The sequence below is a fragment of the Pinus tabuliformis genome, chromosome 4_2 (assembly GCF_031772625.1).
Source record: "Pinus tabuliformis cultivar Carrire ecotype Pingquan chromosome 4_2, CPIR1, whole genome shotgun sequence".
In the NCBI taxonomy this organism is placed as follows: Eukaryota; Viridiplantae; Streptophyta; class Pinopsida; order Pinales; family Pinaceae; genus Pinus; species Pinus tabuliformis.
The window spans coordinates 104,908,503-104,980,591 of record NC_142304.1 but is presented as its reverse complement, the minus strand read 5'-3'; the positions used below and the strand labels follow the sequence as shown (position 1 = coordinate 104,980,591).

The 72,089-nt window shown below is 38.7% G+C and overlaps 3 pseudogenes; all 3 read right to left on the bottom strand.

Moving 5' to 3' along the window:
• Window positions 1–15,355: 15,355 nt before the first annotated feature.
• LOC149168503 (uncharacterized) lies at window positions 15,356–16,305 on the bottom strand (annotated as a pseudogene).
• Window positions 16,306–18,627: 2,322 nt separating this feature from the next.
• Window positions 18,628–19,577, bottom strand: LOC149168502 (uncharacterized; annotated as a pseudogene).
• A 2,342-nt stretch (window positions 19,578–21,919) lies between these two features.
• LOC149168501 (uncharacterized) lies at window positions 21,920–50,739 on the bottom strand (annotated as a pseudogene).
• Window positions 50,740–72,089: the final 21,350 nt, after the last annotated feature.

Genomic DNA, 72,089 nt, shown 5'->3' with positions numbered 1-72,089 from the left:
TCTCTAGGAGTTACGAGGACTTTCAAGCCTTCAAGCTGGCTCGGTACTTCCTCAGGAGGTTGGCCCTGAAGTCTACAGGACTTCCTTAGTAACTCAGCCACATTTACAAAATCAGGAGACTGGCCCCGAAGTCTACGGGACTGTCTTGGTAATTCAGCCACAGTTGAAAACTTTTAACTACTTCACACGCAAACAAAGTAAAATCTCAATGAAAAGCACCTAAAGTCTCTAAAGAACCAAACAAATTTGAATCACACGCCTAAATAATCTAGGAGATCAAACACACACAAACAATAACTTTCCGTACTAAAAACACTAGTTGGTGATGAAATCCAACGTCGCAGAGTTCAATACAGAAATGGCGGTTGGAACACTTATCCCGGCAACCTGCTTAATGAATAGAATGGCACAAGTTCCTCCACTTAACCGTCTCGAGTGAAGAGAACCCCCTAGAAAATCCAAGTGAGTCTAGCCGACGTCTGCTCCAGGTACAATGGGATCTTCCCACCACTGTCACCTCAGGAAGAGTCCTAAAGAATATGGCCACTAAGGTTACCAACTAATACAAATATACCTGGGGGAACAGTCTATGATCCGATACGCACGCAAGGGCAGAGTAGCAAGATCAATCCCCTTGAAGGCTCCTTGACATAATACAAGGTTTACCAATAAGTGACCCCAGGCTCCTCGATAATGGTTAATCCGAGGTTTACCATTTTTAATACGTGAATATCTGGCATCGTTCCCAATGAGGAAGGATTGATTGCCACACTGGTTCAGACATGATCTCGTGCTTCTCCTTTAAGAGGAGCTTTCTCATAGCATAAATGAAACAATTGGATTTCTTCCCTACCACAAGATACAGCTACTTGTTTGTTTTTACTGTCTTGGAGAGTTAATTACTCTCCTACTCCAAGACACTAGCCTAAGCTAAGTTGGTGTATCAGAGCCCTAGAAATAAAAATGTTACTAGGTGAATTTTACTTTAAGCGTTAATTTTTAGTGGTTTTTGTTTAAGTCAAAAGGTGTGGAGATGAAACTCGTGGTATGAAGACTCAACTCAAAATCACTAAAAATGCACCTAATATGATCAAAACAAATTTTTTTCTTCGATGAAATTCTAACTAAGAAAGAGTTTGAGAATGCAAATAGTTTGTAAACACAAATCTTTCTCAATTCAACAAATTAAAAGAAGAGTTTTTTTCCTTTTCCAATGCACTCAAAATGAGACAACTAGTTATTTCACAAAAATTTCCTTTTCGTTTCAAAGCACTCAATCACTACAAAAACAAACTTTTTCAAAAGAGATTTTTATATTTTTTAATAAAACACTCAAAACTATGAAAATGACTAACTTTGAGATCTACAAATTATAAAAACCTATTTGAAGTCAAAGCCTACTAAAAGTCTTTTTTTAAGGATGTTTTACTTAGCTAGATGTAAGCTAAGGACCAATTTATGCAGAACCACAAATAAGTCAAGAACAACCAATTTTGTTTTCTTTTTGAAAATGAAAATCCAAACTCTCAAACACAAGCTTTTCGAAGTTTTGTAAAGAGAAAACTCAAAGTGGATTCCTCAACAAGGGGAGATTTCATAGATGGTTAGACTCATAAGAAGGCTGGTAGACACTAAGGTGATCTGAAGTCCCTACAGCTTCTAAGCTCAGAGCCACTACACAACCAAAATGAAAAACAAACCCAACAAGCAAAACCCCTAGGAATTTCACTTAAAACCCTAACACTAACGAAATCAATCTAAGGAAAGCTTCTGAAAAGTTATATGAAGGTCTGGGCAATGGATAACAATTTCTAAACAAACACTAAGCTGATTAACAGAGCAAATCTTAGGGTTTTTCAAAATTTTGACAGGGTCCGCAGGCCCACAGTTGACACAGGTGCGGTCCCGCTCTGTGCTAAAAGGCAAGCTGCGGGTATGTACGCACTGTGTCAAATAGCTAGTGTGCGGTCCTCTCCCAAAGCTATGAAAAACAAAAAATAACCCTGGATCTACAAACTCTACCCAATTTTACACACAACAAGCCAAAAACAGAAACAAAAACACAGTTTCTCAGGTCAAAGTAAAAACAAGGAAAACAATCAAGTCCCGAGCGGAGTCGCCATTTTTTCACATGGAATAAGTCGATCTTGTGGACAAGATAAACCTTCCTAGAATCTAAAGAAGACCTAATGACAAGCAAACCAACCAGGCACTATCTTTCTCTAAATATGATTTGATTAACAATGGAAAACAAGTGTTTTTAGGGCCTACCTTAGGTCCAACGCAAGCTTGTGGATGCCCTCACTCCTTCGATCCAAATGAGATCCTTTGTCGCGAATCTGCAAACACAAATAAGGCAAAAAAATTAAATAGCACCTGAAAAGTGAATTGCATAAAACATATTTAACATGAAATTCAAGGAGTCCATGAAACAAATAACATGAGATACTTGTTGAGAAAAATGAGTTTGATTGTATTAATTCAAAAAAAGAATAACTTTACAACCTTTGCCTTGACGCTGCACAAGCTCCTCCCAGGGTCCAGCAAGAAGTCTCCTCTACTTTGACAAGTTTCACTCTCTCCCCAATGAAGCCAAAAAGGTATGTGATCTCTCCTCTTAAGCTCAACTAGGAAGTCTTGATTTCACCAGCATTTACCCTTAAAAATGTTCAGCTTCTAACCTCTCCAGCAACTAGCCCAATGCCTGTATTTATAGTGCAATGGAGGGAGGTTACTAGGTCCTCCTTCAAAGGGATAAAGTCCTCCTTCAAAGGGATAGCTCCTCTCATCAAGGGATTAGCTCCTTCTCTTTTGGGATGCATGAACCACCTCAAAGCGAACAATCCACGTCAAAATTCCTTTTAGAAACCTCTAGAATTAACCCAAAGTGAGTTTTTTAAGATAAAACTTGCGCCTTTTGACTTTCACAGGGGTCCGCACCTACACTGTTAGGGACAGAGTGGGCAGGTCCGCAGTTTTTATACACAGAAGGTGCGGGACCGCAGGTGACTGTGAGAGAAAGTGCGGAGCTAGAGTTACATTGATTTTTAATGTCCTTCTCTCATTTTCAAAGATTAACTTGAAGAGCTGAGGTCTGAGACTTGCTTAGGAGGACAGTACAAGTGATGATAGACCCATACTGACTGCAAATAATCATGGTGACGATATTTTTGTGTAACACCTATGAAAGAAGCTTCAAGTTGGATAGGTCAGTGATTTGAGCCTCCAAAAGGAAGAATTGATGCAGTTAATTCAGGGCCAGTGAAAAGGAGGTCCTACAAGATTATAAATATATCTTGTTTAGAGGCAACTTGAGAAGCTCCTCCCCTCTTGTTGTTCCAAGTGAAAGTACCATTTATTATCTCCGTTTCCACTAGCCTCATGTTGTTTAGGAAGTTATGGAAGGCAATGGATTCTTTGCCTAGTGTTCTGGTCCCACATTTTTTTCTGTAATATTTCTAATCATATTAAAATCCCCTCCCAGAATCTAGGGCATAACAGGAAGTATCTCTCTCAACTCCTCCAGTGAGGTAGAAGCCTGAGTTTGTCTTCAAGTTTTTGAGGACCATAGATATTTGTGATCATATATATTTCCTTATCACCCAAAGGTTGGATCACCATTGAAAGGTAGTTCCTGGATGCTTCACAATCCATAATTCCAAGCTTCTAGGGATTCTAGAGTGTGAGAATTGTACCTTCCATGTTGTCTGCTTTAACTTCTAGATACTCATACTTAATGAGCCATTTGCTATGTATCTCTCTGATTTTATCTATTGAAAATTTTGTTTCCTGGATAAACACCATGTCTGGTTTTTCTTGTTTTATTCTATTTCTAAGATTTCTTTGTTTCCTTTTACTTCCTAGACCCCTAATGTTCCAGGTTGTGAGCTTCATCATGAAAGATTTGTAAATTAGTAACTAGTAAGATCTTTCATCTTACTTGAGTTAATCATGAGTTTCCCACACTCCGTCAGCTGCTCATTCTGTGTTTTCCTTCCTCTTTTCCTGCCTGGGTTCTCGGAAGAATGTCTTGATGTTGCCTCCATCGTTTTAACCCCTCTATTTTCCTGACTTTCATGGTTTCTTTTGACTCGAGAACCCTTTTCTTCAGATATCTAGAGGAAGATATATTGTACCCTATCAAACTCCTCTTGTGGTAGAGAATCAACCCCTTTGGTGGTTCCCTGCTCCAAGAACATTTCTAGATTGAGATTCTCCCTCTCAAGAATCTCCTGTAGTTTGTGTTCCTCTATTCCAACTTCACTTGGGGTCACTCGTGGTCCCTGCCAAGTTCCATGATGCTTGGCAGATCTTCCTTAAGTTTTTTGTTCTCAGGTACATCCTCCATACTAGAATCTTTTCAGGATTATCTTATGATGCTTGGTTCATCTCATTGTTCCCACCTTCTTTTTCTAAAATCTTGAAATTGTTATGACTTGGGCGTTTATCCTCAATAGTTTTCCTCTGGTACTTTTTTCCTCCTTTCCCTTTGCCTCCCATCTTGGTAAAGCCTTCGAGGTCTTTACCTTTGTTGGTTTTCATATTGTCCTCCAGTTTGTTTAAAGGGAAATCTCTGATGAGGTGCCCATTTTCATGACATTTATGGCTTCTGAATGGGACATTTTCATAGTCCACCACCTACACCCGATCTTCATCATAAACGTCTAGAATGATTTCATCCGGAAGTGCTCCTAATAGGTCCATTTCTACACATATGCAAGCAAAGGAGGTGTATTTTCCTCGCAGAGTCACCTCAAATACTTTTAAAAAATGACCTAATTTATTGGTTATGGCCTTTAAGGATTCAAGCAGCCAGTAATATAAAGGTAGGGAGTGATGAGCACAAGTATTGCAGCAAGAATGTTGCAATTCCTGGGCTGCCAACTTTACTTTTATCAACCCGGTAGTTCGTAACAAACTTGGAAGCATTGGTGTTGTATGCACAAGTACTGGTTCTCACTATAAGTCCTCACTTAGTTAGCTGACACGAGATCACTAGGAGATCAAGTCAACTTCTATAGATTTAAGAAGAAGTTGTATGTGCGTTTAAAGGAAAGAAAGATTACTCTATATAAGCTATTCTAATTTTAGAAAGGTAAAAAATACTGGAATGCAAAGCAAAACCTAGTAAACCCTAATTAACAAGCTAATTCTACTTTTGCCAAGACACTATGAAAGCCAGAAAGAAATTCCATTACCTATTCAGGAAAGTAAACAACATGCTATTTCTAGAAGTAAATAAGCAAAAAACGTATTTTTGGATTTTTATGTGTTTTTATGTGAATTTGACATGCATCTAATTTATTGTGTGAGTGTGGCAGCAAATAGGTGGCATTAAAGGGCGGTTTTGGAACTTGGGAGGATGTAAGATGGTGTGGATGGGTCCTAGGAGGTCTTAGGTGGCCTTCTAGAGGCTTTTCCCACACTTAGCCTTCAAAAGAAAGCCTACAAGAAAAACTATAGGAGGACACAAGGAAACTACATGAGGAAAACATGGAAACTACAAGAGGCATACAAGAGGAGGCCGAGAGAAATTTTCACTATTTTGAGGGTGTGAGAGTGGGTGAAAAAGGTGGATGAATGTTTGAATGAGGTGTTAGAGTGCCTAAGTTCTACCATGAGTCACCAAGAGAGAGAAAGATGATTGGGTTTTCTCAAGGAGAGGGGAAGAAGTTCTATGAAAAATCAAGGAAACTAGGGAAGAATTGAGGTGAGGTTTAGGAGACCTGTAAGGCATGGATCAAATGGAGGATGTGATTGCTGATGAACTGGCCTACTGCTAGAAGAGATTTGCTGAATAGGAACTGACAGTCAACCAAGAAAATCAAGCAACAAATGAAATGAGTGCATTTAGGAAAAACAGATTTTTGCATTAAAATGGTCTAAACTATGTTCTATGAAAGGAAATGCTAAGAAATGCTGCAAGGAAAGAATGAAAAAGGAATATTGTAAATTAGGAAGTGAACATGATAAAGAATATATAAAGCAAAGAAAAACTGGACTATTAACCTAGTAAAGAGCTGCAAACACTAGAAATCCTATGAATGAGGGAAATCTGTGTTTTTGGGGCAACAAGAGGGCCTTTCCTCAAATCATGGTCCCAGAGGGAGGAAGAGAGGCCATGACACTATTGCTATACTTTTGAATCTTCTTTGATCATTATTTAACCTGTTACAAAAAGCATAAATGGAATCAAGCCACTAAATCATCAAAAGCAACCTATTCTTAACCATAAAAGAAATATATCTAACAACAAATTAATCTACTAACTAAAGTATCATAAAAATACAAGTAAGGAGAAGCTTGGTTTCTTGGATTGGGCCCTAGCCCAAGAGCTTCAGCCCTCTGAGGTAACTCAATGCTAGCTCAAAAAGGACTCCATCTTCATTATCAAAACAATAGCAAGATTACATAAAACTGTCACAAAATAACAAGCTCGAAATTTGAGCAGAGTTTACATAAGAAAAAAAATCTGGCCCTAGTGAGGTCCTAAGCCTCTATACTTATACATCTGAAGCTACCAACATCTTCCTTAAAATTAGGGAGGCTTGGCTCCCAAAACTTGAGATAACTATTAGTCATCCTCCACTTGCTCGACTGTCATCTAGTGCATGATTCAATTGCTTGTACTCCAAGTTGAATGAAGGGGAATTCGAAGTGAGGAGTAATAAATGAGGGGTATTCCCTCCTATAAGTCCTCTCCTCTGTCTACCTCAAGTTATTGCTGCCATTTGACCACTAGATCCTTGACTTTGACCTTGAAAACCATCAATAATCTGCATTAAATACATGTTAGACCACATGGAATCATAACTAACTCAACTCACTCTATAAGCATAGATATAATTATAAAATCATACAATAAGCTAAGAGAATGGTTGATTTGACTAGTTTAGGAGGTAAAATGAGCCCGTATAATTACCCATTTGTGAGGCTCATCATCATCCCCCTACTGAAGGTGTTTCTCATCCTCTTAGCAACCTAGTCAATCTCCTCATCTTTTATGGCCCTAATGGCCTCCCTAGCATCCCAAGCCTCTGTTGTGGTCTGCTCATGTTCTCTGTAAAATCCTGCCTTTCTGTCTATGTCCTTCCACTGCTCCTCATCTTCTTCTTCTCTTCTTCCTTCTAGAATACCTAATAGGAGTGGAGAACTCAGTTTGAGGCCAATCCAGTTGACCTTTAGCCTTTGCATGGAGCGCTTGTACATTGGCACTCTTTTCAATGCCTCCTTCAGCCTCATGGGGGAATGGTATTCCATGATCTGCAAACTATGAGGTAAGGTGTTCCATCTTCTCATGCATGCATGCACACAGTCATCCCCAAGTAGCCTTTGCATATCTTCGAAGTGTGCAATGGATTATGCCTGATTGGTTAGATATTTAGGGGCAATATGAGGGTCACTGGAAAGCAGGTTATGTGTGTTGATGAGTGCCATAGAATCTGATGGCTCAACTCTTATCATTAATGGCTCATTCTGCTCTTTTATCATCAATATTTTCATTTATGTTGCCCTCAATTCTTCATGGTTCATCCATGAGGCCATGGCCATTAATTGCAGGTCCCCTAGCTTGGCATTGCAGTCTCACACATTCATGTCTGTGAGGGCCATGCTGTGTAGGTAGAACTCTACCATCTTTGCTTTATCCTCTGAGGTGCTTTGGTCACACAGGTCCTTGATTGCCTATAGTCTTAGAAAGGCATCGTGCCTCTTTGTGCCAAAGTCTTTATTTTGAATCGAAGCCATTGGTCCTTGAGATAGAGGCCATAAGATTTGGCTGGTGTTCTACATTGTAATGCTTCCATGGATAAGCTGGCCATGTATTCCAGCTGAGTCTCTTTCTCTTGTAGCTACCTCGTTAGGATTTCAATCTCATTTTCAAGGTGGCTTTTTGTGATGGCTTCTCTATCTCTAACATCACTCAATTCTCTGCCCATTTCCTCGAGTTTGTTTTCCATATGGCCAACATCCTCAACTCCTTTGGATTTGGCTATATACATCCACCTCTGTGTTCTCACTCTTTCTTTCTCCAATTCAAAAAATAGTGGAATTTAAAATTTATGTGGGATTATCCTGCCTCCCTTAAGTAGATTGTAATAGGAGGCCAGACTAGGCTGGGGGTCAGGTTCTTGTAGCCCTTGTGTTTCTTCTCACCTCTGGTTTTCCTCCTATTGTTTCCTTAAGATTTTGTGTCTCCTGTAGTTTGGATAGTGTCTCCTGTAGGACTGGTTCAGCCTCCTGTAGGTCTGGTTTTGTGTGCTATAGTACTACCTTTCCCTTCCATGTAGAAGATCTTGGAGTCCCCTTTTCATATGTTATAGGTGTCTTGGAAGGAGATTCTTTCACCTTGGTAGATGGTGAATCTTCAATGGTAATGGGAACTTTTAAAGACAGTTGAGGTTTTCCTGTTTTAATTCTTGTGCTCTTCCTTTCCCTAGAATACATGGAGGTCCGTCTTCTCCTCTTCTTCTTTGGCTTGACTGGTGTACTAAGGGTAGTGAGGGTAGTTGTTGCCTCTCTTTCCAAAGTCTCAGGGGACTCTTCTCCTTGCTCTGCCTTCTCTGCCTCTTTTTTCACATTCTTCTATCTCTTTTTCTGTCTCTTCAACTTTGCCCTCCTCTGTTTCTCTTCCTTCCACCTTCCTTTCTTGCTCTGCTATGTCACCATTGGCTTCATCTTCTCCTCCTTGTTGTTCTTCCTCCTCATCGGTAGTAGGACTGACATCATAGGTTAATGCTTTTATGTCATCCTCAGCTGTCATATTTCAGAAAACTTCTCATGCTATAGGGGTGTAAAGGTATGGAGGGCTTCCTATACTAGGATTTTGATTAAGCCATGGTGAGCTAACTGCCCTGAAGTTCCTAGTTGTTCCTTGGTGCTGGAGTCAATGAGGGACTAAAGGAGAAATTAAAGGATACTGAGCTTTTGAGGTGTTGGACTATCCATGACATACCTCAAGTCAAGGAGGATTTTGAAATGATATCCATAAACAAGGTTGTGCCTCCCCTCACGAGAAATGTATTTGATTACTTGATACCTAACCTCATCCGAGGGATATGGTACAATAGCCCTTCTAATTCCATTTTTATCTTCAACAGGGGTTTCATTATTTTGGAAAAAATTCTTCTTGGCAGCCTGGCCAATTGGTTTCCCATCTTTACTCCAAGGAAGCCCAAGAGGAAGGGTAGTGACCCTACTGATGAATTCAGGGGTTATTTCCATGGAGAGGCCTCTAATGGTTACAGTAGCATGAGTTATTATGTGTGGGACTAGAGAGAGAGAAAATTCTTGGACATTTTCATCATCAAACCCTCTAAATTTTTCAAAGAAATTCATCCAGTTTTCCCTCGTGAATATGTCCACCACTTGAGGATGTGCATGGAGCTTAGTGGATTTAGTGAGATCCTTTCTCATAAACCCTCCTGTCACACTACCTGTACCTTTTAAAAAAAAACCCAAATATGGAGGTGGAGACAAAGAGTTTTGAGAAAAATAAAAAACAGAGGAGACTGTGTTTTTTAAATAAACAAAAAAATTATGTATTTTCTTCCCTCCTAAAGACTTATTTCAACCTCAAATTTAGACCACTTCTTTCATATATTGATATTCAATAGGGAGCATGCATGAACCCTACCTCTTCAGACTGAAATTCATGCTAAAATTCATGTTTTCTCCCTTAAGAATGACTCACTGCCCCTCCTGTAGAAGTCCGTTGTCCCTCCTGTAGATTTCCTGTAGATGCTCCTATAGTTTTCCTGTAGAAAACACCAAGAGAAAAGGTAGGGAGGAAATCAATGGAGGATGGTGGTTACAAGGCTATGGGGGCACAAGAAGACTGCTATGGCTGAGTTACGAGGAGAAAATGAAGAAAAGGTGGTGAGAATCCGTGGGGAGGAGTGCTCATTACCCTTTATGGATATTTTCGGTTATGAGTGCTGAGATGGAAAGGTGTACATTGCCCATATTCAGACCATTGGTCCACATCTACATTTTCATCATGGCCCCTCCTCGTAATCATCCCTCATCATTACATCAGCATTAACTCTTCCTCCACTACATGTCCTTGGCATCTTTTGCTTGAGTTAACTGTGCGCACGTGGGGGTGATATTTTGGTTGAATGGAGTCAACTAAATGAAGGTGGCTAAGTTAACTAGCCACCCTTCCCTCATTCAGTCTCAACCATCTCATTACCTTTGTATGACTCCTAATTACACAAATGCAAAAATATGAGTGACTTAGTTACTTACCTATGATCTAAGTGTATTTGTTGTGAGGTTCTTTGGCTTTCTCTGTTGCATGCCTTCATTTCCCTTTATGCATGTTGTCTCTACTTGATGATGTGTGGTTGTGTGATTGTACAGGTTCTTCTCTTGCTGAAGATGAGCTTCATGTGCCTTTTCAACCTGCAGATGTGCACTCTTTTGCTGTTGGTGTTGGACTTCTATGGGATCAGCTACTACAAGAATTCCTACAGGAGCTCCTGTAGCTACTTCTTCCCTTGAAAATTCAGCTTCTTCCTATGCTTGGAGCTCGAGAATAATGTTAGAGGTTTAATGAATGATGGAGGGATAAAAGTTAAGCTTCAGGTAAGGTTATTGGTGCCTTTTCCTTTTTTTATTTTTGTTTTTTTCAAAACTAGAAAACTCTTTTTTTCTATGTTTTTTTCTTGGACAAGAAAAAAATTATGCTTGGGGTGTGATGCAGGTTTAGAAATGATGGCAAGAGGGTTTGGAGATGGTAATAGGGATTATAGGTTCCTCATGAAGCTTTTTGTGTCCCTCAAACTACCTTTTGTAGACACTTTTGGCTCTCTGTAATTCCCACAGGAGCCTCCTGTAGAAAACACAGTCTTGGAAGAAAAAAGTACAGTGGGGTGAAAGAGATGCCAAAAATTATGGAGGGAGGTGTGGAGAAGATGAGATGGATGTTGTTGTGAATGTCAGGGTCCCCTTGGCAACTTCTTTTTCTCCCTGTAGTCCTCCTGCAAACCTGCAATGCAATAAAAATTCATTTTTTCTCTCTCTCTTTGTTTTTCTTTGAAAACAACTAGGGTGCCTCATAGAGGTTTTCACCTTAATTTCCTTCCCTGGATGCCTCCAACGGAGGTTTTCACCGAGGGATATTATTCTTTTTCCTCTTTTTTCTGACATCACTGGGTTACCTCAAAAGAGTTTTTCAACCTAATGATGGGACTCAAGTGCCTCATGGAGGTTTTCACTTGAGCCCTTATTTTTTCTTTTTTCTTTTTCTTCAGTGAGTGAGTGAAGTGGAAGCTAAGACATGCTCCACTACCATCACTATTTTATTTAAATATTCAATAAAATCTCACTTGGAGAGGGGTTTCTTGTATACTTTCAACCGATGTCCATTGACAAACATGGGGATGGCTTCATCATCAATGGTTCTGATCAGAATTGAACCATTATCATTGAATTTCTCCACAGTGTAGGGTCCTATCCATCTTGTCGTCAGCTTGCCTTTGAAATATTTGTATCTTGAATCATAGAGTAGTGCCCAATCTCCCTCTTGGAATTTCTTCTCCCTGATATTTTTGTCATGCCATATCTTTCTCTGAAGCTGAACTACCTCTGTAGGAAGAAGGGCTTGCAATCTATATTCATCCAATCCATTGAGCTGAATTAATCTCTCCTTCTGTGCATGACTGAGGTCTAATTCCATCTGAGCTGCCATCCTTAGGGTATTGAATTCAAACTCTATTGATAGAAAAGCCTTCTTCCCATAGACCAGCTCATAGGGTGTGAACCTAGTGGTGGTCTTCCATGTTCTGTTGTAGGCCCAAGTGGCCTCAACTAATTTGTCTGCCGAGTCTTTTTTGTTACTGCTTACTACCTTGGTTAGGATCCCTTCCAATGCTCTGTTAGTGACCTCCACTTTCACATTGGCTTGTGGATGGTAAGGGGTGGAAGTCCTATGCTTGATCTTATGATGTGTGAGTAGGTCTTCAATCAGGCTAGAAGTGAACTAATTGCCTTGTTCTGTGACCAACTATCCCATATACCTGAACTTGTAGAATATATTTTCTCTCAAAAACTCAGCTACTTTTTCCTCTGTTACTTTTTGATTGCTTTTGTATCTGCCCACTTTGTCAGGTAGTCGGTGCACACAATGATGTACTTCTTCTGCTTTGAAGGGTGGTTGATAGGCCCCACAAAGTCCATGCACCACTTCTCAAATGGCTCAAAGGTCACTTGAGGTTGTATGGGAATTTCATCCTTTGGAGTGGGTTTCCCTATCCTCTGACGCCGATCACACTGGCTCGTGTATCTCCTCACATCCTGATGAAGAGTGGGCTAGTAGTAGCCTGCTTGCAATATCTTGAAGGTGGTTCTTTTTGCTGCAAAATGACCTCCATAAGGCCCATCATGACAGGTCAGGAGGATGTCAAAGACTTCCTCCTCCCTAAGACATGTTCTCAAGATCTGATCTGGGCTAATTTTGAAGAGATTGTCTCCAATCTAGGTGAAACGGGCACTTTTCCTTACTATCTTGCTCTTCTATTTTGAGGATAGGTGTGGTGGGAAATCTACTGAAACCAAGTAGTTTGCTATATCAGCAAATTATGGAGAGACTACTAATATAGAAAACATATGTTCATATGGTATTTGGTCACCCACCATTCCTTCTTCACTTGTAGGCAAATTTACTCTAGACAAAAAGTCGACAACAACATTCTCTTTACCAGACTTATCAATAATGGTAAAATCAAACTGTTGTAGTAAGATCAACCATCTAATAATGCGAGCATTTACATATGGTTTGTTCATTAAATATCTAATTGCAGCATGATCAATGTGCACAAAGGTTTGATAACTTGTGATATAATGTCTGAATTTGTTTAAGGAATGCACAACAACTAGGAGTTCCTTCTCGGTCACTGTATAGTTTAACTCTAACTTTGACAAGTTTTTGCTTATAAAGTATATGGCATATGGTAACATTTCATCAATTTTTCCTAAGACTACTCCTATTTCTTTGTTCAAGGCATCCGTGTGAATGTGAAAGGGTAGGGCCCAATTTGGGTTTCTGAGAATTGGGACAATCACTAGATTGCTCTTTAAGGTATCTCGGGCTTCTTGAAAGTTTTATGACCATATGAACTCAACAGCTTTGCCTAATAAGCCAAATAAAGGAGAGGCTATGTTGTTGAAGTCTTTAATGAATCTCCTGTAATATCTGACTAAACCTAGGAAACTTCTAACATCTCCCATCTTTTGAGGAGGTGGGACCCTTTGGATGATGGCAATTTTGTTGGGGTCCACCTATAGTCCTTGTTGAGATATTGCATGACCTAGCACGGTCCCTTCATTCATCAAGAATTCACATTTTTCCAGACTGAGGGACAGGTTCATCTCAATACACTTATCCATTACTTTTCCTAGGTTAGATAAAGATTCCTGAAAGTCAGAGCCATAAGGAGTAAAATCATCCATGTATATTTCTACTACATCATGAACCAGTTCAGAAAATATACTCAATACTGCTCTTTGGAAAGTGGTTGGAGCATTGCACATGTTAACTCAAAATCAGACCCTGGAAGGCTGCTAACCAGGAAGACCTTGAATAACTGTTTCAAACCTACTTTAGGTTGAGGCTTAGCCTCCCCACCCTGGGAGGGCTCTCTCACAAGATTAAAGATTTGGATAATGAATAAGATGGCTAACTCTTGTGAAACAAAGGTAAAATGTGAGTGGTGGAAACACAATTAGAAACTATCCATTTGGCTTATGGAGTCAACATCATTTCAGTGTAACAATGTTATCAACCTTACATAAAAGTTAGGGCATTCAGGATTCAACACATTTAGAACATACCAGAAACATATAGAACCACACAGTCTATGAATGTATACAGGAAATTAGAGCACCATGAGTGAGTTCTAAGTGATTACACATTCATACCGCTGCAAATATTGGGAAAAGAACAATACAACACATTCTGAACATTGAATCCCTCCTGAGTCCTGAGAAGCAAAGCCAATCTTATATTACTAAAAATAGAGTCTTTACATAAAGCCAAATATCAGAGCTTTTTCAATAAATTTCCAACCTCAAGTACATTACTCTCTCTCCTATATATAGAATCCTTTACAAGGCGGAGATTCCTCCTCCAGCATGAGGGGAACTTGAATTTTGCTTGCTATGATGACACCTATTAACCTTTAAACTAACTAATAAATACAACTGACTGCTAACTAGAAGTTTAAGAGACCTACGACAATTAGGATTCTATCTCTTCATCATGTTGGTAGTAGCATTAAATACAATCCAAATTTGTTCTTTGACAGATGGCCTTCTTCAGTTTAGCTTCGGTGGATGTTTGAAACTGCTTGTTGGCCCTTAATGTCTCATCACTTATATGCTCTTAGAAAGTAGGAAACTGCCCCTGTTTTTATGCTCTTGTTTTCCTCGACGATATTTGAAACCAGTTAACCATGTTTTTCTTCTTTGATTACAAAAGTGTATTGGAGTGCCATGTTCTTGATATGCTGTAGACCTTACCCATGTACCCGTGTGAAGACAAAACCTCTTCAAAGCTATTTGAAATGTCAAGTACAATGCCGGCTATAATCATTTGCATAACAAGAAACTTAGATTTCATCTGTCTTTTCTCCCTTTGTTTTATCACTATTGAATGCTTTGCATATTGTAAATGATCCTTTATTGAAGCTCCTTTTAAAAAGAATTCCCTTGGTTACTCAAAATTGATTAACCGAGTTGTGATATCTAGCTACAGTAGTTTCCTAGCGCGCTACAAAACTGCTGTGTAGTGAGAAACATCTTAAGCAGTTTCGTAGCGCGCTATGAAACTGCTATGTAACCACACAAACACAGTCTTAATACCAAAATTGGACTGTCTTAAACCTTTAATATTGAGTTGTTTCTTTATCTGACCTATAACTGCTCAAACTCCAATGTAGCTATACCATTCTTCAAAGAGAAATTTCAAAAAGGTGGATCACCAAAATTTATGGGTTAGCTTTGTTTGTTGTGAGGTTTTCCTTAGCTAAGGAAGATCTTCCCACTGGCTCAGTTGTAATTTTAAATCCTCAATCTCCATCTATTGAATTCACTTCTTCCCCAAATGAAGTCTGTGATCAGCTAGCAGAAGAAAAGCGTCAGGTATTGAATGAGATGTAAACCAACTCAACTCAGTCCAGAAATCATAAATTAAGACCAAGAAAAGTAGTTCACCTTTCTCTTTTGCTTTCTTTATCAAAAGCTGTGTTGAACTTGTTGACAAGTTTGTTCATGGTACTGGAACAATTTTTGATCATAGCTAGGTAAGCCATCAACAGTGTATCATTATATTCCATTAGAAAATCATCTTTAAACTTTAGGGATCAAGATCATTTCCTGCATGGGAAGCTACCTCAAACTGCCTTCTCGCATAATCAATAGCACCTTTTCCAGTTGTCTCTAATAGTTTGTCATACTTCCTCTTGCCTAATTCCCCTGTAGATTTAATTTTCACTTCCATAGGAGCAAATTTCACAGGTTCCCTAACCCCTTTCACTACAAGTGATCCATATGCAATTGTGGCACCAACATGGCCCTTCTAACTAGCTTTATGAAAACACCAAGCAATTGATTTCAGATCCTTTTTGACACAGTCTCCATCTAAATATACTGCACCGAGTAAAAAAATGAAGCCTCCGGTTGTAGCTGCTCAACTGCTTTCTCCAAGTAGTAAAAAAGAAAAACTTGATTGTCCGCTTCTGCAGGTTCACCCTCTGCTCACAGCTGGCAAGCAAGCTAGTACTGTGAATCTGCATTTCCCATGTCAGCAACTTCAACAAGTATAGCAGCTCCGACTGCTTTACAGGCACCAGGTACAGAATATTTCAAATGCAGATGAGCCAACCACAGCCCCGCCTAGGTGTTCATGTTATCGACTTCCAAAGCCAATTCAAAAATCTGCTTCGCTCTTTTAATCAAGGGTGTTAATAGTTCATCATCGGGCTTCGTATAGTCAATCACCTTGTCAACTTCGTGTAGAGCATTCCATCCCTTGTCAATATACCCCATTGCTTTCTTGTTTCAAATATAACTATAGGAATCTGGCTAGATTCTGAATCTAGCAGATGTATAACAAGAGATCCATGCCTAAAAAGATTAAAAAACTAATGGAATGCCACCATCATGGAATAATTGTTCTGATAATTGCTCACTAAAAACTCCATCAATGCAAGGGCTATTTGAAATTAGGTTTTGCACATACTCCTCATTGCCTAGTCTACGCCCCTCAACAATGATCATTTCATGTGACAAATTAGTTTCTGACATGTGAATGGAGGAGCCAGCCTCTGATCCTTCAATACAAATTTCTAGATCACTCAAGATACCTCTAGAATGGCTCGGAATGTCAAACAACATATCTTGTAGACTATTGCACAACTTATCTAATTCTACCACACTAACATTAATAGGTTTTCCCTCAAGTTCAAGATAGTTTCCAAAGCATGTTTTCAAATTTTGAGGACTTCCAAGAGGAGGTGGGACCCTTTGGATGATGGCAATTTTGTTGGGGTCCACCTATAGTCCTTGTTGAGATATTGCATGACCTAGCACGGTCCCTTAATTCATCAAGAATTCACATTTTTCCAGATTGAGGGATAGGTTCATCTCAATACACTTATCCATAACTTTTCCTAGGTTAGATAAAGATTCCTGAAAGTCAGAGCCATAAGGAGTAAAATCATCCATGTATATTTCTACTACATCATGAACCAGTTCAAAAAATATACTCAATACTACTCTTTGGAAAGTGGCTGGAGCATTGCACATGTTAACTCAAAATCAGACCCTGGAAGGCTGCTAACCAGGAAGACCTTGAATAACTGTTTCAAACCTACTTTAGGTTGAGGCTTAGCCTCCCCACCCTGGGAGGGCTCTCTCACAATATTAAAGATTTGGATAATGAATAAGATGGCTAACTCTTGTGAAACAAAGGTAAAATGTGAGTGGTGGAAACACAATTAGAAACTATCCATTTGGCTTATGGAGTCAACATCATTTCAGTGTAACAATGTTATCAACCTTACATAGAAGTTAGGGCATTCAGGATTCAACACATTTAGAACATACCAGAAACATATAGGACCACACAGTCTATGAATGTATACAGGAAATTAGAGCACCATGAGTGAGTTCTATGTGATTACACATTCATACCACTGCAAATATTGGGAAAAGAACAATACAACACATTCTGAACATTGAATCCCTCCTGAGTCCTGAGAAGCAAAGCCAATCTTGTATTACTAAAATAGAGTCTTTACATAAAGCCAAATATCAGAGCTTTTTCAATAAATTTCCAACCTCAAGTACATTACTCTCTCTCCTATATATAGAATTCTTTACAAGGCGGAGATTCCTCCTCCAGCATGAGGGGAACTCAAATTTTGCTTGCTATGATGACACCTATTAACCTTTAAACTAACTAATAAATACAACTGACTGCTAACTAGAAGTTTAAGAGACCTAAGACAATTAGGATTCTATCTCTTCATCATGTTGGTAGTAGCATTAAATACAATCCAAATTTGTTCTTTGACAGATGGCCTTCTTCAGTTTAGCTTCGGTGGATGTTTGAAACTGCTTGTTGGCCCTTAATGTCTCATCACTTATATGCTCTTAGAAAGTAGGAAACTGCCCCTGTTTTTTTGCTCTTGGTTTCCTCGACGATATTTGAAACCAGTTAACCATGTTTTTCTTCTTTGATTACAAAAGTGTATTAGAGTGCCATGTTATTGATATGCTGTAGACCTTACCCATGTACCCATGTGAAGACAAAACCTCTTCAAAGCTATTTGAAATGTCAAGTACAATGCCGGCTATAATCATTTGCATAACAAGAAACTTAGATTTCATCTATCTTTTCTCCCTTTGTTTTATCACTATTGAATGCTTTGCATATTGTAAATGATCCTTTATTGAAGCTCCTTTTAAAAAGAATTCCCTTGGTTACTCAAAATTGATTAACCGAGTTGTGATATCTAGCTACAGTAGTTTCCTAGCGCGCTACAAAACTGCTATGTAGTGAGAAACATCTTAAGAAGTTTTGTAGCGCGCTATGAAACTGCTGTGTAACCACACAAACACAGTCTTAATACCAAAACTGGACTGTCTTAAACCTTTAATCTTAAGTTGTTTCTTTATCTGACCTATAATTGCTCAAATTCCAATGTAGCTATACCATTATTCAAGGAGAAATTTCAAAAAGGTGGATCACCAAAATTTATGGCTTAGCTTTTTTTGCTGTGAGGTTTTCCTTAGCTAAGGAAGATCTTCCCGCTGGCTTAGTTGTAATTTTGAATCCTCAATCTCCATCTATGGAATTCACTTCTTCCCCAAATGAAGTCTGTGATCAGCTAGCAGAAGAAAAGCATCAGGTATTGAATGAGATGAAAACCAACTCAACTCAGTCCAGAAATCATAAATTAAGACCAAGAAAAGTAGTTCACCTTTCTCTTCTGCTTTCTTTATCAAAAGCTGTGTTGAACTTGTTGACAAGTTTGTTCATGGTACTGGAACAATTTTTGATCATAGCTAGGTAAGCCATCAACAGTGTATCATTATATTCCATTAGAAAATCATCTTAAAACTTTAGGGATCAAGATCATTTCCTGCATGGGAAGCTACCTCAAACTGCCTTCTCGCATAATCAACAGCAACTTTTCCAGTTGTCTCTAATAGTTTGTCATACTTCCTCTTGCCTAATTCCCCTGTAGATTTAATTTTCACTTCCATAGGAGCAAATTTCACAGGTTCCCTAACCCCTTTCACTACAAGCGATCCATATGCAATTGTGGCACCAACATGGCCCTTCTAACTAGCTTTAAGAAAACACCAAGCAACTAATTTCAGATCCTTTTTGACACAATCTCCATCTAAATATACTGCACCGAGTAAAAAAGTGAAGCCTCCAGTTGTAGCTGCTCAACTGCTTTCTCCAAGTAGTAAAAAAGAAAAACTTGATTGTCCGCTTCTGCAGGTTCACCCTCTGCTCACAGCTGGCAAGCAAGCTGGTACTGTGAATCTGCATTTCCCATGTCAGCAGCTTCAACAAGTATAGCAGCTCTGACTGCTTTACAGGCACCAGGTACACAATATTTCAAATGCAGATGAGCCAACCACAACCTCGCCTAGGTGTTCATGTTATCGACTTCCAAAGCCAATTCAAAAATCTGCTTCGCTCTTTTAATCAAGGGTGTTAATAGTTCATCATCGGGCTCCATATAGTCAATCACCTTGTCAACTTCGTGTAGAGCACTCCATCCCTTGTCAATATACCCCATTGCTTTCTTGTTTCAAATATAACTGTAGGAATCTGGCTAGATTCTGAATCTAGCAGATGTAGAACAAGAGATCCATGCCTAAAAAGATTAACAAACTAATGGAATGCCACCATCATGGAATAATTGTTCTGATAATTGCTCACTAAAAGCTCCATCAATGCAAGGGCTGTTTGAAATTAGGTTTTGCACATACTCCTCATTGCCTAGTCTACGCCCCTCAACAATGATCATTTCATGTGACAAATTAGTTTCTGACATGTGAATGGAGGAGCCAACCTCTGATCCTTCAATACAAATTTCTAGATCACTCAATATACCTCTAGAATGGCTCAGAAAGTCAAACAACATATCTTGTAGAGTATTGCACAACTTATATAATTCTACCACACTAACATTAATAGGTTTTCCCTCAAGTTCAAGATAGTTTCCAAAGCATGTTTTCAAATGTTGAGGACTTCCAAGAGGAGGTGGGACCCTTTGGATGATGGCAATTTTGTTGGGGTCCACCTATAGTCCTTGTTGAGATATTGCATGACCTAGCACGGTCTCTTCATTCATCAAGAATTCACATTTTTCCAGACTAAGGGACAGGTTCATCTCAATACACTTATCCATAACTTTTCCTAGGTTAGATAAATATTCCTGAAAGTCAGAGCCATAAGGAGTAAAATCATCCATGCATATTTCTACTACATCATGAACCAGTTCATAAAATATACTCAATACCGCTCTTTGGAAAGTGGTTGGAGCATTGCACATGTTAACTCAAAATCAGACCCTGGAAGGCTGCTGACCAGGAAGACCTTGAATAACTATTTCAAACCTACTTTAGGTTGAGGCTTAGTCTCCCCAACCTGAGAGGGATCTCTCATAAGATTAAAGATTTGGATAATGAGTAAGATGGCTAACTCTTGTGAAACAAAGGTAAAATGTGAGTGGTGGAAACACAATTAGAAACTATCCATTAGGCTTATGGAGTCAACATCATTTCAGTGTAACAATGGTATCAACCTTACATAGAAGTTAGGGCATTCAAGATTCAACACATTTAGAACATACCAGAAACATATAGGACCACACAGTCTATGAATGTATACAGGAAATTAGAGCACCCTGAGTGATTTCTAAGTGATTACACATTCATACCGCTGCAAATATTGGGAAAAGAACAATACAACACATTCTGAACATCGAATCCCTCCTGAGTCCTGAGAAGCAAAGCCAATATTGTATTACTAAAACAGAGTCTTTACATAAAGCCAAATATCAGAGCTTTTTTCAATAAATTTCCAACCTCGAGTACATTGCTCTCTCCTATATGTAGAATTCTTTACAAGGCTGGGATTCCTCCTCCAGCATGAGGGGAACTAGAATTCTGCTTGCTATGATGACACCTATTAACCTTTAAACTAACTAATAAATACAACTGACTGCTAACTAGAAGTTTAAGATAGCTAAGACATTTAGGATTCTATCTCTTCATCATGTCGGTAGTAGCATTAAATACAATCCAAATTTGTTCTTTGACAGATGGCCTTCTTCAGCTTAGCTTCGGTGGATGTTTGAAACTGCTTGTTGGCCCTTAATGTCTCATCACTTATCTGCTCCTAGAAAGTAGGAAATTGCCCCTGTTTTTCTGCTCTTGGTTTCCTCGAGGATATTTGAAACTAGTTAACCATGTTGTTCTTCTTTGAGTACAAAAAAGTGTATTGGAGTGCCACATTCTTGATATGCTATAGACCTTACCCATGTACCTGTGTGAAGACAAAACCTCTTCAAAGCTATTTGAAATGTCAAGTACAATGACGACTATTATAATTTGCATAACAAGAAACTTAGATTTCATCTCTCTTTGCTCTGCTTGTTTTATCACTGTTGAATGCTTTGCATATTGTAAATGATCCTTCATTGAAGCTCCTTTTCAAAATACTTCCCTTGGTTACTCAAAATTGATTAGCTGAGTTGTGATATCCAGCTACAACAGTTTCGTAGCGCGCTACGAAACTGCTGTGTATTGAGCAACATCTTCAGCAGTTTTGTAGCGCGCTACGAAACTGCTGTGTAACCACAAAAACACAGTCTTAATACCAAAATTGGACTGTCTTGAACCTTTAATCTTGAGTTGTTTCTTTATCTAACCTATAACTGCTCAAAATCGAATGTAGCTATAACATTCTTCAAGGAGAAATTTCAAAAAGGTGGATTACCAAAATTTATGGCTTAGCTTTGTTTGCTGTGAGGTTTTCCTTAGCTAAGGAAGATCTTCTCGCTGGCTCAGTTGTAATTTTAAATACTCAATCTGCCTCTTCATAGTCCTGATCCCTCTATGAAATTCACTTCTTCCCCAAATGAAGTCTGTGATCAGCTAGCAGAAGAAAAGTATCAGATATTGAATGAGATGTAAACCAACTCAATTCAGTCCAAAAATCATAAATTAAGACCAAGAAAAGTAGTTTGCCCTTCTCTTCTGCTTTGTTTATCAAAAGCTGTGTTGAACTTGTCGACAATTTTGTTCATGGTACTAGAACAATTTGTGATCATAGCTAGGTAAGCCATCAATAGTGTATCGTTATATTCCATTAGAAAATCATCTTAAAACTTTAGGGATCAAGATCATTTCCTGCATGGGAAGCTACCTCAAACTGCCTTCTCGCATAATCAATAGCACCTTTTCTAGTTGTCTCTGATAGTTTTTCATGCTTCCTCTTGCCTACTTCCACTGTACATTTAATTTTCACTTGCATAGGAGCAAATTTCACAGGTTCCCTAACCCCTTTCACTACAAGCGATCGATATGCAATTGCGGCACCAACATGGCCCTTCTGACTAGCTTTATGAAAACACCAAGTAGCTGATTTCAGATCCTTTTTGACACAGTCTCCATCTAAATATACTGCACCGAGTAAAAAAATCAAGCCTCATGTTGTAGCTACTCAACTTCTTTCTCCAAGTAGTAAAAAAAAAAAAAACTTGATTGTCCGCTTCTGCAGGTTCACCCTCTGCTCGCAGCTGGAAAGCAAGCTCGTATTGTGCATATACATTTCCCATGTCATCAACTTCAACAAGTAGAGCAGCTCCGACTACTTTATAGGCACCAGGTACATAATACTTCAAATGCAGATGAGCTAACCACAGCGTCGCCTGGGTGTTCATGTTATCGACTTCCAAAACCAATTCAAAATTCGGCTTCGCTCTTTTAATCAAGGGTGTTAATAGTTCATCATCGGGCTCTGTATAGTCAATCACCCTATCAACTTCGTGCAGAGCACTCCATCCCTTGTCAATATACCCCATTACTTTCTTGTTCCAAATATAACTACAGGAATCTGGCTAGATTCTGAATCTGGCAGACGTATAACAAGAGATCCATGTTGTTACACTAAAATTTGTCACCATAACTATTTACAGTTAGTATGGCTCCATCAACTGTCATACTATCCTCCTTGGCAAGTCTTATACCTCTGCTCCTCATGTCAAACTCCAAGAAAGAGAGAAAGTCCTTTAAAATTCAATTAACTCTGGTTACGCAGTTTCTCTTAACCTTACCTGTGTGTACGCACCCCAAGTTCACAATACTTGCGTACTTGTACGCTCTGTCTGTAAAGGGGTGGGTGCGTACTCCTGTAAAGGTCAAAAGGCGCGAGTTTTACTTCAAAAGCGTTACTTGTGATCGAATCTATAGCATTCTAGAAGATGGTTTAACGTGTATTGAGCGCCTCCAGATGGTTCATGTATCCCTATGAAAGAGGAACTTATCCCATCAAGAGGGGAGCTATCCCATTGAAAGAGGGGCTTATCCCATTGATGGTGGACCTGATTAACTTCCTCTAAAGCATTATAAATACAGGCATTGGGCCAGAAGGAGGGGAGATTGAAAGCTGAACATTCCTAAGGGTAGATGCTGCTTAAATTAGGACTCCCTTATAGAGCTTGAGAGGAGAGATTCCCATCCTTTCTTAGCTTCATTTGGAAGTGGGTGAGCTGATCAAAGTAAAGGAGAACTCTTGCTGGACCCTGGGAGGGACCTGCACAATACCAAGGCACTGGTTGTAATGGTTTCTTTTGTTTCCACTTAATACAATTAAGTTCATTTTTCTCAACAAGTTGTTATATATAATTTGTTTCATATACTCCTTGGTATTTATGATGAATATGTTTTATTTTATGAGTTATTCAGGTGTTATGTAATCGTTTGCTTGTTAGTGAATGCAGGTTTCAAAGAGAAGGAGGATCTCATCTGGATCGGAGAGGCTGGACTGCTACAAACAACGTTGGACTAAAGGTATGCTTTAAACACCTCGTTTCTTGTATTTTAAATGCATGTTTAGGGAAAGATAGTGCTTAATTGTCTTGTTTGTCACTAGAAAGCCTTAGCTTCTAGGGAGGTTGGTTTTGTCCGCAAAATTGACTCTTTTCGCATGACAAAATGGCGACTCAACTGGGGTATCCATGGATTTGATTGATTTCTCTTTTGATTGATACTTTGATTTGAGAAAAGTCGATTTCTTTCTGGTTTTTGGCTGATTGACTGTGAATTTGGGTGGAATAGCTTAGGGTGAAGTTACATTTTATTTTTCTTGGTTTTGCTAGTAGTACGCACCCTCTGCGTTAAGCACAGTGCATACTTGTACGCACTGCAGCATTGTACACGGAGCGTACATGCACCTGTGCAAACAGGTTGCCTGCGTACCTTGTCAAAAGTTGAGAAATTTCCAATTTTTTCCTTTTTGTCTGTTAGATTTTGTTTATAATTTGTTTTTTCTGCCCAGATCCACTGGTTACCTATTAGAAGTCTTCATCTAAGATTGTTTCATTGGTATCAAGGTTTTTAGTGAAATTCATAGAAGTTCTAGCACTAGGGTTTGATTTTTGCATTGGTCCTGTAGTGACTTTGGCTTTAGAAGTTGTAAAACCTTGGATATCCCTAGTCTTTTCAGTCTTCTTAGGAGTCGAACCTTTCATAAAATCCACCTTTGTGAGAAACCGTGTCGTCTCTTTGCGGAATTTCGAGAAAACTTGTTGGTTAAGCTGTGAATTTCATTCTTAAGAAAAAGAACAAAAGATTTTGATTTTTGTTTTTGACTAGTTGATGATTCTGCATGAACTAGTCCTTGGTTGAATTGTAACTAAGTAAAACATCCTGGAATTATACTTTGTAGGCTTTTGCCTCATTAGGTTTGCTTTTAGGTGAATTTCTCTTAGATTTTCTTTTAGGTAAAATTGATTTGATTGTCATAGATTTTTTAAATTGATTTTTGTTAAATAGTTTTACATGCTTTTTTAATATAGGGCAAAATACAAAAATCTCTTTTGAAGAAAAGTTTGCTTTAGTAGCATTTGAAGTCTTTGAAAAGAGAAAGGAATTTTCATGAAATAATTAGTGGTCATGCATTGTTTGCTTTGGAAAAGATAAAGAGATTGTTTCTTTGATTTTCATTGCCAAGAAAGTTGCCTTTGTATCAATTTTGCATTTTCCAACTCTCTTAGCTAGGGAATTCATTGAAAAAGGAAAGATAGTTTAAATCATCTTAGGTGCATCTTTTAGTGGATTTGAGTCGAGTCTACACACCATCAGTTTCATCTCTACTACCTTTTGTCCTAAAGAAAAGCCATAAAAATTAACGCTTAATGTAAAATTTACTTAGTAACTTTTTATTTACTAGGGCTCTGAAACACCAATATAGATCAGGCTAGTGTCTTGGAGTAGGAGAGTAATTAACTCTCCAAGACAGCAAAACCAAACAAGTAGCTCATCTTGTGGTAGGATAAATCCAGCTATTACATTTATGCTCTGGGAAAGCTCCTCTTAAAGGAGAAGCACGAGATCGTGTCCGAACCAGTGAGGGGATCAATCCTCCTTCATTGGGAACGACGCCAGATACGCACGTACTACAAATGGTAAACCTCGGATTATTGTTAAGGAACCTGGGGTCACTTGTCGGTAAACCTTGGATTATTGTCAAGGAGCCGGCAAGGGGATTGAGCTTGATACTCTACCCTTGCATGCTATCGGATCGTAGACTATTCCCCCAGGTATATTTGTTGTTGTTGGTGACCTTAGTGACCATTATCTTTAGGGTTCTACCCAAGGTGACGATGGAGGGAAGATCCCACTATACCTGGAGCAGACGTCGGCTAGACTCACTTGGATTTTCCGGGGGGTTCACTTCACTCGAGACAGTTAAAGTGGAGGAACTTGTGCCGGTCTATTCATTAAGCAGGTTGTCGGGGTAACTGTTCCACCCGCCACTTCTGTACTGAATTCGACAATGTTGGGCTTCATCACCAACTAGTGTTTTCGATCCGAAAGGCTGCTGTTTGTGTATGGTTTGACGCCCTAGATTCTTTAGGCGTGTGATTCAAATTTGTTTGGTTCTTAAGAGACTTTAGGTGGTTTTATTTGAGATTTTACTTTGTTTGCGTGTGCAGTAGTTAAAAGTTTTTAACTGTGGCTGAATTACCGAGACAGTCCCGTAGACTTCGGGGCCAGTCTCTTGAGATTGTAACCGTGGTCGATTTGTTGAGGAAGTCCCGTAGACTTCGGGGCCAACCTCCTGAAGACGTCCTGGGTCATTACGAAGGTTTGAAAGTCCTTGTAACTCCTAGTGGCAGTAAAGTAGGTTCACCTGAAGAAGGAGAGTCTTCGTTGGTAGTTCATCCTGATTACCAAAGTCTAGAAAGAGGTTATAATCCCGAAGCTATTGCAGTTTCTGAGCTTGCTGGTAGTTTTTCATCTACTAGTGATATAGGCGAAGAACCTGAGATATCTGAACCTGTTACTCCAACTTCTAGTGCTCCTGATTCACCTAGGGTAGAAAGAGTCATCACAGAAAATCTTCCTTCTGGTTTGATAGCTATTGAAGAACTTTCTCCAGAAGAAGAAATAGGCGTCCCTATCCCTGAAAATCAACCTACTATTGATCTAAGGGAGCGTGAATCCATTTTTTACAGTCCACCTAGAAGTACTACTTGGTATCTTTCGTTAACTATTTATTTGGACAACTCAGGGTCAAGTTTTTCTCCACCTCGTGCTCCTTATCCACCTGGAGGTATTTATACTCCTGTAAATATGTCTGGTCAGTCGTCCATGTTAACTCAATCTCCTGAATATTTTTTGTATGACGGTCCTTCTGTTCCCTCTGGGTATCAGTCACTTTCTGGTACTTTTGCGGGAGCATCTCCTCAACCCATTGAACATGGGTTATTGACTGGAAACAATGGTAATAAACCGTTGGGCGTAGGAGACATTTATATGATGTCAGGTTCAATTCCCAGTTCTCAACCTCAAGGTGGCCAGTTATCGCCTAGGGGGCAGCCTCAATTAATGCCTGGGGGGCAACCTCAATGTACACAAATTGCGTCTGGGGGGAAACCTCAAGGACAGTATGTACCCGTGGTGCAATACATTCCTCAAGGTCAACCCCAGCCTCAATATGTACCCCAAGGTCAACCTCAGTACCAATTTATACCTCAAGGTCAACCCCAATATCAGTACTTACCTCAAGGGTATGTACCCCAAGGTCAGTCTCGAGTCAAGGTTATCAACCACCCCAAGGTCAATCTTATGTTCAAGGTACGGGAAATGTACCTTTCAATTATCAATTCTACCCTCAATCCGGTTATGGATCTCAATATCCTCAACCTGTTATGGGTCAATACCACGGAATGAACATAGTGTGGGATCCATCGCAAGTTCAACAGGTATTGCAGCCAAGTGTACAGTTGTCATCTCAAGCTGGAAAACCCTTAGTTTCTGGTTCACCCCAACAACCAGTCCAGTCTAATGTTCAAACTTCTGTACCTTCAGTAGTTTCTCAGTCTGGGCCTATTGCACCTAGTACTCCATCTCAAACGACTGCAGCAACTACCGACAGCTCCGGTTTCTACTGTCTCTATAACTACTCCTCAGGCATCTTTACCATTGTTTGGGTCTATGATTCAAACTACGGTTCAGATGCCTGTAGGACAACCTGGTTTAAGTACGGTTGTCACAAGTCAACCACAATTCGCTTATCAACCGTACCAGGGACAGTACCAATACGGGCCTGCTGTCCAGCAGCCAATTTACCAGTATCAATCGTATCCTGGGTACACTTATCAACAACCACAACAACCCCAGTACGGTCCAGTTGATCCTGGTTTTCTGGGAGGATACAATATCCCGAATGCGATTCCTATTCCAAGTTATCCTGGATATCCTCCTCCTGGGACTGGTCTCGTGACCCAGAGTTTTAGGGATCCTAATCGGCAATTACCATTTATCGCAACTTTGGATTTACCAGACTTGTCGCACCTAATGAATGATCCAACAAATTATCTTCCATTTTTGCCGCCAATGCCAAATAAGTTGCCCAGTGACATACCCAAGTTCGAAGGTAAGTCTGGAGAGGACCCGTCGAATCATGTGATGACTTACCACCTCTGGTGTGCCTCTAATTCCATCTCGGATGATTCGATCTGCTTACATCTCTTCCAGCGTACTCTCATTGGTCTCGTGGCCAAGTGGTACATTGAGTTACCACGGGCCTCTTTTTATAACTTTAGCCAGTTAGCTACCTCGTTCTTTACTCATTTTCAGTTGCCGGTCAGATATGATAATGGCACGGAGTTACTAACTTCATTAAAACAATCGACGTCCACTTATATTTCCGATCATATTCATGAATGGAGACGTCGAAGGCGGTTAGTGAACGTTTTTATCCCGGACCAAATCTTAGCTCAATGGTTTGTAAATCATTGTTACCGAAGATTATTGAAGACGTAGCTAAGGCCGGAGTAGTTACTGAGGAGAAAGTGATTGCTCAAGCGCAGTACCTTGACTTAGTTTACACTCAATCAGGTACGTTACACGAAAAGATCCCAGATCTTCCTAAGTCAAATCAAATAGTTGCTGCTCCTTCGGGGTCTCATGACACTGATGGTATGATTGGTATGGTGAACACTAAAAGTAAGAAGAAATCCTCAAAGAATTCTTCTCCTATTATAACCTTACCAGACTCCCCGACAGGAGAATCTTCTGCTGAAGTTTCCGCAGATATTCACGCTGTAGAGTCATCTACGGCTAAATCAAAATCCGGTGGGAAGAAGAAAGGTAAGAAGAAGAATAAAGCAGACAAAACTCCAAAGGAGAAAACTGAAAAGTCAGAAACCAATGACGAAAAGCGCAAACCTCGATATCCTTGTCTTATTTGTGAAGAGGATCATTTTACAAGAGATTTCCCTCATCGGGCCGAGGTTGTGAAAATTGTCAAGGGTTCCCCAACTCCTGCTGTTTTGAAAGATCCATTTCCAAAGCAGGAGAGTAAGATGATAGGTTCTTCCTCGAGCGCCAGTGAAGAACCCATATTGATGATGTCTCATGTAAGGATTGCGACTCGATCGCAAAATTATGGTAGTAAAAGTCCTGTTGATGGCAAAGAAGCAAAATCTTCTCATTCTAATCCATCAACCTCAACTCCCAGTTCCGATCCACTACAGATCGAGAAGCCTAACCCGGACTTAGTAATCAAACCTCCCGCCAAGGGTGTACTTCGAAGGTCTTGTTATAGACATTTTTGTGCCTTACAGCTATAAGCATGAAATGTCCATAATTCAAGGGATCCAAAGTCCCTAAAGATGTTGTTACAGCTCCTAAAGGAACAAGGTCAACCAATGACAGCTTCTCCCAGAAGTTCTCCACCAAAAACCACTCAGAAATAGTCAATTCAGGATCAATTCAGAGGCTCCACTAGCTGCCTGCGTTGAAATGCAGAGACTACAATGGCTAGGTGCACTGCAACGCAGGTGGAAGCACTACCAGGGTGCGCTGAGCGGGAAATGACAAATGGCAAGCTCATTCAACGAGGTGGAAAGACCCTGGAAGCTTCCAGAATCTTCTCCAATGACACTTGCCTCAATGAATTCGACTAGTGATGAGTAAGAGGCTCTCAACCTCCAAGTGGAAGCAAGAACTGACAGAGAGAAGCCACAAGTCAAAACATAAGCTGACTCATCCTCTCTACTTACATCTATATATGGATCTCTCACCCAGAGGTTCAGGAGGCTGGAATTTTGTACTTTGCAGAGAATCGCTGTTGGTTTGAGATTGAGATTAGTACATTGGGTGATTTATGCTTTGTTGGAGGAGAGGAAGGGATTCCTTTGCTGGGAGGTAGATGCTGGATCAGAACTCACTTGGTTGTATCTCCTCTTGGACTTTCTTATTTTATCAATAAACTATTTGAGTTTCTCCTACATGTTGTGTACCAATGATGTTTTGTTATGCTTACATGTTTAGCTTAATCTGATCTTGAGCTTTTTATGAATGTATATCTGTATCTTTGTGTAGTTTCTCTCTCTTGTGATCTTGCAGGAATTCGGTGAAGCTGGGCCAGTGAAGGAGCAAGAAGCTGGGAGCTATTGAAGAGAGGAGTGATTTGGATCGACGAACTAGCGGAAGACACAGGTTAGTTACATCCTTCTTCCTCATTTACATTCCATAAAGAAGAATACTCAATTAGTTTACCTTGTTTGTTGCTAAGGCACTATCACACCTTAGAGTGGATAGGGGAATTCCGAATTGGATACTTTTCCCAACAACAAATTGGCGACTCCGCTGGGGAAAGTATCTTGTTAGTTTATTTGTGTTTCTATTGTTGTTCTTCTCATAAACTCAGGAGTGCCGAATCGAAATGCATTTGCCATTTTCAAGTGCAAAGTAGAGATCTGCCACTCTAGTCCACTCACTGGGCCTGTTTTTATGATCTGAACAAACTGATCCACAAGTACTCTAACAGCCCTTTGTGATAGATCTTAGTCCTCCTTTAAATCATCCTCCTAATTGTACCTAATTGATAGCTTTTATCTAGCCAAAAACTGTAGATTAAACTGCAAACCATGACCCAGAACCCAGAAACAACTCTCGTTTCTGCTTCAGCGCAGACTCTGTGAAGAGGTTCTGCATTTCAACGCAGGTCCTGTGAAGGATACCTGCGTTGAAGTTCAGTTTCTCTGTGCTGAGGGTGCGCTGATCAGCCCTTGCATTGTGCAACTGTGGTTCCCTGCTTCCTTTTGCTCAGTTTTATCTCTGTTTTTTGCAGCCTGTTATCAGTCAAGTGTACCTATCTAAAACCCCTTTTCTTTGCCTCAATTCTGCCTCAGTTTTATAAAGAAACTATATTTTGTTCTTTGTGTATTTGTTACATCATTTGCAGTTTCCCGTTACAAAAGTAAACTAGTCATACTGTCGCCCTTAGATCTAGACCTGTCGTAAGTGTCGTTTTGATCTTAGGAGTGAGTTTGTTTGCCGTTCATAGTTGATTGAGCTTTTACTTTTGTCGTTTGGTTTGAATTTATGCATTTCTAGTGTCAAAACAAGTAAATCATAAAGTGTCATAATCGTCTTTTTGATTTCGAAGAAGGAACTTGTTTATGTTTTCACTTGAAATCGAATTCAAATTTGTACAACAACTTTCTTTTTAGGCATCAATATTAAGAAAGCGAAAACAAATACATGCATATGTGCATTTGCATTTTGATAGTTTGCATGCTTTGATTTAGGAAAAGTGCATTTACAGTGTTCTCTATGCTCTTTGAGAAAAGATTGTGTCTTTCTTTTCCCCTTGTAGCTAGGATTTTCATTGTTGAAAAGATATAAAAGCTTGCTTATCATCTTTAGACTGCATTTAGGAATTGTATCATACATCTCGTGGTGATCCAAAAAGGCAAACTTCTAAGAAAGATCAACCTAAAATAAATTGAATGAACTTAACAATGCTTTGTAACTTAATGCACAACATAGAGGTCTAGGCTAGAGACGTGTTCCGGCGTCGTAAAACCTGGTGACTGTCGATCTCGCTGATGGTTGGGTGATTCCTCCCGAGAGACGATAGCGCCAGTACGGATTGTGCTCCCACATACCGTCGAGTATATATTGGGAGACCCCTATAGGCATAAAACCTTTATCCATAGGAAGCCGTGTCGGCCGCCCTACTGATCGCAATGCACTGAACACAACATTCGGGAAGATTGACCGCCCGTACCTTAAAAAGTATTCTGCGGTTTTGCGAAAAGTTTGGCACACCCTCTACCTAGAACTCCAGAGCAGTTCCTTTTGGCCTTTTTCAGACTCTATAACGGAAAAAGTCCATCCAAGCATTTGTCACTTCGGGCTCGTTAAAACATCGAAGGCGACTAGAGTCATCTTTTGCTTTTTCTCGACTCTTTAAAATTGAAAAAGCAAGTTGTATCTAAAGCGTCTAAAAATTCATTTAATTCGGAAACACACTTTCCCATTTTTGTATTTTGGTTGATCGAGTAATCCGCAATCGTGGAAGAAAGTCAATTGAAACCCCGTCGTTCGCAGAGGCTTACGAGTCAACTGTCATTGTCTCCGGAATCAAAAATAGTACGAACAAAGCGAACTCGTTTAACCGGTTCGAAATCTCCTATCAAAGTTAGAACAAGTGTTCCAACGACATCTGAGATTCCGGTTACTCCAAACATTTCTGGAAACCCTGCCTCTGCAGAAGAAGTTCAACAGCCACAGAGGGACAGTGATACTGATCCTAGTCTGAGAGCAAACACTTGTGTTACTGAACCAGTTCCATCTGTAACCGGTTCATAGAGTCTTGTTCCTCAAACATCTGTCGCTGTTGATTCAACCCCTTCTTCAGCACCAGAAATATTTTACGGGTCTGACGGTCTTCCCCTTCCACCTGGTTTGATTGCGATAGAGGAAATCGTAGAAGGTCCGCAAGCAAGTACTCCAACACATTTTGGAGTCGGGGTCACTCTATTTCCTTCGACATCAGAAGTTAGTCTACCACCAGTGGAAGTTCCTGTAGAATCGCTAGGTAATATTTTGGATAGACTCAAAATGTCTGAACAACCGTCAACATCTAGGATTGTGTCGACTGACACAGCGATAGCAGAACTCCCTGCCGTCACTCCGACAATGTTTTCCGGCATACCATCTGTCCCGACTAGCTCACAACCACTAGAAGGAGTCCACCCAGGGACTATTTCGACAGTGTGGTCCGTTCCTGTTTGTTCCTACGGAATAATATCCGGCAACTCTTATGTTGAGACTCGCCAAATTGATCCATTTGGAGGTCAGTTTGGGCAATCCAGTCCCCAAGGGCAGACAATCCCCTTGAGTTCCGGATTGCCACCGTATGGGGGGCAGTATGCCCTTTCATTACCCCCTCCGGGAGGATATCCATATGGGAGTTCACAACAGTATTCAGGTTATACTGGAGTTACATCAAGTGGTTGGTTACCTATACTACCCCAACAACCAAGGGTTGTGTATTCTATGCAACAATGTGTACCTATGTCGAACATCCCGACTACACCAGCTATTGTGACCGTGTCGCAAGCTCAAACGTTTCTTGTTGTATGTCAACCTCAGATTTCTCAAGTTGTAATGCAACAGCCCCTTGACCCTGTGACTCAACCACAATCGCCTACTGGTGGGGCGACACAGGTCCAAACGGGTACAATTACCCCACACCTTGGTCCAACGGTTAGTATAGTGCAACAGAACATGGCTTCACAACCATGGCTAGTGCAATATCAACAACCACAATTCCAACAAGTATACCAAGGTTCTGAGCAGCAGATCTTTGCGAACAGTGGACAACCGTACATTCAAAACGGTCAAAATCAACCACTTTATGGTGGTCATGTCCACCAACCGTATCAGTCATACCAGCATAAATTACATTATGCTGGTATGCAAAGGCCAACTGCTCAGGCAATCCCATCGTATCTTGGGTATGCTTCACCTAACCTGAATCAACAGTTACCATTCGTGGCAACTTTAGAGTTACCCAATTTACACCAGTTAACAAACGATCCAATTGCTTATGCCCCTTGGTGGCCAGCGATTCCTCACAAACTTCCTTCAGATATTCCTAAATTCAATGGAAATCCAGGTGAGGACCCATCGAATCACGTGATGACATTTCATTTATGGTGTTCATCAAACACCCTAAACGATGATTCGATAAGGCTTCGCCTTTTTTAGAGGACGTTAACGGGTCCAGCGGCAAAATGGTATATTGAATTGCCTAGAGCTTTGTTCGACAATTTCAGCACCTTAGCCACGACTTTCTTAACCCATTTTCAATTACCGATAAGGTATGAAACGGGAATGGAAATCTTAACCAACTTCAAACAGACAACGGCCACTCACATATCTGATCATATACATTAGTGGCAACTTCGTCATAGGATGGTAAAAATGTACATTCCCGATCAGCTATTAGCTGAATGGTTTATCAAGTCTTTACTTCCTGCCATAACGGAAGATGTGGCAAAGGGGGGAGTCGTAATGGAAGAGCAAGTTATCGCTTGTGCGCAATATCTAGACTTGGTCTATACTCAGTCTGGCACGCTCTACGACAAAATACCTGACACCCCTAGACTGGAATTCTCAATTCCTCCTCCTCCTAAATCAAACAATGACTCTCATGCCGGTGATGGCGTGATTGGCACAACAAACGCGAAAGCGAAAAAGGCCAACTCCAAGAAAGCCCGTAAGATTTCAGATCAAAATGCAAAAGAAGAAATTCTTTCTTCGGAAGTAAATGCCATATCAGCAGATAAAGGCAAAGAAACCAAACAACCAAGAAGCAAGAAGAAACAAAAGAAAGGGAAGAAGAAGAAACAAGGAGAGTCATCTCCTGAAAAAACTTCTTCAAACCCTCCTAGAAATAGGAAACCACCCTCAACGGGATGTCACATATGTGATGAGGATCATTGGACCTCATAATGTCCATACAAAGCTGAGCTTAAAAGATTCTTTAAGAGTTCGCAAACCTCAGCTATGTTAACTGATTCGTTTCCAAATCCAGGCACAAATCTGGTTGATAGTGGAAATGCTTCCCTGTCGCAAGTGCTAATGTTGTCGATTTCGAAGCAACAAAATGATGCTTTGATTTCAACAAGGAACAAAGATTACGGGAATCCGCAGCTGTCGAACAGCAAGGAAAAAGATCAACCAAGCAGTTCGACAACAACTTCGACATAATTTGTACCAGCCATCATTCCTGAATTAACAATAAAACTGCCAAAGGGAGTAGTACATAAGTCGACATTTAATCCTCGCACCAGAGCAGCGCAGCATTATAACATAGTGGAAGATTTGACCCAATCGCCATCCGCTATGTCGACTCTTGAAGTACTACAAAATTGCCCATCCCAAAGGCAGGCTTTATTATCAACCATTGGTGGGGTTGATCCTAAGGATTCCAATCTTGTATCCTTTGACCACAAAGGATATGATCCTCAGTTACCAACTCAACTAGCTTTCCTTATCCAAATGAAAGCCCTCAACAAAAATGTTCATCGAACAATTATTGATTAGGGGGCATCTACATGTATTATGTCGATGAGTTGCTGGAAAACTTTAGGATCTCCAACCTTGTCGCGATCCTCGACAACATTAAAAGCATTCGACGGAAGGACATATACCCCATATGGTATCCTAAATAACTTGAAGGTTGAACTAGGGGGAAAAACAGTAGAAATAGATGTTAAAGTCATCGATGGGAATCTTGATTACAACATCCTACTAGGAAGACCGTGGATCTATGCCATGGCAGCTGTTGTGTCGACCTATTTTAGAAAGATTGCATTCCCCTTTCAAGGGGGGATTACGATCGTCGATCAACAAAACTTCCTCCCTAATGGTTCACAAGTTACAGGAAGCATTCCCATGATCCATGGAAGCCCCCATTCGCTTCAGAATATCGGAGTAGGCCTACTAAAAGATCCTATACTAATGGGAACTTTCGCTCTTCCACCTCCAATCGACTTGGTGGAAGTAGCGTCGATAGATACTTGCAATATGATATCTTCCACGAAGATCTCAGAAGACGATATCGACATGGATCATGCAATGGTTTTTCCCCAAGCCCAATAGAAATATTGTAGCAATCAATGTTTCTGGCATGGGAGGCGAACCCAAATCAACGCTCATCAAGCATTTGGTTAGATAGGTCTAGAGAATATGGTACCCCTTTAGATCCTTGGTCGAGAGTGCATGGAACCAATGAAGGAATTCTACAATCAATGTTGATTGAAGGGACACCATGGAATGATTGCCACCATCGTTCCCTTCTTCCAGAATATGGAGAAGATACTCAAGATGACTTTTATCACCCTACAGTTTTTGAATTCCTATCAAATAATATAAATATGGTGGATTCCGAGCGAAGCTAGACCATAAGATCGAGCAGTTTTAGCACATAGTTCATGCTCGTTAAAAAATAAATATAAGACCCAGCAGTGTTTTTCCTCGTTTAAGCTCGTTAAAAAATGAACTACCCTCCGGTAAATAACCACAGTGAATGTAACATTATCAACCACTAAAGCCTTGGTCGTGTTTTCACCGTCACCTCCACTTTTCCATTGGCCGATCATTCACCTCCATTTGATTGTTTACCCATTTTGAGGAATGGCTATGAAGAGTGATCTCACTAGCCATCCTTGTGACACTGCCGTGATTGGAAAATTCCAACCCTTACCTGGAATCAGCTACTAACCCGTTTTATCACTCGTTCCTCAAAAGACGAGTCTTCTTTAAGCTCTTTTCATCTGACTCGTAAAATATGAAAAGATTGCCGAGTTTTGGCCTTCCAGCTCGTTAAAGTGACCGGAAGTGCTATCCCTCCTCTAGATTTTAATCTTTTTGGACCTGAGGGATTATTGCACAAAAAGATCGAGCGCTTGTTTTGTTCGGCTCGTTAAAACTATCAAAAATTCATCCCTTCTATATTGGTTTATACTTTTTCAGACTTAAGGGATTAGATGACGAAAAAGGAACTTTGGAGTTATCTTTATGTACCTTTTTAGACTCTCTAAAAGTGAAAAGGGACCGAGTTATCTTTGTCGTTAAACTCGTTAAATACATTAATAGCGACAAACTTGTCTTTAGACGAGAACGAGTTTCACTATCGCTAGGCTCGTTAAAACATAGCGATGGGTTTGCCCGAAGGGAAAATTATAGAACAAGCATATGTTATCCTCCTCAAGCTTGACAAAAATAAAGAGGTACTGGTCAGCAATGACTGGGGAAAAATTGGGAAGAAACTCAAAGAACTTTATTGGTAGCAAGTTGCTCTTGAACATGACACTTCCACTCTGTGCCAGAGTTGGGTTGGGTTGTTTCATTCACCGGTCACATCGCCATGGTCTCGCCATACCATCCACCTTTGGGGTAGATGCTACCAATCCATCACACAAGTGTCACCGATATGTTCAAGAGAAGTCAACCGTGTCCCATCCACTACCAGACATTATCCTTCATTATTTCATGACCGCCACCCTGAACCATATATCATCAGATCATTTTCACCTCCATCAAAATCATTTTCTCCGTTCCGTGTCACTGATGTGGGATACATTAAGGCCCTCCTTTGACGGATCGCTTCTTGTCGACATCAACTCATTATCCAAGAAGTTGATCTAGGGACACCCCCTTCAGTACTTTGAAGCTTGCATGCCTCAATGGCAAGTTTCTCACTTCCGGCGACAGGTATACATCAATGACCTTCGACCGAAAGATTTTGCGTGGTGTTCGACGCCAAGTCCTTTATTCACACCACGTGAATTGTACTGCAGTACCTTGAGGGTCATTATCATTATCGGTGATTCCTCTCGCGCTTGTTAACGGTTTACAACATTGACCGGTAATCAAGCGATGTCTTTCCATGTTCGACTTCAGAACATTTCTCACATGGATCAACTTGTACTTAGAGTGAAGATAGATCAAGTTTGAAGACCCCGAATCTAGTTTCATCCATCCGGGCTGCGATATATATTCAGGAAAAATAAAGACATTGGCATGTACAACATTGCAGCACAGACAATCATCCTACCAAAGGATGATGATTTCAGCAGGATCATCAGTCTATCATCAGACAATTGTCTGTCCTATGTACATAAAAATGAATTTATAAAGCTGAGCATGGGAATGCCCACCTCATTTAGATCATGAAAATGGTATGAAAAATAATGTATTGTATTGTATCTTATTACAGGTCTCCTCCCAGCATTGAATGAACTTTGGATCCTCCTAATAAAGCATTTCAACCGATAAACGGCCTCATACTTTATGGGGCAACTGTTATAGACATTTTTGTGCCTTACAGCTATAAGCATGAAATGTCCATAATTTAAGGGATCCAAAGTCCCTAAAGATGTTGTTACAGCTCCTAAAGGAACAAGGTCAACCAATGACAGCTTCTCCCAGAAGTTCTCCACCAAAAACCAATCAGAAATAGTCAATTCAGGATCAATTCAGAGGCTCCACTAGCTGCCTGCATTGAAATGCAGAGACTACACTGGCTAGGTGCACTGCAACGCAGGTGGAAGCACTACCAGGGTGCGCTGAGCGGGAAATGACAAATGGCAAGCTCATTCAACGAGGTGGAAAGACCCTGGAAGCTTCCAGAATCTTCTCCAATGACACTTGCCTCAATGAATTCGACTAGTGATGAGTAAGAGGCTCTCAACCTCCAAGTGGAAGCAAGAACTAACAGAGAGAAGGCACAAGTCAAAACATAAGCTGACTCATCCTCTCTACTTACATCTATATATGGATCTCTCACCCAGAGGTTCAGGAGGCTGGAATTTTGTACTTTGCAGAGAATCGTTGTTCGTTTGAGATTGAGATTAGTACATTGGGTGATTTATGCTTTGTTGGAGGAGAGGAAGGGATTCCTTTGCTGGGAGGTAGATGCTGGATCGGAACTCACTTGGTTGTATCTCCTCTTGGACTTTATTATTTTATCAATAAACTATTTGAATTTCTCCTACATGTTGTGTACCAATGATGTTTTGTTATGCTTACATGTTTAGCTTAATCTGATCTTGAGCTTTTTATGAATGTGTATCTGTATCTTTGTGTAGTTTCTCTCTCTTGTGATCTTGCAGGAATTCGGTGAAGCTGGGCCAGTGAAGGAGCAAGAAGCTGGGAGTTACTGAAGAGAGGAGTGATTTGGATCATCGAACTAGCGGAAGACACGAGTTAGTTACATCCTTCTTCCTCATTTACATTCCATAAAGAAGAATACTCAATTAGTTTACCTTGTTTGTTGCTAAGGCACTATCACACCTTAGAGTGGGATAGGGGCATTCCGAATTGGATACTTTTCCCAAAAACAGGTCTGCTTTCAATCCACATGCGAGAGCAGCCTAGAATTACAACATTCTTGAGGATTTAGCTGTTTCACCCTCAGCAATGTCGGCTTTGGAAGTGCTGCAATCATGCCCAGCACAACGCAAATTACTTTCGTCGGCTATAGGAGCTGTTGATGTTCAGGACCCGAACCTAATAATCTTTGATCTAGAAAATAGTACACCGCGTTTACCTCATCAGATGGCTTTCCAGATCCCAGTGACAGTAAAAAATAGGCCTATTCATCGGACTGTAATTGATGAGGGAGCTTCCACGTGTATTATGTCGATACAGTGCTGGAGATTGCTTGGTTCTCCTTCACTAAATCAATCCCCGACAATTCTTAAGGCCTTTGATGGCCGTGGATTTCATCCATTTGGCATTCTACAGGATTTGCCTATAGGGGTTGAAGGAAAAACCGTTAGTCTGGATGTGGAAGTGGTTGATGCCCCTCTAGACTACAACCTTCTCTTGGGTCGAAGTTGGTCTTACGCTATGACGGCAGTCGTTTCATCGGTCTTCCGAGTAATCAAGTTTCCATATAATGGCAAGATCATAACAATAAACCAACTGGCTTACTTTTCATCTGACCCAGCCTCTTCAGAGAGTATCCAGCATGTCGGTAAAACGACTATCCCTTATAAGGATGTTGGAGTAGGATTAGTTAAAGATGCCGGTTTACTGGGAACTTTTCCTTTTCCTCCAATCAATGCCTTGTCTTCATTTGCATCTATTCATATGATTACTTCAGACACCATTGTTTATGACGATCCTTGGATCGTTCCTTCTGAATCTGAGATAGACTCATTTGGTGATGCTATGCCTTTGAGTCCATATGAAATTGCCTATGAAGCCGTGCAGTCTTTTACCGACCCGCGTTCAACCAAAATCGACCAAATGAATGTGGTCCATGAGGACTCACTTTTCACATCAACCTTAGAGTTCATAGCGTTTCCCGAAGTTGTGTCATCTGACGAGCAACTTCGTGAAGTCCTGTGTGTAGACGATTTACCATGGGAAGATCTCCATCACAGATCTTCGTTTTTACCTGAGGATGATCATTTTGAAAATGATTTCTCATCAATCTTTACAGCTGAATATGTCAAAGAAGCTCAGAATCCAATGAAACATCCTGATTCAGAGCTGAATTTGGGAAACATTTCTCGCACTATTCCCATTGACATTTCAGTCAAACCCGGAATTGTTGAGCACATTCATATAGGTGCCTCGTGTTCAGATGACGAAATTCAAACGTACAACGCCCTATTTCAAGAATTCCACGACGTGTTTGCTTGGTCTTATGAGGAAATGCAAGGAATTGATCCCGCAATTGTTGTCCATGAGATCAAGACTTACCCGGACGCTAAACCCGTCCGGCAACATTTGCATCAGATTCACCCACGAAAAGTAGCTGCAATTAAAGCAGAAGTTGAGAAGTTGTTGAAAGCAGGGTTCATTTATCTGATCCTGTTAATAGATTGGGTATCGAATATTGTTTCGGTTAACAAAAAATAGGGAACAATAAGAATATGCATCGACTATAGGGATATTAATCAAGCTTTTCCCAAGGACAACTACCCAACACCCTATATCGATCAAATAATTGATGAATGTGCCGGCAGTGAGATATTTTCCTTTATGGACGGTTTTTCCGGTTACAACCAAATCAATATTCTACCTGTCGACCAACCAAAAACAGCTTTCATTTGTCCATGGGGGACCTTTGCTTATTGCAAATTACCTTTTGGGCTTAAGAATGCTGGAGCCACTTTTACGGGCAATGTCTTATGCGTTTCATGACATCAAACACATTGTGCAACCGTATCTCGATGATTTTCCTGCTCACTCTTTACATCGAGCTGATCACCTTGTCCATTTACGAGCAATTTTCATGAGGTGTAGGCATTATCGTATTCGGTTGAACCCACACAAATGTGTCTTCTGTATAGAAGTGGGACGATTGCTGGGATTTGTAGTTTCGAAAGCCGGCATTCGCGTCGATCCCTCGAAGGTAGAAGCTATCATCAAATTTCCTCCTCCTTCGAGTCTTCGCCAACTCCAAAGTTTGCAGGGGAAAGCAAACTTTTTACGACGATTCATTCCTAACTACGCCAAGATTACAAAGGGTTTTACCCGGTTGTTGAAACAGAATGCTTAATTCTCTTGGGATGAGATAGCTCAGAAATCTTTTGATGCACTCAAGCACGCGTTGACCCATGCACCATTGCTGCATCCTCCCAACTACAACCAGGATTACTTTTTGTACCTCGCCACTGCCCATTCCACCATCGGGATGGTCTTAGTTCAGGATTCCCGCGTGCTGACACGGAAACTGTGGCAGAGGAACCCATTGCAGACGAATCTTTGTTTCTCATAGCACTTTAGATCCGTGGTATGGAGATATCATAGTCTATCTCCAGACCCAATCCTTTCAGCCCGAGGTTTCAAAGTCGGAACGTCGGAAAATTCGATTGCAGTCCCAACAGTACAAAATTATTGGAGATACTCTTTATCGCCGTGGGGCGGACTTGGTTTTTTGACGTTGTTTAACTCATGAGGAAGCTGAAAGGGTTCTGAATGACTGTCACTCTAGAGCATGTGGCGGTCATATGTCTGGGTATGCCACAACCCAAAAGATATTGCACGCTGGCTACTTCTGGCCGTCCTTATTTAAAGATTGTATTACTGCGGTCCAGAAATGCCACAACTATCAAGTGTTTGATCACAAGATGCACGCTCCACCTGCTCCTCTCCACCCTATAATTGCCGTTGGTCCTTTTGCAAAATGGGGTATCGATTTTATTACATGTAACCCTCACTCGGTCGGGGGGCATGTGTATATCATCCTTGCGGTAGATTATTTTACTAAGTGGGCCGAGGCGATGCCTACATTCAAGGCAGACGGCAAGATAGCTGCAATTTTCGTATTCAATCACATTATTGCTAGGTTTGGTCTCCCACAAGCGATAATCACGGACCATGGGCGCCATTTTCAAAACGTTATGATGACAGAACTTACAGGCCAACTTGGTTTGCATCACGATAGCTCAACTCCTTATTATCCACAAGCGAATGGTCTAGTTGAGTCCATCAACAAAGTTTTAGTTATCATGATCCGACGAATCATTGGTATTCATCGGTCGAATTGGCACAACATGTTATTTTCCGCACTTTGGGCGTACCGAACCTCAGTGAAAACATCAACAGGGTTCACTCCCTTCCAACTAGTTTATGGTTTGGAAGCTGTGCTGCCCATTGAATGCGAAATCCCGTCACTTCAAATGGCTGTCGAATTACTTCCAGCTACTTTCGAAGAGGAGAAGCGTTTATTATACTTAGCTCAATTAGATGAGACTCGACGTGATGCTGCATTAGCAATCGAGACTCATGCAAAATGTATGAAAGCTCAGTATGATCGAAATGTGACCCCTCGAAATTTTTCGGAAGGAGACCTAGTGTTGTTATATGATCAAGCTAACGATAAATTAGGTGCTGGAAAATTCGTTCCTATGTGGCATGGGCCCTACATTGTCAAGCGAAAACTAGCAAAAGGGGCCTATGAGCTGGTAGACTTTTACGGGGACTCTTTGGGTAAACCCATAAATGGACTTTACCTAAAGAGGTATTATGCTTAAATGATGGGTATGGAGATTTTAGTTAGGTTAGATTTTTCTTTCTAGCTGGTGTGTTTATTAGTTTAGACAGTGTGTTTAGCTTAGAAAGTGTGTTTTTCGTCGTTATTCTGCTTATCTTGGTTTTACGCTTGATGTTTGCAGATGTCGATGCCTCTCCAAACATACATTGGATTTGCTGATGGTGCTTGTCGTAGTACATGGAATATCTCTTTCGCAGCTTGGGTTATCTATTCGCCCTCTGATGAGTTAGTTTCTATGCATGGGGTAAGCCTTGGTCAAACAACAAACAACATTGCAGAGTATAGTGCAGTGATTGAGTTATTGTCTAAATCTATTTCGTTTGGGATTCGGAGTTTGATAGTGAGGTTAGATTCTGAACTCGTTGTATTACAGCTTAATAGAGTGTATGCCATTAGAAATCCAGTGTTATTAAGGTTATATTTGAGAGTGCGTCTCTTGGAACGTGAATTTGATTACATTGAATATCAGCATATTCCAAGGTCTTTAAATACATTAGCAGATGCAATTTCTTCTCAAATGTTAGACAGATATTTGCAATAATCATACATGTAAATTTAAAAAACATTTCATCACACATGTTTAACAAGATAAGCCGGTAATAATGATATATATAGATAGGAGTGTGTCAAAAAATACATCGTCTTTGATCATAGGTTGAAAAACACCTTATGATCGGAAAAAATGATAAGTACAAAAAACCAAAATGTCACATGTGTCTACAAAAGTGACCATCCAATCACTGGTGATGCTCCCTATATGACACCACTGCACGAGCCACCCTACACAAGAACCTCCTAAAAGGTCCTGGGATTGCGACTACATAGCGCTGAAGCCTGATAGGAATATCATCTATAGTAGTCTCTGGTATGTCTGTTGTAAGACGCTCTAGGTCTTGTTCCAACTTAGCTAGGGTCTCTGTGGCCTCGTCCCGTGGGGCTGGTGCTGCTGCAACTGGTAGTCTCCTCTCGAAAGGCCGGAGATTGGTTGGACGACATGGGCCTACATCTACATTTTGAAAATGATTACTGTCAGTTTTGATACGATATTAAAAACAAAAAAAAAAAAGATAATTTAAAAACTTGTGAAAAATGAAGTACCTGTGTCATCCCATTGTTCTCCCGGTGGAAGAACCATGTCCAGATCTCCACGAAAATCAATTCCGGCATAAGGAAAATCCTGTATAGAAAAGATTTGGTCCTCCAACCAGTGAAAATACTCTAGAGTAAATTGAACAACCTCCATGCCCTCGTCAGGATGACCGGCCATAACCGTAACCCATCGCATCAATTTAGGCTCTCGGGGAGGCCCAACCTCAACAGTGAGCTGCTGTGGGATCAACATCGAAACCCTCTCTAGGGCAAAACTCACAACTAAAGTCCCGTAACCAAAAGTCTTTAGCTGTCCGTTTTTAGTCCTAGTCAGTTGACCCTTTAAGTTGGCCAACACAGCATCACACCAGTTGAAAATGGTGCCCTGATAGCAATCAATCGCCATCCGCATCTGGGATCCAGTGGCAATGTGTAAAGCAACAGCCCCGCAAAGTCTGGTAACTGTAAAAGCAATCACCATAAGTTCAGGTCGGGATATAGTTTTGATCTCTATCCCCTTCTCCTGAGACTGAGTGTTACACCACTCTTGTCGGAGACTAGCGATGGACTAGCCACCCGGCCTAGTCCCGAACAGAGTCAAGTGTTCGCCTCTCTTGGGAAAACCAGTGAGGAAGTAAATATCTGAGGGCTCTATCTCGAGCTAGTGCCCTCCAATATAAAAGCACTGGTCCTGGATGTTCCATCTCTCTACCAGCCACTCTAGAAAGCGCACCTGGGCCCTCATGCCAGGTATGGCCCAGTATTTGTAAAGGCCACATGCCTTCAAAGCATCAATGGACGATTGATGATTAATGTCAGCCAAATCAACATCTTCGTGCTCTCTCTCGCGCCAATCAAGCATGGTGGGCAATCTACACACCAAAAAACATCTGTTAGATTCAATGAAATCAAACAATTTTGGTCCATCTTGAAGGAATTGGGGTTTGAAAACTCGTTTTGCGAGGTATGCACCCCGCCTTTAGGAACAGTGCGTGGGTACGCTGGTTCCCTTGAGGCAAGGTGCATACGCCCGGCATTTTCCCAACTGAGAAAATGTCGGGGTACGCGGGTCACCAGTGGAGCAGTTGCGTACCCCGAAAGGCGGACCTTGAAACCCCAAAGCCTCCAAAATATGAAACTAGGGCCTAAAAACAAATTCTAAACAGATGAAAAGGAAGAGGAGGATGTTGTAGAATACCTGAAAGAGATGACGTTCGATTTCGACGGTCGGATTCTCCGCAATGTCCACGGGAAGTTTCTTGCCAAAAGCCCTTTTTCTCTCCTCAATAGCAAAATGGTAAAAATGAATTGGTAAAAGCCCTTTTTATAGGTTTTTTGGGTAAATAAATGGTAATTTTTCTTATTTTTCACCATGAAAAGGTATTTTTCAAAGTATTTTTATGTATCTTTAAACAGGTATGAGTAAGTGTTGGTTTTTGTGCAGGATAAAAGGATTTTCAGGGAAAATTGTCATTTTTCACAAATAAAAACATCAGAGTCATCTTTAAGCCCTTTTCTGACTCCTAAAACATGAAAAGATCGCCGAGCGTTTCTTTTACACTCGTTAAAATGGAATTAAAAGACAGTCCTCTTATATCCCTTTTCTGACCGTAAAAACATGAAAACATTGCCGGATTTTTGTCGTTTCAAATTCGATACTGGAAATAAAACGACGTGTCCTTGATCGCTTTTTACTTTTCAGGTCAAAGACACTAATTATGAAAGTACTCCTTGGTCGTAAAAGATCAAGCGGTTCTCTCAAGTATTATTTTATACTTTTTCGCGCTTGGGAGACACAAATTTACGAAAAAGTTCAACCCTGGAGTCTTCTTAAGTTTTTTCAGACTCTCTAAAATTGAAAAAACGCCGAGTTTCTCCTATACTAGACTCATTAAAATTTCACAGTAAAGGACCTATTCGATTACAAACAGGAACGGACCACTCCTTCTTAGGGTTCGAATCTAAACTAAGTTGGACTCATCCGAAGGATGAGCTTATAATCAAGCATATGTTATCGTCCTTAAGCTTGTAAAAAATAAAGAGGTACTTGCCAGAAATGGTGGGGGAAAAGAGAGAAAAATGAGCCTATTTGTTATCCTTTGTCTGAGAAGAAACCTTATCACCACTCTTGAACACGACACTTTTTATTCACCTGGGTTGGGAAATCCTTTGCCTGATAGTTAATCAATCCACATTGAAAATCTTCAACCGGTTCCGAGTATTAACTTTGGGTCAATTGTCACCAAGCCATCTGTCGTGTCGTTATGTGTTCAAGAGGTCACTGCAAATAAACCATTCATCTGCAAAATACCTATCTTCCATCTCGACCATCCCTGAGTCAGTCCTTACAGCTACATTTCTTCAACTTGATCTATGATTTCGTGTTGTGGGCTTGCCTGCAACGGGTCGCTTTCTATCGGCATCAGCACATTATCTAGAAATATGACCTAGAAATCGTCAGTACCTTGAAATCTGCATGCATCAATGGAAGGTTTCTCGCCTTTGACGACAGTTTACATCATTGACTTTCGATCGAAGGATTCTGTGACATGTTCGACCTCAACGCATTCATTTACATCTCATGGATTGTACTGGGTACTTTGAGAACCATTGACATCACTGGTGGTCTCTCACACACTTGTTAACAGTTTACATCATCAACTGGTAATCAAGTGGTTTCTACCATGTTCGACATCAACTCATTTATTCACATGGATAGAATCGTAACATTTCGGGAAGTAGAAATGAAGACCCTGGATCTAGTTTCCACCATCCAGGCTGTGAGGAGTTTTGTATTCATTATAGAGTAGACTAATCATAAACAGATGGTTGCATCCATACTGTGTCTACAAGGGTCTATAATTATGATGTACTGCAAAATCATTCCTATATCAGAGCAGTAGTTAGTTTGTTAGTTAAATTTTTCAATCTGAGTATGGGAATGCCTACCTCAGTGATGATATGATCTTACATATGTATTTTGTGTTGAATATCTGCAGGTTCCGACTGGGCTCTCCACAAGATAATCCTTGAAATGATAAAGTACTTCACCCTTCCTAGATGATATGAAACCCTAATCTACTACAAGCTTCGCACTTTAGGGGGCAATCTGTTACACTAAAATTTGTCACCATAACTATTTGCAGTTAACATGGCTCCATCAACTGTCATACTATCCTCCTTGGCAAGTCTTATACCTCTTCTCCTCATGTCAAACTCCAAGAAAGAGAGAAATTCCTTTAAAAGTCAATTAACTCTGGTTACGCAGTTTCTCTTAACCTTACCTGCGTGTACGCACCCCAAGTTCACAATACCTGCGTACTTTTACGCTCTGTCTGTAAAGGGGTGGGTGTGTACTCTTGTAAAGGTCAAAAGGCACGAGTTTTACTTCAAAAATGTTACTTTTGATCGAATCTAGAGCATTCTAGAAGATGGTTTGACGTGTATTGAGCGCCTCCAGATGGTTCATGTATCCCTATGAAAGAGGAACTTATCCCATCAAGAGGGGAGCTATCCCATTGAAAGAGGGGCTTATCCCATTGATGGTGGACTTGATTAACTTCCTCCAAAGCATTATAAATACAGGCATTGGGCCAAAAGGAGGGGAGGTTGAAAGCTGAACATTCCTAAGGGTAGATGCTGCTGAAATTAGGACTCCCTTATAGAGCTTGAGAGGAGAGATTCCCATCCTTTCTTAGCTTCATTTGGAAGTGGGTGAGCTGATCAAAGTAAAGGAGAACTCTTGCTGGACCCTGGGAGGGACCTACACAACACCAAGGCACTGGTTGTAATGGTTTCTTTTGTTTCCACTTAATACAATTAAGTTCATTTTTCTCAACAAGTTGTTATATATAATTTGTTTCATATACTCCTTGGTCTTTATGATGAATATGTTTTATTTTATGAGTTATTCAGGTGCTATGTAATCGTTTGCTTGTTAGTGAATGCAGGTTTCAAAGAGAAGGAGGAGCTCATCTGGATCGGAGAGGCTGGACTGCTACAAACAACGTTGGACTAAAGGTATGCTTTAAACACCTGGTTTCTTGTATTTTAAATGCATGTTTAGGGAAAGATAGTGCTTAATTGTCTTGTTTGTCACTAGAAAGCCTTAGCTTCTAGGGAGGTCGTTTTGTCCGCAAAATCAACTCTTTCCACATGACACATGCCTAAAAAGATTAACAAACTAATGGAATGCCACCATCACGGAATAACTGTTCTGATAATTGCTCACTAAAAAATCCATCGATGCAAGGGCTGTTTGAAATTAGGTTTTGCACATACTCCTCATTGCCTAGTCTACGCCCCGCAACAATGATCATTTCATGTGACAAATTAGTTTCTGACATGTGAATGGAGGAGCCAGCCTCTAATCCTCTAATACAAATTTCCAAATCACTCAAGATGCATCTAGAATGGCTTGGAAATTCTAACAACATATCCTTTAGAGTATTGCACAAGTTATCTAATTCTACCAAACTAACATTAACAGGTTTCCCCTCAAGTTCAAGATAGTTGCCAAAGTGTGTTTTCAAATGTTGAGGACTTCCAAGACAACAGAGCCGCCACCCAACCATAATTCCAATTCGTGTACAAAGGGCCTGTGCTTCATTCATGCTATGTGTTGTCAGGATAACTGTTGTCATTCAATTTGCATTATAATCACAAGCAAAGACATATGGCACACAGAGTGTTGTCAAAACCTTTACGAGTATTGGTGACAGAATTTGGTGAAGCACCCATAATCCACGTAAGAAATAAAACCCATCTGCTTTGACATGCTCAAACTTTATTCACCAGCTGTCATCTGTAAGGGGTGCCATTTGACCGAGCAATACCAATTTTTTCCATATCTTGAGAAATATAAGCCTAAAAGCCCAATCCTAATAGATAAGAAAAACGGGACATTCATCCACAGGAACCTGCAAAGGGACTAACACCAAACCTTTACAATCAAAATGATGTGAACAATTTAGAAATTATTTCTTAGGTGATAACAGGTGGCTCCACTTGTGATAGTGTGCTCCTGTAGTATGCTAAGAACTTGCAGGTCGACTGCTTCATCCTCTTATGACAAACAGACAATTGCTTGACAAGCATTCTCTTCAAGCTTCTTGGGCCTTCACCTCAGGCTTAAGCTTGATGATCACTGTGGGAGAAATAAATCTACATCTACTGAAAAATGCTCAGCCAACCTTGAGCTTATTTGGATTTTCCTACCTACCTACTAGCTACAATTTCCACTTGTAGGTCAGGAAACATGATATTTCCAATAAAGCCAATCAATTGTCTTTTCTGATATTGGAGGCTCTTGACTACATCCGACCTCAAAATAACCATGATAGTGAGGTGACTAAATCAACTTATAATGTACCTGATCTTCATGATGCAAATGAAAATGAAATACTGGTGTGCAAAGCTTTGCCATGTAATCACTTACAAGGTCAAAAAGGACATGGTTATTTTGATGATCATCATAACACTCTACATCTTCAAACAATTGATTCTCAACCACACAAGATTCCTTTGATATGTTATCCAACTGCTTTTCTGAATGATTCTCACAAACAATGTAATTTTTCTCTTTCTTATGATCATTTAATGTTGTAAGTTGTTGAGACGTTTGACATAAAAAACCAACCTTTTCCTCTGCCTGAGGGTTGTAAAAGCTATCTTCCAGTACTTCTTCTTAGTGTTTGCAATCAATTTCATACTCTTTATGACCAAAATACTGGCAATTTTGTTGCATCTTCTCATTCATATCAGGGGATTGAACATGGTTTTCATAAGTAAACCCCTGCTGATATTCATGTTGCATTTCATGGGATGTTATACTTTCTTCTTGGTGTTGAAATGCATTGTTATGAAGAGTCTCTAAAATTTCCTCATCCATAAATTCATCATCATCATAACAATCCTCCAAGTACTGAATAAGACTTAAAGAATGTCTACAGCAATCTTTAAGCAGCAATAAGGAAGCATAACATTCTTTATACATCTCATAGAATTCATCATGAAAACTAGCAAGTGAATATATTGAACCATTTTCCAAACTTTTATACCAAGACCATGCTTTTCCTTCTAAAGTGGTCATAAACATCTTCATGAGACAATATTTAGGGAAATGAACCTTAAGACTACGTACATGCATATGGAATTTAACCAAATGAAGAGCAGCATTGTCCTTCGTTTTATCTTTGAATATTGGAAGATCCTCTAACCAATCAATCTTTGGCATAGGATTTGGAAAACTAGTGATATGAGATCGATTCATAGGAGCATACCTAGCATTCATTCTTGCAGTGTAAGTCATATTGAAACTTCATCAAGCTATTGATCTTCTAGCAGTGGAGTCACCTTCCAATTTCTTATTCGATGTGTGGAGTCACCAAGGTAGTTTTGCAGCCTCAAAAAGATGTCTGAGCTCCTGTCACCTTAAGAATTTCAGCCATTGATTTCGGGAATGAATAATCTTCAGAGTCCCGATAGACGCACCAAAACGTTAACTCAAAATCAGACCCTGGAAGGCTGCTGACAAGGAAGACCTTGAATAACTGTTTCAAACGTACTTTAGGCTAAGGCTTAGCCTCCCCAACCTGAGAGGGCTCTCTCACAAGATTAAAGATTTGGATAATGAATAAGATGGCTAACTCTTGTGAAACAAAGGTAAAATGTGAGTGGTGGAAACACAATTAGAAACTATCCATTGGGCTTATGGAGTCAACACCATTTCAGTATAACAATGGTATCAACCTTACATAGAAGTTAGGGCATTTAGGATTCAACACATTTAGAACATACTAGAAACATATAGGACCACACAGTCTATGAATGTATACAGGAAATTAGAGCACCATGAGTGAGTTCCTAAGTCTTGAGAAGCAAAGCCAACCTTGAATTACTAAAACAAAGTCTTTACATAAAGCCAAATAGCAGAGCTTTTTTCAATAAATTTCCAACCTCGAGTACATTGCTCTGTCTCCTATATATAGAATTCTTTAAAAGGCTGAGATTCCTCCTCCAGCATGAGGGGAACTCGAATTTTGCTTGCTATGATGACACCTATTAACCTTTAAACTAACTAATAAATACAACTCACTGCTAACTAGAAGTTTAAGAGACCTAAGACAATTAGGATTCTATCTCTTCATCATGTTGGTAGTAGCATTAAATACAATCCAAATTTGTTCTTTGAAAAATGGCCTTCTTCAGTTTAGCTTCGGTGGATGTTTGAAACTGCTTGCTGGCCCTTAATGTCTCATCACTTATCTGCTCCTAGAAAGTAGGAAACTTCCCCTGTTTTTCTACTCTTGGTTTCCTCGAGGATATTTGAAACCAGTTAACCATGTTGTTCTTCTTTGATTACACAAAAGTGTATTGGAGTGGCAGGTTCTTGATATGCTGTAGACCTTACTCATGTACCTGTGTGAAGACAAAACCTCTTCAAATCTATTTGAAATCTCAAGTACAATGTTGGCTATAATCATTTGCATAACAAGAAACTTAGATTTCATCTGTCTTTGCTCCACTTGTTTTATCACTGTTGAATGCTTTGCATATTGTAAATGATCCTTCACTGAAGCTCCTTTTCAAAAGACTTCCCTTGGTTACTCAAAATTGATTAACCAAGTTGTGATATCCAGTTACAACAGTTTCATAGTGTGCTACGAAACTGCTGTGTATTGAGAAACATCTTTAGTAGTTTCGTAGCTCGCTACGAAACTACTACATAACCACAAAAACACAGTCTTAATACCAAAATTGGACTGTCTTGAACCTTTAATCTTGAGTTGTTTCTTTATCTGCCCTGTAACATGGCCCTTCTGACTAGCTTTATGAAAACACCAAGAAACTGATTTCAAATCCTTTTTGACATAGTCTCCATCTAAATATACTGCACCGAGTAAAAAAATGAAGCCTTCGGTTGTAGCTGCTCAACTGCTTTCTCCAAGTAGTAAAAAAAAAAACTTGATTGTCTGCTTCTGCAGGTTCACCCTCTGCTCGCAGTTGGCAAGCAAGATCGTACTATGCATCTGAATTTCCCATGTCAGCAGCTTCAACAAGTAGAGTAGCTCCGACTACTTTACAGGCACCAGGTACACAATATTTCAAATGCAAATGAGCGAACCATAGCCTCGCTTGGGTGTTCATGTTATCGAATTCCAAAGCCAATTCAAAATTCTACTTCGCTCTTTTAATCAAGGGTGTTAAAAGTTCATCATCGAGCTTCGTATAGTCAATCACCCTATCAACTTCGTGCAGAGCACTCCATCCCTTTCCAATATACTCCATTGCTTTCTTATTCCAAATATAACTGTAGGAATCTGTCTAGATTCTGAATCTGGCAGACGTATAACAAGAGATTCATGCCTAAAAATTAGCAAACTAATGGAATGCCACCATCACGAAATAATTGTTCTAATAATTGCTCACTAAAAACTCCATCGATGCAAGGGTTGTTTGAAATTAGGTTGTGCACATACTCCTCATTGCCTAGTCTACACCCCGCAACAATGATCATTTCATGTGACAAATTAGTTTCTGACATGTGAGTGGAGGAGCCAGCCTCTGATCCTCCAATAAAAATTTCCAGATCACTCAAGATACCTCTAGAATGGCTCGGAAAGTCAAACAACATATCTTGTAGAGTATTGCACAAGTTATCTAATTCTACCACACTAACATTAACAGGTTTCCCCTCAAGTTCAAGATAGTTGCCAAAGCGTGTTTTCAAATGTTGAGGACTTCCAAGACAACAGAGCCACCCCCCAACCATAATTCCAATGCGTGTACAAAGGGCCTGTGCTTCATTCATGCTATGTGTTGTCAGGATAACTGTTGTCATTCAATTTGCATTATAATCACGAGCAAAGACATATGGCACATAGAGTGCTGTCAAAATCTTTACAAGTATTGGTGACAGAATTTGGCGAAGCACCCATAATCCATGTAAGCAAGAAAACCTATCTGCTTTGACATGCTCAAACTTTATTCGCCAGATGTCATCTGTAAGGGGTGCCATTTTACCGAGCAATACCAATTTTGTCCATATCTTGAGAAATATAAGCCTAAAAGCCCAATCCTGATAGAGAAGAAGAAAGGGACTTTCATCCACAGGAACCTGCAAAGGGACTAACACCAAACCTTTACAATCAAAATGACGTGAACAATTTAGAAATTGTTTCTTAGGTGATAACAGCACAAACCAAAAGGAAGGACCCAATCGTAAAGGTACCCCAAGGACAAGTGAAAGTGGTCTTATATTGGTCTTCCAGGGCTAATTTGAATCTAATTGTACCTGATAAACCCATCTAGGAAAGAGAAAAACTTTTTCCCTACCAAATCGTCTAACACTTGATCTATGAAAGGTAAAGGAAAATGGTCCTTTTTAGTGGCTTCGTTCAATTCCCGATAGTCGACATAGATTCTCCACTTATCATTTTTCTTTGGCACTAGCACCAAAGGAGAGACCCATTCACTATCGGAAATGGGATAGATGAATCCTACATCAAGAAATTTCTGCAGTTCTTCCTTAACAATATCTTTAAGTGCTGGGTTCATCCTCCTTTGAGGCTGCCTGACTAGCTTGCAACCTTCTTTGATGTATATATGATGAGTACATACTGAATGGTGTACCCCCTTTATCTCCTTATAACTCTTGGCGAAGGCATCTAGATGTTTTCTCAGTAGGTTGCATAGCTCCTTCTCCTAGAAAGTAGATAGGGATGGATTGATTTTCAATGTTCTTTCTAGGCTGAACTCTATATTTTTGACATGGAGAGAAGTAGGTTTAGCCACACAGAGATTAGTTGAGGGGTTGTTTTGGGTTTCTCTTACTATGTATTCTCATTTTGATGCACTGGGAGATGGATTCTGAATCAAATTTTCAATCGTATCATCCTCATCTTGCGGTTTCCCCCCATGGCAAGTTCTAATGCACAAAGCGGTGCAGAATAAACTTCATCCTCATCCTCCTCCTCCAACTAGAGAGGTAGATCATGTTCTAGCAGGGGTTGGGCAGGAGGATATAGGGTTAACTGCTTAGACATGTGCCCATTCTTTATGGTCATGTTCCCTGCTCGGTAGATGATGTAGGCATCGGCTATAGCCAACCAGGGTCTTCCTCGAATGAGAGGATACCCAGTGAGATTTGGCGTTGGCTAGAGAACCAAGAAATTAGTAGGGTACTCCAAAGAATCAACAGAGACCATCACATCTTCCATAATCCCTTCAAGGGTCATGGTGAAGGGGTCTGCTAGCTGCAGCACTGTCTTGATCTTCCTCGAGGATCCTTGGAGATTAAGTTTGAGCATTGTGTCCTTTGGCATCACATTAATGGTACCTCCAAAATTAATCAAGGTATGTGGGACCATTTTGCCATTGATGTGGACACCAGCTACTGGGCTTCCAGGGTCCAGATATTTTGGGCAGATTATATGCCCCAAAATCAAGTCGGACAGTTTTCCTATGACATTGATGGTTTGGGCATCTCTCTTACACTTTCTTAGATGCCTAAAGCACTTCTCTTTGATCAACCTATTGTAGATAGGCACATCTTATATGGCTTGGAGAAGTGGTATCTTCACACATAAGTGTTTAAATTCTCCCAGGAGTTCAGTCTCTTTTGGGGTAGGTTGGATTGTCATGGATAGTCTCTTAGGAAAGGGTGGATTTGCTTTAGGTTCACTTTCCTCTTTATCTTCCTCAACCTCCCTGGGTGGGGGCTAGTTATCTGGGAGAAATTTCCCAGATCGCAAGTTGATTTATTGAATCCCCATAGCATAAGTTGGGCATGATGGTTCCCCACTATACACTTGCTGAGCTTGTCTGTTGTTCAGGTTCGGATTTAGCTGGGTAGGCATTTGGGGTTGCCTTGTTGGAGCAGAAGGTAACGGTTGTGGTTGGGTAGGTGGTGGAGGAAGAAGAGCATGAAGAGAGTTGTATTGGGGTCTCCACCCCTGATGAGGTGCATTCTAATGAGGTTGCAGTTGAGCATAGGATTGAAATTAATGGGTGGCTGGTTGGGCATGATATTGAGATGTGAAGGACCAAGGAGGAGGCGTGGACTATGAAGGATGAGTAGGGGGACCCAATAAGGTATGGAGGTGACTTGGTTGGGATTGTAGTATGCATGAGATGTCCCTTGCATCTTGTTGGGTCCCTATAATACTAGTGATTACCCCATTACTATTGTAGTTATACCCCTTATTTATATTGATGTACCCATGTAGTGCCCATATTGTTACTATTGTGCCACATAGAAGCCCACTATTGTTATTGTTGTGCCCTACAATATTATTGTTATGTAGGCTTTGATTGTATTGGGACCACTTAGACTCCTATATATAGAAAGGAGGTATTTTCATTTGTATCATCCAAGAATTGTTCATTTATGTAATGTAAAGGAGGTTTCCCCCTCGAAGAGGCTGAATTCTAAGGCGTGGATCTCTCTTTTCTATCTTTTTGTGAGCTGGCTTCATAACATTTGGTATCAGAGCTTTGGATTCTAGAGTTTCGCTGCTCCAAATAGGTCATCGTGGAATTTTCGCTATAACTTTTTTTTTGTGACAGTTCAAAAGTCGCCAAAAAAACCCATTTGAGAAGAAATCGCGCTGAATCCTGGGTCTGAATTTTAGATCTTTTCGCGTGATATTTTCAGAGATATGATCTCATGAAGTTGGTCTTTTTGCAGACTCCTGAATTACACTCAAAACAGGTGACCTGGGGAAAATCGTCATAACTTTCTTTTTGAGCATCGGATTGAAATTTCGTAAGAAGTTACAGAAAGAGGACGAATTGTAGTTGTCTTTTATATATTTTTCAGAGTCAAATGTTGAAACAGTGACACGTGGAACTTCATACAAGTTCGCTCTACGGAACCAAACTATAATCAGGTCACTGCGGGAGATTGTGCATAACTCTTTCTTGGAGAATCCAATTTGGTTCAAAATAGTGGCACTGGAAAGAGGACACAGAAAGCTACTACAGATCACAATTTCAGAGCTGGATGATTCGAAATTACAGAGGTACATTAGATTCAATATCAGGCTTCTACAAAGTAAAAAAAAGGTGTGTAGTTTTTATTTTTTATTTTTGCATAAGCTTGGTTTGAAGGAATTCAAAGGGCCTAGTAAAGCATTATTATCGGTAATTGATGCCCCGAGGAAAGAAAATGCAAATGCCTAGTAAGGAACCTGAAAGCTCTAGCATGACTCATGAAGAAGAGGAAGAAATGCTACATGATATATCAAAATTACAAGAACAAATGAAACAAATGTCACGCTCACAAAAGCTAACAGATGCTAAGATAAAGGGCATGGAAGCTAAGATGGATGATTTGAAGACTGATTTGAAGACAAATTTGAAGAAAGACATGGCAAGTTTGAAGACAGACATGGCAGATTTGAAGACAGATTTGACAAATTTTCTACAAGAGATACTTACTAATGGTGAAAAGGTTGTAAAGGAAACTCATGATGTGAACAAAAGTAATGTTAACCATGATTCCGTAGATTCTAATGTTGGATCGAAGACCCACCATATTCCAAAAATCGATATGAGGAAGTTTGATGGAAAGGATCCCGCCACATGGATATTACAGATGGAGCAGTTCTTCGATCTCAATAATGTGCAAAACACACAAAAGGTACGTATGGCAACTTTATATTTGGAACCAAATCAATTTGTATGGTATCAATGGCTTTGCTCTCGTAAACAATTTATCACTTGGGCAATTTTTACGGAAGAATTGATAGCACATTATGAGGATACAAAAAGCAACACTTTTTTTAGCCAATTGATAAGTCTCAAACAAAAGGGTTCAATAATGGAGCACATTGAGGAGTTCCAAAAATTGAACATAAGGGTAAAAGATATTCCAGAGCAGCATAGGATTGATGTGTTCATAGGGTCTTTAAAGGATAATATCCAACATGATTTTCGCCTTTGGGAACTTGATTCATTAGAGAAGGCATTCAGGTTAGCAAGAAAAATGGAAAGAAAAATTATGGCAACTAGGAAGCATACCATTCACAACTATAAAGATGGAAGTGTTGTTGCCCATAGTCTTCCACAACCTACAAGGTTGACACCACAACAATTGGAAGAAAAAAGAGCAAAAGGGCTTTGTTACAATTGTGATAGCAAATACACAAAGGGTCATAAGTGTGGTGAGAAGAAATTATTCTACATAGATTGTGAAGAGGAAGAAGAAAAGGAGCAAGAAAGGTCAAAAGAAGAAGATATACTCCAGGAACAAACCCTAGATGAAGAACAAATAAATCCAACCATATCTTGTAATGCATTGGCGGGAATTACCACTCCTCAAACCATCAAGATAGAAGGACAAATCAAGAAGAAAAAGGTGGTAGTGTTGATTGATTCAGGAAGCACCCACAATTTTATTCATTGTAGGGTAGCAAAAGAATTGAATTGCTTCCTATATCCAGCACCAGAGTGTCAAGTGATGATTGCAAATGGAGGAACAATAAATTTCTCTGGAAAGTGCCATAATATCAAGGTATCCATGGGAGAATATGTATTGACTAGCCCAATGCTTTCCATTCCAATGGGAGGTGCTGATGTTGTACTAGGAGTCCAATGGCTACAATCCTTGGGTACAATAGCTTTTAATTTTCAAGAACTTTTCATGAAATTTTCTGTGGAAGGAAAGGAAGTTGAATTAAGGGGTATTGCAGGGAAACCAGGAAAGATAATCAGCTCTAATGGTATGACAAAGCTTCTAAAAAAGGAGCAAAGGGGTGTAATTGCACAATTATGTTTGCTAGATGTCTCCACATTAGAATCATCTATTTCTCCAGATCTCCAAAAAGTCTTCGACAATCATTCCAAGGTATTTGAGACTCCCAAAGGTCTCCCACCTATGCGTGATCATGATCATGCTATTCATCTGATTCCAGGAAGTGTTCCTCCAAACATCAGGCCGTACAGATATCCCTATGTCCAAAAAAGTGAAATTGAACGTATGGTTGCAGAAATGCTAGAGGCTGGTATAATTCAACCGAGTCAAAGTTCTTTCTCTGCTCCAGTAGTATTGGTGCACAAGAAGGATGGATCATGGCGCATGTGTCCAGATTATAGGGAGCTCAACAAGCTCACTATTAAAGATAAGTTCCCCATTCCTGTCATTGATGAATTACTGGATGAATTGCATGGATCAATTTACTTCACCAAGTTGGATCTTCGTTCAGGATATCATCAAATCAGAATGAAGATTGAAGACATTCCGAAAACGGCATTTAGAACTCATGAGGGTCATTATGAATTTTTGGTCATGCCTTTTGGCCTTACCAATGCACCTTCAACATTTCAAGGTTTGATGAATTCAATTTTCAAACCATTCCTTAGAAAATTTGTGTTAGTATTTTTTGATGATATACTTATCTACAGCAAGTCTTGGAAGGATCATGTTGAACATGTTGACAAGGTGGTACAACTATTGGAAGACAAACAATTATATGCCAAAAGATCCAAATGTTTCTTTTGGATCTTTCAAACCATGAAAGAAATGCCATTACCTACTCAAGAAAGTAAACAACATCTAACCATGCTATTTCTAGAAGTAAATAAGCAATAAGCATATTTTTGGATTTTTATGTGTTTTTATGTGAATTTGACATGCATCTAATTTATTGTGTGTGAGTGGGGTAGTGAACAGGGGGCGTTAAATGGTGGTTTTGGAGCTTGGGAGGATGTAAGATGGTGTGGATGGGTCCTAGGAGGTCTTAGGTGGAATTCTAGAGGCTTTTCCCACACTCAGCCTTCAAAATAAAGCCTATAGGAAAAACTACAGGAGGACACAAGGAAACTATAGGAGGAAAATATGGAAACTACAGGAGGCCTATAGGAGGAGGCCGAGACCAATTTTCACTATTTTGAGGGTGTGAGAGTGGGTGAAAAATGTGGATGAAGGTTGGAATGAGATGTTAGAACACCTAAGGTAGACCTTGAGTCACCAGGAGAGAGAAAGATGATTGGGTTTGCTTAAGGAGATGGGAAGAAGTTCTATGAAAAATGAAGGAAAGTAGAGCATAATTGAGGTGAGTTTTAGGAGACTTGTAGGGCACGGATTACATGGAGGATGTGATTGTTGATAAGATGGCCTACTACTGGAAGAGGTCTGTTGCATAGGAATTGATAGTCAACCAATAAAATCAAGAAACAAATGAAATGAGTGCATTTAGGAAAAACAAAGTCTTGCATTAAAATGGTCTAAACTATGTTCTATGAAAGGAAATGATGAGAAATGCTGCAAGAAAGGAAAGCATGAAAAAGGACTATTGAAAATTAGGAAGTGAACATTATAAAGAAGATCTAAAGCAAAGAAAAACTAGACTATTAACCTACTAAAGAGCTGCAAACACTAGAAGTCCTATGAATGAGGGAAATCTATGTTTTTGGGGCAGCAAGAGGGCCTTTGCCTCAAATCATGTTCCCAGAGGAAGGAAGAGAGGCCAAGGTATTGTTTCTAGCCTTTTGAATCTTCTATGATCACTGTTTAACTTGCTACAGAAATCATAAATGGAGTCAAGCCACTTTCTAGTGCATGATTCGTCTGCTTGTACTACGAGCTGAATGAAGGGGAATTTGAAGTGAGGAGTAATAAATAAGGGGGATTCCCTCCTATAAGTCCTCTCCTCTGTCTAATTCTAGTTATTACTGCCATTTTACCACAAGATCCTTTACTTTGACCTCAAAATCCATCAATAATCTGCATTAAATACATGTTAGACCGCATGGCATCATAACTAACTAAACTCACTCTATAAGCATAAATATAATCAGAAAATCATATAATAAGCTAAGAGAATTGTTGATTTGACTAGGTTAGGAGGTAAAATGAGCCCATATAATTACCCATTTATGAGGCTCATCAGGGAGTAGAGTTGTATCCATACCAGGACTGATGTGAATGTTTCTTGTTCCAGGACAAAATTCATCACCCAAGGTCGCATGTAGAGGCCAGTCGTAGCATAAAAGTATGGTCATCCTTCGAACACTCTGTCTTTTTCCTCTAGGTTTGTCAAGACCACTATGAAGAAACCCTTGGACCCAAGGTGGAGAGTTATTCCCCCCTTAGGTTTCCATTGGTTTCTTATCCAAACCTGCAAAGCCTTCTCCGTTGGCCATATCCCCATAAATTACATATAGCTGTGTATGCCACCATGTGATACATGTGCTCCTATAGCGTTGGATTATTTAAAACAACCAAGGGTTTAATGGATGACCTGGGTTTACAGAGTCCTGTCACACTCCTGTATTCAACTCTCTGACTGCTGCCTTCTGTTCTCTTCTCTCCTCTAACTTCCTTATGCTTCTCTTCTTTCTCATGAGAACTGATGTTTTCCATCTTTTCTATACTAAACCTCTCTGTTTCTACCTCCATTGGTTTTTCAAAGTGATTAGAACCACTTCCTTGCTTTTGTTTGCCACTACATGGCTATAGGAGGGAGTAGAAATCCCCCCTCCTTGCCCCTCCATGGCTACCAGTAATAATCCCCTATTTGTCCAAACCCTCATTTTGTGCTTTCCCCTGTAGCGTCGTCCTTCCACAACCCACAATTTTTTGCCTCTGAACTATCGAAACTACTTGTATTCTCAATCTTCATGTGGATTTGAATAAATATTTCAAATTGATTCCAGACACCTGTTGAGTATGATATGTGTTTCCTGTTATCTTTCATCTTACGTTTTTCTTCTATAAAAGAGAGTAACGAAGTTGTTAGCCTTTAACTTCAAAATTCTTCAAAATTTTATTCTTGCGAGTTAAAGTTAAAGAACCTAAATTATGCACTCCTCTTTTCTATATTTGATTCCATATTAATTACATATTTATTCTAAAGTTAATGAAAAAATATTCTACACTAATCAGCATGGTATTAAAAGATTTCCATTATCTTTTCTCACTATATTACCATTAAAATTATATTCAACATTAGAAGGCTACTTTCAAAGATGGTTTTTCCCATAGAAGACTAAGAAACACTATCTATATAATTATAATTTATGGGGTTTTAAACAATGGTACAACAAACTTATTTCCTCACTCTTCTTAATAAATGTCTTGAGCACTAACCTCTCCTCAACCAGAGGTTGTCTTCCAACGCACAACATTTTTTGTTGTTGTTGCCAGGGATCAGAGACACGAAGTTGTTTTGCTTTCCTGGTTTTTTCTTTACAATCATTTCTTTGTCTAGTGAGAAAAGAAAGTGTCTAGGCTAAGTCTCTCATGAAGAAAATAGTCTTGGCTCTAAAAAAGCCTCACAAGAGGTTTGATACTTCACATCAGAAAGCTCTTGTCTTTTCTGATCCAAAAGAAATTAATTTCTTGAAGAGTTTGGAAAGAAAATTCCCTAGTAACTCCAAACCCTACTTTATCAGATCCTAGTATTAGTTATGTTACTCAATTTCTAAACACTTTTCCTTCAGAAGAAATATTAAAGAACCTTGAATTTTATCAAGAAAACTTATCTTCTCATCAGAATATTTTTCCAGAACCCATATTGGAAGTAGAATCATTTGAGTTAGTGTCATTATCTTTTCTAAAGGTCGGAGAGATCAAAATTGATTTTTTAGTTTCACATCAAATTGTTTCTACTATCAATGAGGAGATTTATATTTATGTTATCCCACCTCAATCATTTGTATTCCAGAAAGATAGCTCTTCTGTGTCCCTCACAAATTCAAACATGGCTATTCAAACTTTTCTTTTAAACAAATATGCACCATTAAATCTTCCTCATCCAATGAATGTTATGCCTCAAGACTATATTAAATTTTTACCCAGGTTTACAGGGGAAGATGAAGTAATAGCAGAGAAACATGTTGCTTCTTTTTGTGCCCTTGTTGAGAATTTAAATGTTGAATATCTGGATGTAGTGATGAGATTATTTGTGCAGTCATTGGATGGAGAAGCAATAAAGTGGTTCAAAACACTTCTGCTAATTCTATAAATACATGGGATGAACTAGATAAATTTTCACACAAAGATGGGGTGAAAATAAGGATCACAAATATTTTCTGACTGAATTCAATGCAATTAAAAGAAAACCAGAAAAATATGTAAATGAATTCATTAAAATATCTAATAAATTTTATAATAGTTTACCAACAGAAATAAAGCCACCACCTATAGGACAAAAGGTGGTGTTGGTAGGGGCATTTGAATCTGAATTTGGGTTTACCTTGAGGGAGAGGAGATCTCCTACTTTAGAACATATCCAAACTGATGCGTTGGAAATTGAAGCAAAATTATCTACTATAGGGAAAATCAAACAGAATGAATAAGTTGAAGATAATAACAAAGTAAAAAAATAAGGGAAGGCTTCTAGTCAGTCTAAAGATTCTCATGAATAGAAGCTTGATGAAATGACTAAATTCATTAGGAATCTGTCCAATAAACTTGTGAAATTGGAATTAGAAAGTAAAAACCCTTAGAAGCATATTCAACAAGGACAAAATAGAAATTGTAATCCTCAGTTTAGGAGAAAATCAATGCAAATTATGCAAAGAGATAAAAAGGACCAATATCAAATACAACCACCTATGTATATCGAAGATGAACCAGAGGAAGTACTGGAGGAAACCCTTAAAGAAAAAGAAAAAAATATTTCTACTTTATATGACGAGGGAGAATGATTTATAAAACAAGATTCAAATTTGGAATTTCAGGTCTCTCTGGATGATGGAGAAATTGAAGAATACTGTAAGAACTTTACATATTTTATTCAAGTATAATTGCATAAAAAAATATGATCTTAGGTCAAGAAAGAGATCAAGAGTTCAAGACAATGTAGAGGAGTAAACCAATCACACAGTTCAACAATAGTATCCAAAACAAGTTTATAAAGGAAAACAACAGATGAATATAGTTCCAACAATCACATTTCATCAAGGGGAAAGTTCTAACAATATGTAGGACTCAAGGGTGTTGTACAAATATATTCAACAACCTGTTGTCAATTCTCAAAATGTGTCAAATTAGAAGTTAAATGAAGAGGAATAATTGAAAATAGTGAAAGAAGGTCATTATTTTAATTTATTAAAAGAATTACAAAAAATTAACTTCCAATTCCTTTGGCTGAGTTAGTGAAAAATCCTATGTATAAAAATAAAGTTTCTAATTTCATAAATCTCTCACAGGATAATCACTCAGCATATGCAATCAATTTGTAGGAGGAAAGTCTAGTGGTGATGTTTGGCCCTCGTGTGGAAGAACATGATTCTTCTACATCTCCCTTTTATATTTATCTTCTTATGCATACTTTCATTCTTCATAACTGTACATTGGATTTAGGAGCCTCTTATAATCTAATTCCACTTTTAGTTATGAAGCATCCAAACTTGCAAATTACAAACCTTATCAAATTCATTCCTTTGATTCAAAAAATTCAAATTTGTGATATTGATTAAGGTTTTTCCGGTTTCATTGGCTCAAATTCCAACTGAGATTATTGTAATGCATGTGGTTGTTGCAGATATTCCAGCCCGTTTTGGAATGTTGCTCTCTAGATCTAGGAAGCCAATCTAGGAGGAGTCCTCAAATTGGATTTCACATATGCTATTATTCCAATATTTGGTGGAGAATATAGGAGGTTTTATTGAGAGACCATATTTGTAAATACTATTACAAAGGAGGGTTCAAGTAACTCTCGTGTTTACAGTCAGGAAAAGGAAAAGAATTAGTGGTTAAACAAATCAAGAATCAATGGCAAGCCAAAAATCCAAGGCTTAAAGCATATAGGAATGAAGTATGGGATCTGGTGGATAATTTATTTTTTGATTTTAATATACAGTTCCTACCTAGGTAAGGCAAAAGACAAGTTGATTCATTGGTAGTTGCATCTAGTACTTTTAAGCCTTCATTGAATCCCAGGATCAAGTATGAAGTGGAAATAAAAAACATACCTTCTATTCTAGATAAAATAATATATTGGTAGGTATTTGAAGATGAAGAAAAAATAAAAAATAAAAATATGAAAATGGTAAATGAAATTTCGAATTTGGAGATTGACCAAGAGGATGAAACTAAAGATGTTCAACAAGAAGAACCAAGCAAAAAATTGCCTTTAAAAGATTCTATAGGGGATCAAAAGATAATGCAGTTGAATAACAATGTGATACCTAAAGGTTTGGTACCCTTGGAGATATTTTTTTAATTCTAATGATGTTGATGTCAATACAAAGAAAATATATTTTGAAGACACCTTCAATACTACAATCTTGGAACAAAGTAGCATCCAAAGATGGTGATATTGGAAAATGATATTCCAAAATAGTTCAAACAGAGGTATGTATATCTTTTCAATAAATGTGTTGATGTATTTGCATGGTGTTATGAAGACTTGAAGACTTATCATACCAACATTATTCAACATAAAATTCCTTTATAACCAGGGATTAAGCTATATAAATAGAAATTGAGGCAGATTAATCCTTTGTTGTTTCCAACAATTGAGAAAGAAGTTAAGAAATTATTACAAGCCAAAATAATTTCTCCTCTTATATATTCTGATTGGGTGTATAATTTAGTACATGTGAGGAAGAAGAATGGAGAATTTTTTTATCTATTTACTCTCAAAATTTGAACAGAGCAACGTTGAAGGATAATTATCCTCTCCCTAAAGTGAATCACGTTTTGCAAAAAGTAACATGATCTCCTAGATTATCCATGATTTATGGGTTTTTATGTTATAACCAAATTTCAATGCAACCAAAAGATTAGAAAAAGACAACATTTACAACCCCATGGGGAAGTTTCATTTATGCAAAAATTCCTTTTGGATTAATGAATGTTGGTGCTACATTTGAGAGGGTTATGGATATAGCCTTTTTAGGTGAAAACAGTAAATTTGTGGTAATCTATTTGAATGACATTACAATTTTTCCCAGGTCATATGAAGAGAATTTAAAGCATTTGCAGGCAAATTTTGAAAAATGCAGAAGGTATGGATTTTCCTTAAACCCCAAGAAGTCTCATTTTATTTTGAAGGAAGGAAAATTATTTGATCATATTGTATCTAAATAATTGGTTAGGATTGATCCAAAAAGAGTAGAATCAATTAAAAGCATACCTCTTCCAAGGAGCAAAAAGGAGATCCAAAATGTTTTGGGAAAAATAATTTTTCTCAGAAGGTTGTCCCAAATTATGCAGAAATTGTAAAAGAAATCAATGACATGTTGAAAAAGGATGCAGAAGTTATGTGGACCATAGCTTCCAGGGAATATAGGACCAACAAAGATTTTCAAGAATCCCCTATATTAGTGAGTCTTGATTACGAAAATCCTTTTCAGATATTTTCATTTACTTCTTCTTTTACTCTTGCAGCAGTACTTTTACAAAGAAATCAAGACAATAGAGAGCAACCTGTATCATTCTTTCGCAGGGTTTTAAGGGATGAATATATGAAGTATAATATTCTAGAAAAACACGCCTATGCTTTAGTAAAATCACTAAAGGATTTTATATTTTATTTTCTTCAGTTGCAAATTACTACTTATCTTCCTATTGCCATTATCAAAGATGTGTTGACTTAGAATGATAGTGATGGAAAAAGAGGAAAGTGGATAGCAAAGATCCAAGAGTATGATATGGACATCAAACCAACTAAGATGGTAAAGGGACAAGGATTATAAAATTTTTAACAAAATCTAATTATAAAGCTATGGGAATCAATTTTCTAACCGAAGTTGAAACCAAAACTAAAGAAGAGCAAGGTAAGGATAAAGAACCTGATAACAAAATTCAATACAAGTATCTTTATTCTCAGTGGTATAAAGACATTTTCCATTATTTGTGTTTCATTATTTGTCCTCCTTCTTTAAATAGAACAAAATATAAATCTATCACAGTTAAAGCTCATTAGTATATAATAGCATATGGAAAGTTGTATTGGAGAGATCTAGCTGGTTGACAGAAGTAGAGACTATAGAAGTTGTCAATGAATATCATGGATGTCTCTGTGGTGGCCATTATAGTTTAAATGTCACAGCACATAAGATCTTCAAGGCCCTCATTGCTTTATGATGTTTATAGACTTGTGAGAAGTTGTGAAAAGTTCCAAATGTTTGCTGAAAAGAAGAGATTAGCACCATTACCACTGATTCCTATGTTTGTTGAAGAACCATTTAGACAATGGGGTATGGATTTTATAGGGGAGATAAATCCACCATATAGTGGAAAACATAAATGGATTTTTACAGGTATATATTATTTTACTAAATGGGTGGGATTTGTTCCAACTAGGAGGGCTAATGATTTAGTGGTAATTAAATTTCTGGAAGAAAATATTTTCACCGAGTTTGGCTGCCCAACAATATTAGTAGCAGATAATGCTCAGGTGTGTAGGTCTTCAAAGTTAATTGATTTCTGTCAGAAATATAATGTGATACTCTCTCATTCTACCACCTATTATCCCCAAGGGAATGGGTTAGCAGATTCTACAAATAAAGCGTTGGTGAATATACTTAAGAAAACTATCGTAGAAAATAAGAAAAACTAGGATTCAAAGTTGTAATTTTCCTTATGGAAAAATAGGGTTATTACTAGGAGGTCAACTGGAAAATCATCTTTGGATTTGGTATATGGAGCAACTGCTTTGTTTCCCATCTAGTGAGAAAAACCTATTGTGGAACTTATCCAAGATGCTCAATAAGAGACAAATGCACTAACAAGGAGGATGACTCAATTAGTGGATTTAAATGAAAACACAGAGAAGGTAATCAAGAATCTAATTAGTTACCAAGAAAAGATGAAGTTGATATTTGACATAAAGGCCAAAAATATTATTTTTCAACCTAGATACTTGGTTCTTCGATGGGATGTAAGGAGATAAAATAAAGGAAAACATGGCAAGTTTGATACTTTATGGTTTGGTCCCTTTAAAATAGCAGAACTCGAAGCCAATAACACTTTCATTCTAGAAAATTGTGATGGTGAACTATTACAGCTGCTAGTCAACACAGTGAATATTCAGTGAGATCTTCATTGTAATGTTTCAATCTATAATTTTGACTCCATGCCCGAGGTGAAGACACTAATTTATGGTTCTTAGAATTTTGATTCAAAACATTATCTCCAGGTGGAGCCAGATGTTGTAGCAAGTTTTACTTTTAGCAATGTATTCTAATATGTGTGTGTGTGTGTGGGTGGGTGTCTGTGTGGGTGTGTGTGTGTATGTGGGTGTGTGTGTGTGGCTGTGTATGTGTGTGTGTCTACTTTAGAAAAAAGATCAAAAACAAAATAAAATCAAAGGAAAAGGTTTTGATTTTTAATTTTAATTCATTTTTAATGTTGGATTAAGTGGTATTGATCAAGTTCTAATGCAGAGTTGAAAGTAAACAAACTATGGTGGGTCCACATTCACCAAAGTCGACATAGATTAAATGTCATTTGATTTGTTGGGCGTGATGAAAAGTGCAACTCGGGCCCATCGGATGGAGAAAACCCAGTGACACTACATGCCCAACGGTTAGCCCACCGAGTGCCTCCATAAATATTTTCAGAGATCTCCACTATGGATAGCTCAATGGTTTATATACATTATGGGGGGACTCCAATGGGTTTCCTTTGTAAGAAAGTGTGGTTATTATCTAGTTGTTCTATCACTACTTCGTCAATGTCCTGTCAGCATTACCCCTCTACCACCTCATCAACCACATCACCCGTCATCTCATCCATATTAGCACATTTCATCAATTCAAACACCCCACATATGCATTTATTTATATTCCCCCCGGCCATTTTTCTCTTTTTTCCATAAATCATGTTACTCCAGCCCATTCCATTTATCATTGTTCTTTACTCCTACTTCTGTGGATTGATATTGTACAAATTATAACTCCATTCAGTATCAATCATCATTAATCATGTATTTGCATGACATCTCTTGAATCCTAGTTGTCAAAATTTCCAAGAAAACCATTCGACCATGTTCTTCTTCTCATATTCCATTAATGGACATCGAAAGGGATGTATTTAACCCAATTTGCTCCATTCATTTCATAGAATTTCACCAGCATCTCCTACTCAACCAATTAGGGTCTCCTATATATGTTTCTATTGTTAGGTCAGGTGTTTTAGCTGCAATGATTCCTCAAAAACATGTTTTCATAGAATTTTTCTATTGGCTAGTCTCTGCCATGTATCCACAAAAATGTTTTTTCATAAACAAATTGGAGGAAAATATATTCCAAGTGTCTTCCCTTTTGATTCAGCAAGAATTTTGTTTTCCTTCTTCAAATTCCTATATTTATTTCACAAAGGAAATCCTATTGTCTTCCTTTCAAAATCTATCTAGGTCAAATTATGCTCAATTAACTTTCTTTTTAATGCCTGTTGGGAAAAATTTGCATTTGGAACGCAATCATTTCCCTTTGGGTACTTTTGCTAAGGAGTTCAAACCTATTCTTCAAAATATGGCCAATATTTTGGGAAGATAAGACACAATTGTTATTGACAGAGATGTCCTGGGAATGTTCAATTTCATTATCAATCTTGAAATAGTTCTTAACATACCTGCTTTTTGGGAAAATATGGTCAATTCTAAATTAACACATCTTTCCTTCACTATATGTTTAAAATCTCCCTCTTTGGTTACTTATCTCTATTTATATACTCATGTTGAGATATTTATGAACCTGGGATTGAATATCATGGACCCTCATAAGAACAAGCAGTCAATGGTGTTCTGGATAGATGTTGAATGAGGTACTGCAAATAATTAGGATTTGATGTATTTCACCACTTATTTTTTATCAATTGCCTATTCAGTCATAAAAATATATCCTTCATCTTGTATACTACCAAAGACCCTATCTCTTCTTCAACACAGTAAATATGTCAAAGTAGGTTATTGGTTTTTATTTGAAGATTATGCAGAAATCAGATTATATGGAGCAGAAGTGGTCCCCTATAGACTCCCCACATTTGTGCCTATGATATTATTTTCATTAGAATTTACGAGGCAAAGTATGAATGTCTATAAAGTACATTTTATTCCAACAAATAAGGGGAATTTATTTAAATTTCCAAGGATAGTTGGACCTTTAATTGTAAATAACAGGTACGCCATAGTTGTAGTACAAAAAATTCTAGAAGATATGGATTTTTAGTTGGGTGAGAAATGGGCATTTGACACTCACCACATTATTTCAAATAGAAGAGTGGAGAATGCCTATGCTCCCTATGTACATGAGCCTCAACCAAATGTCGAGAAGATAGAAAATGGAGGACAAACCAGACTGTTAGGATGGATGGAGGTTGAACTCCCCATCCAAGTGAAAAGAATTTTAAAAGAGGCAGTGAAGATGTTATTGATTTAGAAGAAGAAATAGATAAAAGTGTTAAGAGGATTAAGTTGTCTGGGGGGGGATTCTTCACTAGTAGTAGGTTTCCAATTGCAATTGGGGGAAGTTATTTTCACACCTTCTTCTCCTTTTCCGAAAGAAGCTTCTCATAGCTCTATTCCAATTACAAAACAATTATATTCTCAGAATTAATAAAGGAATAACAAATTAAAAGAAAACATGGAGTCCCAATCAGAATCTTAGTCCATTTCAGATTACTAGACTAGATTTCTTTCTACCATGGACCTTTAGAGAAATTAGCTAAAACTATCTTTTGTTGATCCCTCTTCTTTGATTGTATCTCCCTCATCAGATTTCAAGACTTTCAAATTGACAATAGATGCTAGAGAGATCCCACTTCCTGGAAAAATAATTTTACATATGCATACTGGAGAATTGATATATAATGATTTGAAAAAAACTTCCTTGGCTACTAGCAAAGCTTAAACTTTGTTAGAGAAAGTGGTCAATCAATTAAAACAAGAAAAAGAAAATTCAAGAGCTTTGACCACTCAAAATTAAGAGTTGAAGAAATTGGTTGTTAAAATTAGTGTGAATCAAGAAGATAGAAGTGTTGTTCAGAAGTTGTTGCAAGGAGTTTAAACAGAGATTCAGGTGCTCGAAAATAAATTGAAGTTACCTTCTACGGAACTTCCTATGGCTTTAGAAGTATCACAGGTGGAAAAAGAAAAGGAAACTTTTACAAATTAACTTTTACAAAGAAATGATGAAATTTCCAAGCTGAAGGAGTTGAATATTTTTCAGAACAGAAAAATCACTCTTGTGTTTGTACTATTATAGTATAGCCAAATTCTAAAGACCCAGTTGAAAAATTAACCAAAGTAATGACTGAGCTACAAATATCCAAAAATGAAATGGAAAAAGTTCAGAGAGATTATGATAATGCTCTGAAAATTATAAAATTCGTTGAGAGGGAGTTGGCTATGTCCCAAGAAAACACGTTGAAGTATAGAAATGATTTTCAGACTGCTTCATAAGAGATTAAAGAACTGAAATAAAATGTAAAGGGAAATATGTCCCTTATTCAAGCAAGAGAGATGTTGTGGAATGATATAATTCATGTTGTAAATAATATATGGGAATTATTATCTCTAATTGTAGAGGATAAAACTATTTTCATAGACTTTGAAAATTTAATTACTACCAAAAAGCAAAAGTTACAGCAGAGAGCTCATTTTGCTAAGAAAATGATTAATTTCCTTAACTCAAGATCTTCACAGTGATTAAGGAAATTAGAAGTTGAAGATAGAACTGAGAATGTCTTGGAAATAAAGAAAATTATTGTGAAAAACTCATATAGGAAGACAATAGAGACAAATTGACATACGTTAAAGAAATTGTAATGAAATTCAATATTGATTTTGATAAGAGAACTAGAGTAGGATTGCCTTAATGTTGGGACCAGTAGGGAAATATATTACCGTGGGAAACCTATGAGACTTTACTAGTGGAGGTGAAGAGAAAAATCAGTTCTACTCATGAAAGAACAACATTGCTTAAGGGAGCAACAATTGTGAACTATTAAATATATATTTCCAGCTATTTTGGTTAATGAGAACCCTTTTCGGTGACAAGCCAACATACAACATGATTACAAATTTTATAAGGACACATAATATGTTTGTCAAGAGTCCAAGTTCATACACAACTATTTGGAAAAAATTCAGAGAACGGATGTCACCAAAAACAACAAGTGCATAAGTTGGACCTTCAACTACTCTAGAGTCCCAACTTACTCAGTGAAGTGATCCCACTTGTCATGCATCAGTATTTTCCCATATTTATGAAATGATGTATTTATGTTTTCTTGTTTTAAGAAAGTAATGTTCAAAAGAGAAAGAATTTTCAAAGTAGTTTAGGAGGTTAGCAATTTTGGTAGTTGACAATTCCATAAATGTCCCTTTTTTAAATCTTGTATAAAAATAAATTCAAAAGGAGAAATTAGGGTTCCAAGTTTTGGGCCTTAGAAGCAAAAACTACTTGTATTCTCAATATTCATGTGGATTTGAATAAATATTTCAGAGTGATTCCAGACACTTGTTGAGTATGATATGTGTTTCCTGTTATCTTTCATCTTTTTTTTTATTCTATAGAAGAGAGTAATGAAGTTGTTGGCCTTTAACTTTACAATTCTTCAAAATTTGATTCCTGTTAGTTAAAGTTAAAAGAACCTTAATTATGTTCTCCTCTTTTCTATATTTCATTTCATATTAACTACATATTTCTTCTAAAGTTAATGACAAAATATTATGCACTAAGCAACATGTTGTTAAAAGCTTTCCATTATCTTTTCTCATTATATTACCATTAAAATTGTATTCGACATCAGATGGCCACTTTGAAATATTGTTTTTCTCATAGAGGACTAAGAAACATTATCTATATAATTATAATTTATGGGGTTTTAAACAATGGGGCAAAAAACTTATTTCCTCATTGTTCTTAATAAATGTCTTAGGCACTGACCTCTCCTTAGCTAAAGGTTGTCTTACAAGTTACAATAGAAGGAATCATTCCAAGAATAAGAGAGTGATTTATTTGACACCCTCCCTAGCACGCTGCCAAAAAGTGATGAGCCTTATTATTTCAATAATAATTTTGTAACTCCTAAGGCTATCGACTTAAATTATCAACCCAAGGTTTGTACAAACTTAGGAAGGGATGGCACTCTATGTGCAGCAGGAACATTCCTCTTCCTAGTTTCACTCCCTTTGATGCAAGTGAAAGAATAAAATGAAACAACTCCAAATGAAAAAATATTTAGGTAATCCACCAATCCTAATTTCAAAAGATAGATAACAATAAGAAAATGTATTCTACTTTTGTTGGAAAGTAAACCTAGACTAATTGCATAAATCAACATCCAATAAGAAATGAATGTAAGAGTTAAATGGTGACATAACCATGCCTTAGCTCAACCAAAGTGGTTTCAGAGCATTAATAGTCTACAAATATACTTCAACCAGAATTTGGAGTGAATATGGGCAATGAATATCTTGAAAGAAAAATGTTACATGATTGCTACATGATTACAAAAGGATGTTTGTCTCTCGAATTAACTTGCAAAATGTCAATAAAACCAAATTGAAAAGAGATGGGGTAAATTTTTTATTAATTAAGATGTCTATATCTCCAATCCAAGTGGAATCACACAAAAATACCCTCGTTAACATGTGCAAAAAAATAGCAGAAAATTACAACTCTAAAAAACCAAATATTCTAGAATTAGGGAGCTAGTTAGCATACCAAATACCTAATTTGATCAAGTGAAAATTCTATGGAGTAAAAAAAAATTATTAATCATAATTCTTTTATGACTCAATACATTTGGAATCAACTCAAAATATCCTCATTAACATGTGCTAAAAATTGGCAAAAAATCACTATTGTTTTGCTACAGGATTGTTGGGAATGATTGTCTATCTACTTTATTAGCCAAAGAAAAACTTCTACTAAGTATACGAATCCATTTTATTAA